Source organism: Rana temporaria, chromosome 2, assembly GCF_905171775.1.
Source record: "Rana temporaria chromosome 2, aRanTem1.1, whole genome shotgun sequence".
Taxonomy (NCBI): domain Eukaryota; kingdom Metazoa; phylum Chordata; class Amphibia; order Anura; family Ranidae; genus Rana; species Rana temporaria.
The window spans coordinates 57,127,903-57,199,991 of record NC_053490.1 but is presented as its reverse complement, the minus strand read 5'-3'; the positions used below and the strand labels follow the sequence as shown (position 1 = coordinate 57,199,991).

General features: G+C 44.2%; 1 protein-coding gene across 1 annotated transcript; it reads left to right on the top strand.

Moving 5' to 3' along the window:
- Positions 1–13,008: 13,008 nt before the first annotated feature.
- DCUN1D5 (defective in cullin neddylation 1 domain containing 5) lies at positions 13,009–58,328 on the top strand. Its single transcript, XM_040340227.1, has 9 exons — positions 13,009–13,121; positions 23,430–23,536; positions 25,987–26,075; positions 28,082–28,152; positions 32,866–32,957; positions 35,966–36,074; positions 41,365–41,469; positions 43,486–43,588; positions 56,121–58,328. Exons 2-9 carry the CDS (start codon positions 23,469–23,471, stop codon positions 56,174–56,176), a joined length of 693 nt encoding a protein of 230 aa, XP_040196161.1. The 5' UTR covers positions 13,009–13,121; positions 23,430–23,468; the 3' UTR covers positions 56,177–58,328.
- Positions 58,329–72,089: the final 13,761 nt, after the last annotated feature.

The window sequence follows — 72,089 nt, the reverse complement described above, 5'->3', positions numbered from 1 at the left end:
AGACAGCCCAGTCATGTCAGCCCCCATGTTCATCTCATGACTCTGTCAGGGTTAAAGGAATACTAAAGGCAAACTTTTTTTTTAACCACTTCCATACCGGGCACTTACGCACCTTCCTGCCCAAGCCAATTTTCAGCTTTCAGCACTGTCGCACTTTGAATGACAATTGCGCGGTCGTGCTACACTGTACCCAAACAATTTTTTTATCATTTTGTTCCCAGAAATAGAGCTTTCTTTTGGTGGTATTTGATCATCTCTGCGGTTTTTATTTTTTGCGCTATAAACAAAAGAAGAGCGGCAATTTAAAAAAAAAAACACAATATTTTTTACTTTTTTATTTAACAAATATCACAATTTTTTTTAAAAAAACGTTTTTTTTCCTCAGTTTAGGCCGATACGTATTCTTCTACATATTTTTGGTACAAAAAAAATCGCAATAATCATATATTGATTGGTTTGCGCAAAAGTTATAGCGTCTACAAATTAGGTGATAGATTTATGTCATTTTTATTTTATTAATTGTTTTACTAGTATTGGCGGCGATTTGCGTTTTTTTTACTGTCACCGTGACATTGCGGCGAACACATCGGACACTTTTGACACGTTTTTGGGACCATTCACATTTATACAGCGATTAATGCTATAAATATGCATTGATTACTGTGTAAATGTGACTGGCAGGGAAGGGGTTAACCACTAGGGGGCGTTGAAGGGGTTAATATGTTCCCTAAGGTGTGTTATAACTGTAGGGGGGAGGGGACTCTCAAGGGGAGGAGACCGATGTGTGTTCCTCTGTACTGGGAACACACATCGGTCTCCTCACCGCTGACAGGAGGTGGATCTGTGTGTTTACACACACATATCCACACTCCTGTCATGATTACCGACAATCGCGGGCACCCGGCAGCAATCGCGGCCGCCGGGAACCCGCACCGAGTCACGAGCGTCGCCGGGGGCGCGCGCGCCCTAGATCGCCGGGAACGCAGGACGTCATATGACGTCGAGGAGGGGTTCCTGCCGCCTTCATTTCACAATGACGCGGTAGGGATGTGGTTAAATAACAAACATCGTATACTTACCTCCACTGTGCAGCTCATTTTGCACAGAGTGGCCCCGAATCCGGTCTTCTGGGGTCCCTTGGCGGCTGTCTCGGCTCCTCCTCGCAAAAGCATTCCACCTTCATGCGAGCTCACATGGTGAAAAGCTTTTGCGAGTGCGCTCTCGTGATACAGTGGCGGGCATAGCCGCCGACTGTATCACTCGGCCCCGCAACATCCGCTGTGATTGACCGCCAATCAACGGCCAGGCTGGGAACCGAAGAGGATCACGTGGACGCGAGCGGGACTTTCGAGGGGTCAGGTAAGTAAAACGGGGGCTCGGGGGGGGGCGGTACCGTCGGATGTTTTTTCACCCTAATGCATAGGATGCATTAAGGTGAAAAAACATTTACCTTTACAACCCCTTTAGGCCCCTTTCACATTGAGGAGTTTTTCAGGCGGTACAGCGCTAAAAATAGCGCTGCTATCCCGACTGAAAAACTCCTTCACTGCAGACTCAATGTAAAAGCCTGAGGGCTTTCACACTGAGGCGATGCGCTGGCGGGAGACAAAAAAATCTCCTGTCAGCAGCATCTTTGGAGCGGTGAGAGGAGCGGCGTGTATACTGCTCCTTCACCGCTCCTTCCCATTGAAAACCGCAAAACAGCCCGCAATGCACATCTATAGAGGCGCATTGCGGGCAGTATTAACCCTTTATCGGCCGCTAGCGGGGGTTAATACCGCACTGCTAGCGGCTGATTCCCGCGGCAATCCCGGCAGTATAGCGCCGCTATTTTTAGCGGTGTTGTACCGCCACCGCGGCTCCCGCCCCAGTCTGAAAGGGGCCTAAATCCTTAAAGATCTTCAAACCATTTTTTAGAGGTTTTCAAATCCATGGTGGAACAGGATATTAGAATATTAAAAAGGAAAGTGGGACGTAGAGAGGGTAATATCCAAAAAGGCTTAGAAGCCTTGGAAAAGAAGAAACATATAGTCATTCATATGGCCGACAAGGGGGATGGTATTGTGGTTTTAACCACTTCAATACCGGCCCATTGTCTTTTGACGTCCACAGATGGGATCTCCCATCCTGGGTGGACGTCAAATGACGTCCTGGGCTTTGCGGGTGAATATCTGAATGATGCCTGCAGCCAGAGGCATTATCCAGATATCCTCTTATTCAGCCGGCGAAACACTGCACGACATTCCGCCACTTGAACGTTCTTGCAGGCGGCGGGAGGGGACATCCCCCCTCCCGCCGTCATCCGGTGCTTCTCCGGGCTCTCCCGTGCCTTCGGGGGCCCGGAGAACGAATCGTCCGGTGTCGGCAGGAAGCATAGAGATGACTGGTGACCAGATGGTCACCAGTCATCTCTATGACCGTCGGAGGACCCGGGCGCGATGTGATGACGTCACGCCCGGGTCCCCGTAAGTAAACAAAGCCGCGATAGCGGCTGTAAGCAACTATTCATGAGATTTTTTTTCACCGATCTCATGGTTTCCAGCCTGGAGGAGAGATGTGGGGTCTTATTGACCCCGCATCTCTCCATAAAGAGGACCTGTCACGCACATTTCCTATTACAAGGGATATTTACATTCCTTGTAATAGGAATAAAAGTGAAAAAAAGTGTAAAAAGAAATAAAAAATAAGTCAAAAAAGAAATAAAAAATAAAAACGCCCCTGTCCCCGGTAGCTCGCATGCAGATGCGAACGCACACGTAAGTCCCGCCGACATATGTAAACGCCGTTTAAACCACATATGTGAGGTATCGTCGCGTGCGTTAGAGTGCCAGCAACAAATCTAGCACTAGATCTCCTCTGTAAATCTAAACTGGTAACCTGTAAAAATAAATTAAAGCCTATGGAGATTTTTAAGTACCAAAGTTTGGCGCCATTCCATGAGTGTGCGCATAATTAAAGCGTGACATGTTAGGTATCTATTTACTCGGTGTAACATAATCTTTCACATAATACAAACAAATTGGGCTAACTTTACTGTTTTGTTATTTTTTCATTCATGAAACAATTTTTTTTCCAAAAAAAGGGTGTTTGAAAAATTATTGTGCAAATACCGTGCAAGATAAAACGTTGCAATGACCGTCGTTTTATTCCCTAGGGTGTCTGCTAAAAAAACATATATAATGTTTGGGGGTTCTGCGTAATTTTCTAGCAAAAGAATGATGATTTTTACATGTAGGAGAGAAGTGCCAGAATAGGCCTGGTATGGATGTGTGTATAAAAGCCTGGTATTGAAGTGGTTAAAGAAAGAAAATTACAATTTACAACTTAACCGTTTAGTGGGAGACACGCAGACCTATAAGAAATTAGGTGGTAACCCTACTGGGAAAATAAAGGCCATGCTTACTAGACTTGTAAAAAAAGCTAAACATAGGGAAATACTGACCAAAAAGAAAGCAAGGTATTGCGTTCCTGATGCCCCAGACTGCCGGGTATATACCAGCTCCCTAAAATACACTAGAACAATCAATGTCCTCCTGGGAGATCAATACTTATGCCGCGTACACACGATCGGCCCATCCGATGAGAACGGTCTGAGGGACCGTTTTCATCGGTTAACCGATGAAGCTGACTGATGGTCCGTCGTGCCTACACACCATTGGTTAAAAAAACGATTGTGTCAGAACGCGGTGACGTAAAACACAACGACGTGCTGAAAAAAAACAAAGTTCAATGCTTCCAAGCATGCGTCGACTTGATTCTGAGCATGTGTGGATTTTTAACCGATGGACGTGCCTACTAACGATCGTTTTTTTTTTCTATCGGTTAGGAATCCATCGGTTAAATTTAAAACAAGATTGTTTTTTTTTAACCTATGGATAAATAACCGATGGGGCCCACACACATCGGTTTGGTCCGATGAAAACGGTCCATCAGACCGTTCTCATCGGTTTGACCGATCGTGTGTGCGCGGCATTAGTGGTATAGACTCCATCTTTTCCAGAGTAGGGGAATATTTGGATTGGTTTTTATCCTATTTGAGGGACAGTAAACATTTGATGAATTTGCTGCAAGACAGTCCCATCACCGATGATACAGTTTTAGTTACAATTGATGTTGAGTCTTTGTACACAAGTTTGAAACATCAGGGCCCAGATTCAAGAAGCAATTGCGCCCGTGTAACCATAAGTTACACGGCGCAATTGCTTACTTGCTCCGGTGTAACGAGTGCTCCTGATTCAGGAACCTCGTTACACCGACTGCAGCCTAAAATCTGCGCGGCATAAGGCACTTATGCCTCGCAGATTTTAGGCTGCATTCTTGTGCTTGCCGCTAGGGGGCGCTCCCATTGTGATCAGCGTGTAGTATGCAAATTGCATACTACCACTGATTCACAAGCTTGCGCGGGCCCCGCGCAAGCCAGGTACGGAGTTTCCGTACGGCAACTTTAGCGCAAGGTTGCCCCTTCTAATAGTAGGGGCAGCCAATGCTAAAGTATAGCCGGCCTTCCCGCGCCGTGAAATTTGAATTTCATGGCGTTTGCGTAAGTGATTCGTGAATGGCGCTGGACGCCATTCACGTTCACTTTGAAGCAAATTACGTCCTTGCGACGTCATTTGCCGCAATGCACGCCGGGAAAGTTTCCCGACGGAGCATGCGCTGTACGCTCAGCGCGGGAGCGCGCCTAATTTAAATGATTCCCGCCCCCGGCGGGATCATTTAACTTGCGCGCGCTTACGCCGGGCAAATTTTAGTTTTCAGCGCTCTCGCACTTTGAATGACAATTGTGCAGTCATGCAACACTGTACCCAAATGAATGAATTTGGTGGTATTTGATCACCTCTGCGGTTTTTATTGTTTGCGCTATAAACAAAGGAAAAGTAACAAGTATGGAAAAAAAAACACAGTATTTTTAACTGTTTGCTATAATAAATATCCGATTTTTTTTTTTTTTAATGTCCTCAGTTTAGGCCGATTTGTATTCTTCTACATATTATTTGGTAAAAAAAATGCGTATATTGATTGGTTTGCGCAAAAGTTATAGCGTCTACAAAATAGGGGATATATTTATGGCATTTTTTTTTTACTAGTAATGGTGTCAATCTGCAATTTTTATTGCGACTGTGACATTGCAGCAGACACCTCGGACACTTTTGACACTATTTTGGGACCATTCACATTTATACAGCAAACAGTGCTATAAAAAATGAACTGATTACTGTATCAATGTGACTGGCATGGAAGGGGTTAACACTAAGGGGCGATCAAGGGGTTAATGTGTATCCTAGGGAGTGATTCTAACTGTAGGGGGAGGAGACCGATCGGTGTTCCTCTGTACTGGGAACACACCATTGGTCTCCTCTCCTCTGACACGACGTGGATCTGTGTGTTTACACACACAGATCCACAACCTTGCTGTGTCATCGGCAATTGCGGGTGCCCGGCGGACATCGCGACCACCAGGCACGCACACCAGCTCCCGAGCGACATGGTAGGTGCCTGCCCCCTAGACGGCAGGGAAGCCCAGAACTTCGTATGACGCCCGCCCAGGATGGGAGATCCCTCCTGCGGACGTCATATGATTATAGCTGGGATGTGAAGTGGTTAAAAATAGCACAAAATAATTTTTTGATTAATATTTTGGATCTAGCCATGTCAAATAATGTCAAATAATTATTTTTGGCATGAGGGTTCCTACTATAACCAGATCAAAGGGGTGGCTATGGGGGCCAAGTATGCGTCCAGTGTAGCCAACCTCTTTCTTAGCCAGTGGGAAGAGACGCCATCTTTACTAGTCATTTGCCAAAGATTACTCTCTATAAACGTTACATTGATGACATTGTCATTCTTTGGGATGGTACTAGAAAGAAATTGTCAATTTTTCTGGATAGTTTGAATGTTAATACCTATGTACTTAAAGCGGGGGTTCACCCTAAAACAAATGGCTGGAGGCTATCCCCAAAGGACAATTAATGCGCATTCGGTGCAATTGTGCTAACATAGAGTACATAGAGATCAACAATCAGAACTCAAAAAATAGGTTCAGAGAAAAGGGTTATCATGACATTGGGCTAGATTCACAAAGACTTACGACGGCGTATCACTAGATACGCCGTCGTAACTCTGAATCCGCGCTGTTGTATCTTTAAGCGTATTCTCAAACTGAGATACGCTTAAATGTTGCTAAGATATGACTGGCTTAAGTCTCCTACGCTGTCGTATCTTAGCTGCATATTTACGCTGGCCGCTAGGGGCGTGTACGTCGATTTACGCCGAGAATATACAAATTATCAAGATACGCCTATTCACGAACGTTTGCACGCCCGTCGCATTTAAGATACAGCGTTTACGTAAGGCGTTTTCAGGCGTAAAGATAAACCACCAAAAAGATGGCGCAGCCAATGTTAAGTATGGACGTCGGATCAGCGTTGAATATTCCATGTTTTACGTTGTTTGCGTAAGTCGTCCGTGAATGGGGCTGGGCGTAAGTTACATTCACGTCGAAAGCATTAAGTATTTGCGACGTGATACTGAGCATGCGTGCGCATGCGCCGTACGATCGGCGCTTCATTTACATGTATGGTAATGAATCGTGAATTCATTACCATACAACACGCCCCCTACCTGCCTATTTTGAATTAGGCGGGGTTACGCCGGGCCATTTGCGCTACGCCGACGTAACTTAGGAGGCAAGTGCTTTGTGAATACAGTACTTGCCTCACTATCTTACGTCGGCGTAGTGCAAAGGGGATGCTCTACGCCGACCTAAAGAAGCGCCGCCGTACCTGAATCTAGCCCAATGTTTTGTTCTCTATTTAGGCATAAGTTAGTAATATGGACTGGCAATGCCTGCTGGCTGATAAACCCAAGAGGACTAATAAACATATGGACAATGTAAGAAAATATCAGAAGTGATCGAAGGATAACTCTGATCCAAGCGCACAATGGTAAATTTAAACTTTTAAAGCAGTAAAAAGCAGCTATTATAAAAAAAACTAAGTCAAATAATATATGGACAATGTAGCTTTTTTTTTTTTTACAGACTTTAATAGGGATTACAAAACGATGGAACATATTAAAAAATACTGGACGATTCTGTTGAGAGACAAAACGCTGGCGAAACATCCAACATTCATGTACCGGAAGGCCCCAAACCTGAGAAATAAGATTTCTCCTTACATCTTTGGTGGTTGTATATATTTGAGGAGGCGATAACGAGCTCTATCACATGATCCCTGAGGACGTCAGACGTTGCTGACGAAACGCGTCTGGTCCCGGGATACGTTCTGGTCACTTCGGCCTTGTATTTTTTATTAATAAATCTTTTTAACGATACTGCGCTATGAGGAGCCCCGTTCTTTCATCTTGATATGTGTACCCTATCCACTCGGTGGTTGTGCTATTTCCTGATTCGTTGTTCTAGAGACTTGTCTGCTTATGCTGGTTTTGACTACCTGTTGTAGATGTCAATTCCCTGAGTAGGATATTTGCCTAGGGGCTGGTGGAAGTAAAGCACCCTTTGAAGACACATTTATATTCTTGCCAGCTGGTTCACGCCAACATACGTTTCCACAAATCGCCGTATATGAACGGCAGCTCCTTTAACAGCTATAGCAGGTGTGCGCTGCATGGACCTAATGCGTGTTGCCGGTGGGCGCAAATGCGGCAAGAGAGCTTGTACAGAGATTTGTGTGTGTAAACACACAAATTCCTGTTATGGCAGGAGAGGAGAGATAGATTGTTTGTTCCTACTAAATACAACGATCTGGCTCCTCCTCTAGTCAGTCCTATCCCCTCACAGTTAGAAACACACCTAGGGAACACATTTAACCCCTTGTTCGCCCCATTCCCTGCCAGTGACATTTACACAGTAATCAGTGCATTTTTATAGCTTATAGATGTCAATGGTCCCAAAAAGGTGTCAAGTTTAAGAAGATACCATTGTCACCTGAATTTTGGGGTTTATTTTGTTTGGTGGTGGTCTATGGACATATATTATATCGATCATATGCATGTTTGTTTGTTATAGCGCGGTATGAAATGACGGTTGTTTTCTTTTTCAGGCGTTTTAGCGCTAAAAATATTGCCTGAAAAGCGCCTCTCATGCCTACCCAGTGTAAAACCCTGAGTGCTTTCACACTGGGGCAGTGCGCTTGCAGGATGGGAAAAAAGTCTTGCATGCAGCATCTTTGGGGCGGTATACAGCTCTCCTACACCGCCTCTGCCCATTGGAATGAATGGGCAGCGCTTTGGAAGCGCCACAACACGGGTGGTTTTAACTAGGGCTGGGGAAATTAAAGATTAATTCCTCGATTAATCTTTCATTTTTTTGATCGATCAAAATTCTTGACGTCACCGGACAGCCTGGACAGTGAGACTTACCCTGCTGGATGCGAGCAAACTGCACCCATTGGATTGAGGTACCTTTGCATCTATGGAGCAGCAGGATGCATCAGGCTCCATCAGGGGAAGGGGGCAAAAATAACCATTGTTTTCCTGTCCTAAGCAGTTTTGTGCAGACAATTCTTTGTGTATCTGCAACATCTGTTCCATGCGGAAGACTGTTCAGTTCTTCAGGGTATATTGTCAATAAAATGCGATCATGTCTGCTTCCTACTTGCCTACTATAAAGTGACTGACAGTCAATATACTAGATACGTTTTATAATTAAAGTTAAACTAACTTGCTATGTTTTTCTTAAAGTTTAATAAGAAAAAATTACTTACGCCAGTGCTACAGTTTGAATTTAAAACCTATTTGTGTGAACTGTGAAGTTAAGTCATGGATTGTGGAAACTAACTAGTGTCGGGTGATTCTATATAGTGTATACCACATTTACCACTGACTAATGCAGAGTTGCAATGCAAGGAGATCAGCTAAAATTAGTTGGATCTAAATGTGCGTTATAATTAATCGAAATTAGTCGATTAATCGATAAAAAAAAAAAAAACGATTAATCGAACACGAAAATTGTAATCAGTAACAGCCCTAGTTTTAACCCTTCTTTCGGCCGATAGTAGGGGTTAAAACACACCATTAGTGGCCGCAAAAGTGTCACTAAAACAAGTGGCGCTTTACCGCCAACGCGTGTTCCACTGGGCAGATTTCTCTTCACTTCATGTCCCGTAGCCCCAAGCTCTGACAGATTGGATGGAGAGCGTCTGTGAACAGCAATTTTCAAGTCTTACCACAGATTCTCATGTGCATTTACTGTATATGGAATTACCTAAGATGTTTTGATGCCAAGTTTTGGACGTAGTTCTTCGTCTTCGCCTGGAACCTGGATGCCTTTACAGATCCATCAGCAGGATTCCTTATCTGACTATCTGATGAGCCTTGTTTGACCATTGGAGGTGAGCGGCCAATTCATAACTTTAAGGCCCCATACACACGATAGAATCCATCCGCAGATAAATCCCAGCAAATGGGTTTCTGCGGATAGATTCTATGGTGTGTACACGCCAGCGGATCTGTTTCTGCGGAGAAATCTCCTCTGGGATGGATTCCAGCAGATCGGATATTTGCTGAGATGCACAACAAATCCATCTGCTGAAGTCCATCCCAACGGATGGATCCGCTCGTCTGTACAGACTTACCGGATCCATTCGTCCAAAGGGATTCCCCGCACGCGTCGTAATGATTTGACGCATGCGTGGAATTCCTTATATGACAGCGTCGCGCCCGTCGCCGCGTCATAATAGCGGCGACGGCGCGACACGTCATCGGCAGAGGATTTCAGCGCGGATTTCAATGCGATGGTGTGTACACGCCATCGCATAGAAATCTTCGGAAATCCTCGAGAGGATTTATCCGCGGATACGGTCCGCTGGACCGTATCTGCGGATAAATCCTCTCGTGTGTATGGGGCCTAACAGTCGATGCTTGGATAGATGTTTTATCTGTTTATTCTTCTATCAAGTTATCTCTATGAGATTTTTGGCATTATATGAACTAACTCCTACCATTGGGCTTTAGTTGGACTTTATTCACATTTATTTATTTGTATGTTTGGATACGCATCATATTTTTTCTTTGAGTATATTACTTCATGGCACATTATTGAATAAGCACACCATTCCCATCTTTTTCTTTTACATTTATTACGCAGTGTTTTTTGAGTACACTACTAAGTGGTTGCAGCTAATTCACGGTCACTATACATGTACTATATATATATTTTTTTTCTGAGTTTATTTTCACTATATTCACTGGAGGTTGATGGTTTATATTTATTTTCAAAATTAGAACATAGTACGCTCAAGTTTTTCTCTTATATCAGATATTTACAATAGAGCCGTGCGCCGATGTCTATGGCACATGCGCCGACGTCTACGGCGCACTTTAGAAACGGCGACCGTGCCATTTCTAAAGGAGTCATGCAGCGACTGGCGGCTCCCACATGCAGGAGTGACGTCACGCGACTCTGGCCAGTCACAGAGCCAGAGTTAACAGCCCCGGAAGGAGGAGGGGTGAAGATGGACGCTCGCTGCTCGTGGGGACGGCGGTGACATTGCAGGCTTCGATTTCAGGTAAGTGAGGTATAATGGACTACTATACGATGCATAGTAGCCCATTATGCTTTACCTTTGCAGGGAAATAAAGAGGAAGTAAAACCCATCAGGGTTTACTTCCTCTTAAAAGGAAGACACAAACTCTGGGTAACTCTGGACAGCGGGTTTTTGTGTCTCCCATAGAGGGTTTGGCCAGGCCAAGGCTCCCTCAGAAAGCAAATATATCATGAAGCCTGTTTTGTTTCTGTCTGTGGGAAATGACTGGGGCAGCATCTCAAAATAAGTCTCAACCTGCATTGAACTGGATCAGATGATGGAACCACAGCACTCAGTGGTAGGGGTCAGAGGATGGAGCCACAGCACTTAGTGGTAGGGGTCAGAGGATGGACCTACAGCACTCAGTGGTAGGGGTCAGAGGATGGAGCCACAGCACTTAGTGGTAGGGGTCAGAGGATGGAGCCACAGCACTCAGTGGTAGGGGTCAGAGGATGGAACCACAGCACTCAGTGGTAGGGGTCAGAGGATGGAGCCACAGCACTTAGTGATAGGGGTCAGAGGATGGAGCCACAGCACTTAGTGGTAGGGGTCAGAGGATGGAGCTACAGCACTCAGTGGTAGGGGTAAGAGAATGGAACCACAGCACTCAGTGGTAGGGGTAAGAGGGTGGAACCACAGCACTCAGTGGCAGGGGTCAGAGGATGGAGCCACAGCACTCAGTGGTAGGGGTCAGAGGATGGAGCCACAGCACTTAGTGGAAGGGGTCAGAGGATGGACCTACAGCACTCAGTGGTAGGGGTCAGAGGATGGAACCACAGCACTCAGTGGTAGGGGTCAGAGGATGGAGCCACAGCACTTTGTGGTAGGGGTCAGAGGATGGAGCAACATCACTTTGTGGTAGGGGTCAGAGGATGGAGCTACAGCACTCAGTGGTAGGGGTCAGAGGATGGAACCACAGCACTCAGTGGTAGGGGTCAGAGGATGGAGCCACAGCACTTAGTGGTAGGGGTCAGCGGATGGAACCACAGCACTTTGTGGTAGGGGTCAGAGGATGGAGCAACATCACTTTGTGGTAGGGGTCAGAGGATGGCACCACATCACTTAGTGGTAGGGGTCAGAGGATGGAGCTACAGCACTCAGTGGTAGGAGTCAGAGGATGGAACCACAGTACTCAGTGGCAGGGGTCAGGGGATGGAGCCACAGCACTCAGTGGTAGGGGTCAGATGATGGTTTGTGGTAGGGCTCAGAAGGTGTAACCACATCACTTTGTGGTAGGGGTCAGAGGGTGTAACAACATCACTTTGTGGTAGGGGTCAGAGGATGGAACCAAATCACTTTGTGGTAGGGGTCAGAGGATGGAACCACATCACTTTGTGGTAGGGGTCAGAGGATGGAACCACATCACTTTGTGGTAGGGGTCAGAGGATGGAGCCACATCTCTTTGTGGTAGGGGTCAGAGGATGGAACCACATCACTTTGTGGTAGGGGTCAGAGGATGGAGCCACATCACTTTGTGGTAGGGGTCAGCGGATGGAACCACATCACTTTGTAGTAGGGGTCAGAGGATAGAACCACATCACTTTGTGGTAGGGGTCAGAGGATGGAACCACATCACTTTGTGGTAGGGGTCAGAGGATGGAGCCACAATGCTCAGCAGTGTGTGGTGTGAACCAGCTGCAAGGGCCCATTGACACTATGGTAATGCATGTGACAATGCAAGTTGGTGTGATGTGGTGCTGTTACTTTTGAATGACGTCACAACGCATCTTGCCGGTAGACTTCCATTGCACCATTTTTTTTGACAGGACACTGGTGAGCACGTCTGTTGACAAGGTGCACATTGGGGGAGCCGTTCAACTTTTGACGCCTTTACCTTGCGTTGCTGCAGTATGCCATAAGATGCAACTGCTGGATGAACAAGCCCTTAGACCTTTCCTTACTCTTGTTTTACTCTCTGAAGAGCGATCTGTGATCGTTTCTCTCCTCAGAAAGCATTTGACATTGTATTTCCTCCTCACTGTCTGCTTTGACCCTCTAAATGCCCACTCATTTGAATGGGTTGCGTCAGGCTGGAGGTAGGGCCCGCTGAGAGTGACAGGGGGGTATAATTCCTGCAGCAGCGTGTGACCACCCCAGCCACTGCCTTTCCAGGTAATGAGCAGTAAATACATGGCTCAATGGCAGAGTTTTACCCCCCTCTCTCCAACCACTAGTGTGACTGAGCCCCTATAGAGAGAAGAACAGGCAGACGTCCTGGAAGATACCAGATTACTGGCAGGATCATCAGTGGCCCGTGGGCTTTGCACTCATTGTTTTGGAATGAGGTATATGGGGAGCTGAGTGCTGGGTGTACATTTCTAGGCCAGGCTCTGTCCCTGGCAGGTAGGAGCAGTCCCTGTACTCAGCCCCCACAGTCCCCTCACTGAGGCCTCTGCACGGTGACCGGTACTCTCAGCACTCAGTCATTGCACATGCCGGGAGAGTCGCTTCTTGTGACGTCATCAGCGCGTGCGGAAGACGTCAGTGCAGCGACGTTATCATCTGTAGACCGGCCGTTGTAGCGGACTGAGCTCCCGTGTGAGCCGCTGCGGAGATAGCCGGAGGAGACGGAGAGAGGTAACACTGGAGGGATCCCGGGGAGGGAAGGGAGCCATGGCCGTCCACACTGCAGCCTGGGGGAAGGGGGGTGAATCGTGCCCAGGATACCTTCTTACTGCGTTCCAGCATATGTGTGCCCCATTGCTGGCTGATTCTCCCCACCCAGCCCGGCTTCACACTGACAGGCACCAGGCCATGTCACACCAACATGACTGTGGTAGAGAAAATGCTCCCCTAGTTCCATTAATCAGTCCAATTACTGACTGGATGAGAGATCCACCGCTCCCACCATGGTGAAAACATAGCCAAATGCCCCCACCCCGATCAAGGTGGCGGTGCTTTCGATGGTGGCGTAAGGGGCGGCGCGTGGATGGTGGCGTAAGGGGCGGCGCGTGGATGGTGGCGTAAGGGGCGGCGCGTGGATGGTGGTAAGGGGTGGCGCGTGGATGGTGGCGTAAGGGACAGCGCGTGGATGGTGGTGTACGGGGCGGCGCGTGGATGGTGGCGTAAGGGGCGGCGCGCGGATGGTGGTAAGGGGCGGCGCGTGGATGGTGGTAAGGGGTGGTGCGTGGATGGTGGCGTACGGGGCGGCGCGTGGATGGTGGCGTAAGGGACGGCGCGTGGATGGTGGCGTAAGGGGCGGCGCGTGGATGGTGGCGTAAGGGACGGCGCGTGGATGGTGGCGTAAGGGACGGCGCGTGGATGGTGGCGTAAGGGACGGCGCGTGGATGGTGGCGTAAGGGACGGCGCGTGGATGGTGGCGTAAGGGACGGCGCGTGGATGGTGGCGTAAGGGACGGCGCGTGGATGGTGGCGTAAGGGACGGCGCGTGGATGGTGGCGTAAGGGACGGCGCGTGGATGGTGGCGTAAGGGACGGCGCGTGGATGGTGGCGTAAGGGACGGCGCGTGGATGGTGGCGTTATGGGCGGCGCGTGGATGGTGGCGTAATGGGCGGCGCGTGGATGGTGGCGTAATGGGCGGCGCGTGGATGGTGACGTAATGGGCGGCGCGTGGATGGTGGCGTAATGGGCGGCGCGTGGAAGGTGGCGTAGGAGAGGCGTGTGGAAGGTGGCAAGGGGGCGGTGCGTGCGAGGGGCCGGTGCATGAAAGGTGGTATATGTGCGTTGAGGGGGCGGTGCATGGGACATGGCGAGAGGGCGGTGCGTGGGATGCAGTGGGTGGCATTTGTGCGCCGAGGGGGCAGTATGTGGGACATGGCAAGAGGTGGTGCCGCAGGGTGCGCTTTGTGGAAGGTGGTGTAGGGGGGTGCATGGAAGGTGGTGTGTTGGCGGGGGGCGCGTGGAAGGTGGCGTAATGGGCGCAGCTTGAAAGGTGGCGTAGGTGCGGTGCGTGCGAGGGGCCGGTGCATGAAAGGTGGCATATGTCCGTTGAGGGAGCGTTGCATGGGACATGGCGGGGGGGGTGGTGCGTTGGATGCAATGGGTGGCATTGGTGCGCCAAGGTGGCAGTATGTGGGCGGTGTGGTGGAGGGGAGGTGGTGCCGCAGGGTGCGGTGCGTGGAAGGTGGCGTATTGAAGGTGTTGGGGGGGGGGGGGGTTGCGTGGGAGGTGTCGTAAGGGGCAGTGCGTGGACTGTGGCGAGGTTGCGGTGCATGAAAGGTGGCATATGTGCGTTGAGGGGGTGGTGCGTCGGATGCAATAGGGTGGCATGGGGGCGGTGCGTGGGAGTTGGCGTAATGGGCGGTGCGTGGAAGGTGGCGTAGGGTCGGTGCGTGTGAGGGGCCGGTGCATGAAAGGTGGCGTAGGGGCGGTGCGTGCGTGGGGCCGGTGCATGAAAGGTGGTATATGTGCGTTGGGGGGGGGGGGTGCGTGGGACATGACGAAGGGGCGGTGCGTGGGTGGCATTGGTGCGCCGAGGGGGCAGTATGTGGGACATGGCGAGTGGCGGAGGGGAGGTGGTGCGTGGAAGGTGGTGTGGGGGAGGTACGTGGGAGGTGGCGCAAGGGGCGGTGCGTGCGAGGGGCTGGTGCATGAAAGGTGGCATGTGTGTTGAGGGGGCGGTGCGTGGGATGCAGTAGGGTGGCATAGGTGCGCTGAGGGGGAAGTATGTGGGACATGGCGAGGGGCGATGCATGCGAGGGGGCGGTGCGTGGAAGGTGGCGTAGGGGGCGGTGCGTGGAAGGTGGTGTAGGGTAGAGCTGCACGAGTCTGGCTAAAATGAGAATCACTTTTTTTTTGCTTAGAAGATAGATCACGATTCTCGCGGCGTAACATCTTTCATATTAAAACATTGGGCTAACTTTCCTTTTTTTTTTTTTTTTTTTATTATTATTCATTGAAGTGTATTTTTTCCCCCAAAAATTGCATTTGAAAGACCACTGGGCAAATACAGTGTGACATAAAATTGCAGCAATTGCCATTTTATTCCCCAGGGTCTGTTAAAATATATATATATGTGTGTGTGTGTGTGTGTGTGTGTGTGTTTTGGGGGTTCCAAGTAATTTTATATTTAAAAATATTGACTTTAACTTGAGAAACAAGTGTCAGAAAAAGATAAACTTCCTGCATTTACACACCTTTGATCTAGGAAGGAAGCAATAGTTACAATGGTTCATTTTTAAAAACTTTCAGACTGCCCGGATATTTTCTTTTCACAGCTGATAAGGGCCTTTCACACTAACGTATCCCGTATGGATCCGTTCCTTTATCATCTGCTTGCTCAGCGGGGATCGCTCCGTTGATCACCACTGAGCCGGCAGATGACAGGGCGGTCCGTGCACAGATCTCCGCTCTCCTCTATGGGGGGGATCGGATGAACCCTAACCCTGTCTTCTGGGGTCCCTCGGCGGCTGTCTCGGCTCCTCCTCGCAAAAGCTTTCTACCTTCATGCGAGCGAGCATGGTGGAAAGCTTTTGCGAGCGTGCTCCCGTGATACAGCGGCGGGCATAGCCGCTGACTGTATCACTCAACCCCGGCACGCCGTGTCATCCGCTGTGATTGACAGCAGCGCCAGCCAATGGCTGCGCTGCTATCAATCCGTCCAGCCTAGCCAATCAATGGCCAGGCTGGGAACCCAAGAGGATCACGTGGACACGCGCGGGACTTTAGAGGGATCAGGTAAGTAAAACGGGGGGGGCGGGACCGTCGGATGTTTTTTCACCTTAATGCATGGGATGCATTAAGGTGAAAAAACATTTACCTTTACAACCCCTTTAAGCCTATAATAACAGCCCTTTCACACTGACAGCGTGGGGGCATTGGTGGTAAAGCGGCGCTAGTTTTAGCGGCGCTTTACCATTGTTTTAGAGGTGCTTTTCGGTCCCTGATGGGGCGCTTTGAACCCCTCTAGCGGCAGAATGAAGAGTTAAAAGCGCTGCTACCCATTGATTTCAATGGGCAGCGGCCCTTTAGGAGCGTTGTATCGAGCGCTCCTAAAGCCCCTCAAAGATGCTGCTTGCAGGACTTTTTTGGACATCCTACCTGCGCAGCGCCCCAGTGTGAAAGCGCTCTGGCTTTCACGCTGGGATTGCAGATGACGCTGGAGTGACATTGCTGCTCCAGCCAATCCCAGCACGGGAGCTTGCTAACCCGGAAGTAACTCCGGGAAAGATGACAGTGTGAGGGTGCCCCTGCAGGGATTCGATCTAAGATTTCATAATGAGCCGGGATGCTATGCATGCCTATTTGTCTTGCAGGTTTTTACATTGGGATTTACAACCTCTTTAACCAGCTTAAGACCCCTTTCACACTGGGTCGCTTTGCAGGCACTATAACGCTAAAAATAGCGCCTGCAAACCAACCTGAAACATCGGCTGCTGTCTCTCGAGTGTAAAAGCCTCGAAGGCTTTCACACTGGAGCGGTAAAAAAAGTCCTGCTAGCAGCATCTTTGGAGCAGCGTGTATACGGCTCCTGCCCATTGAAATCAATGGGCACCGCCGGCAAAACGCCGATACAAGGGTGCTTTGCGGGTGGTTTTGACCCTTTTTTGGCCGCTAACGGGGGTTAAAAGCATCCTGCTAGCGGCCGAAAACTTCTGCAAAAATGTCAGGAAAGCGCTGCTTAAAATAGCAGCACTTTATCGCAGATGCCGCCCCAGTGTGAAAGGCCTAATACGGGGCACTTTCACCCCCTTCCTGCCTAGACCAATTTTCAGCCTTTAGAGCTGTCACACTTTGAATGACAACTGCACGGTCATGCAACACTGTACCTATGTAAAATGTTTATCATTTTCTTCAAACAAATAGAGCTTTCTTTTGGTGGTATTTAATCACTGTGTTTTTTATTTTATTTTTTGTGGGAGCCGCGTGTTCGGGTGCGCTGTCGTTTGACATCCACTCAGAACGAGAGCTGCACCGTCGCTTGGCGGTGGGAGGGTGGCTACTGGTTAACACTTTCACACTGGGGCGGAGGGGGCGTCGGCAGTAAAGCACCGTCATTTCTAGCGGCGCTTTACCGTCCATTTCGCAGCGTTATTCAGCCACTTTTTAGGCTTTTAGCCCCATGCTAGTGGCAGAGAAAGGGTTAAAACCACCGCAAAGCGCCTCTGCAGAGGTGCTCTGCCGGTGGTATAGCCGTGGTGCCCATTGATATTAATGGGTGGGAGCAGTGGAGGAGCGATAGACACTCTGCTCCTTCACCGCTCCAAAGATGTTGCTAGGAGGCCTTATTTTACCGTCCTGCTAGCGCACTGCTCCAGTGTGAAAGCGCTCGGGGCTTTCACACTGGAGGGACAGCAGCGGCTCATTCAAGGCGCTTTGCAGGTGCTATTTTTTGCGTTATAGCGACTGCAAAGCGCCCCAGTGTGAATGGGGTCCAACTACTGTCACTACTACTGCTTCTGCCCTCAACCAAACTGTCAAACCATCCAATGACTGGTGTCATAAATGATCACATGCGGCACCATGGCAACTGAACATGCAACTCCAAGATGGCAGCTTCTTTGGCTGAAAAAATTTGGAGAGTTTTTTTTTTTTTTTTTTGTTCCTTTTTGAGGAGTGTACAATCAACTTTAGATTTACCAAAACCATGTAATATGAGCACCGATTTATTCTATCCAATCAGCACTGCAGTACATGGTTGATGGCAAATCTAAAGGACAACCAGATTGTAACATATGTGGTAACTGAACAATATGATTGTACAAGCTCATTTAAAATGACCATTAATTATGTAGTGCAAGGGTCTGCCTGATTAGATACAAATTGGTTGGATTGTTTAGATGTGTTGTCCTATTACATAGGTTTGGTACATTGAAAGAGGATTGCATAAGCAGATTGCATTTGGCCATATGGCCAGTTATAGGATCACTTCTCTAAGCTGTAGTTTAGCTTATTTTTTATTTCTTTTTTGCTTTACAGCTTTAATCACATCGATTACGTGTGAAGAATGTCCCACATCGCTCAGGCAGCTGGATCCTGGAGAAATCTTCACTGATAGGATGCCCCGTCCTCTTCCTGTTTGTACTTCTGGTGCACAGGGGGTCAATAGCTTCATATCCAGACTGAGCTGCTGTGAGAATATTTCTGATGAGGACAGGCCGCCTTTCCTCCCTCTTCCTCTATTGAGAAATGTTCTTTCACAGCTGGTAACGTGATCTGTAAATGGGGGAGGTAATCCTATGACTCATCAGACTCTCCTCCGTTCACGCATTGTGTTACAAGCGGTGAATGGACATTTCTCGATGGAGGAGCACGGGGCGGGTACTCGTCGTGGCCTTTTTTTTTTTTTACAGTAGCTCAGCCTGGAGTCTGAAGCTACTGTATTAAGCCCCTGTGCACCAGAAGTTCAGCCACAGGAAGAGGACAGGCATCCTTGCAGTGAAGATTTCTCCAGGGTCTCTCTGCCTGCACAATGTGGGACATACCTTATTACAGGTAAGTAATGCTACAAAGCTAAAAAGAAAAACGAATCTTCAGTTTTAACACAATATTAGGGATTGTTATTCTCAGACGTGTCTGTAGTTTTCAAATTTAATTGTATTTATCCAAACTTTGGCTCTTTCTTTGTATATTGTACACACAAAGACATGGGCTCTTCCTAGGTATAGTGTAAGGGCGTGGGCTCGTACGGTGTACCCCCAGGGGCGTGGGCTCGTACGGTGTACCCCCAGGGGCGTGGGCTCGTACGGTGTACCCCCAGGGGCGTGGGCTCGTACGGTGTACCCCCAGGGGCGTGGGCTCGTACGGTGTACCCCCAGGGGCGTGGGCTCGTACGGTGTACCCCCAGGGGCGTGGGCTCGTACGGTGTACCCCCAGGGGCGTGGGCTCGTACGGTGTACCCCCAGGGGCGTGGGCTCGTACGGTGTACCCCCAGGGGCGTGGGCTCGTACGGTGTACCCCCAGGGGCGTGGGCTCGTACGGTGTACCCCCAGGGGCGTGGGCTCGTACGGTGTACCCCCAGGGGCGTGGGCTCGTACGGTGTACCCCCAGGGGCGTGGGCTCGTACGGTGTACACACGGGCATGAACTCATCCATTGTTGTACATAGAGGGACATGGACTCATCCATTGTTGTACATAGAGGGACATGGACTCATCCATTGTTGTACATAGAGGGACATGGACTCATCCATTGTTGTACATAGAGGGACATGGACTCATCCATTGTTGTACATAGAGGGACATGGACTCATCCATTGTTGTACATAGAGGGACATGGACTCATCCATTGTTGTACATAGAGGGACATGGACTCATCCATTGTTGTACATAGAGGGACATGGACTCATCCATTGTTGTACATAGAGGGACATGGACTCATCCATTGTTGTACATAGAGGGACATGGACTCATCACCTGTTTAGCATATATACAGGGACATTTGTACAGCGTAAACGTAGAACATCCTATATATACAAGTGGTCTCCAAACTATGGCCTCTTTGCTTGCCTTTATCTGGCTCTTGTGGCACTATACCATCAGCTGACACCAATGTTTGGACACCATTCTTCCCATTGACATTATCAATGGCACTATTTTTCCCATTGATTTCAACAATGGGGCATTCTTCCTCTCATAACCAATGATGGGGCATTGTTTATGCTTACTTATGCCAGGGCATTTTCTACTCCCATTGGAAACAGTCTGGTCCCCCTTAAAGCCTGAGGAACAGTAATTTGGCCCTTTTGCTTAGAAAGTTTGGAGACCCCTGCTATATACATGTACACTGCTGCTGCTAAACGCAGTTAAAAAAAATGGCTGCAGCCAGACTGTGTGGAGGGAGATTTTTGCAGCATATTTGGCAAGTACAGAATCACAATATATATATATATATATATATATATATATATATATATATATATATATATATATATATATATATATATATATATATATATATATATATATATATATATATATATATATATATATATGCAAAGTGGCTGGAGGGAAGCTTCAGAATGGCAAATATGTTTTTATTACAAATTATGATCAGGATGCAGTTCCTCTTTAACCTCTTGACCACCGCCCCATGTCCAAAAGACGTCCTGTTTTTAAAGATGGATATCTCGGTAACGGCAGCAGCTGCTGCCACAACCGATGTATCCATCTTTTCAGTGGGCGGTGGTGTACATGATAACGGCGGTCTCCGCAGCGGATTCGCCGCGAGATCGCCGTTATCGGTGGCGGGAGAGGGCCGCTCTCCCATGCCCTCTGCCGCTTACCCGAGCCGTCGGTAGCGGCGGAGGCGATCGGGTCCGTTCGGCAAGTGACTGGTGTTGCGACTGAAGGAAAAATCTCCTTCGCCCGTCCCCATAGCTCTGCTGGGCGGAGGTGACGTCAAAACGTCAGTCCCGCCCAGCGTCTTAAAGCAACATTTTTTTTTTTGTCATTTGAAAAAATGACAGTTTTTCAATTTTTTTTTTTCTTTTTTTGCATTTAAGTCTAAATATAAGATCTGAGGTCTTTTTGACCCCAGATCTTATATTTAAGAGGACCTGTCATGCTTTTTTCTATTACAAGGGATGTTTACATTCCTTGTAATAGGAATAAAAGTGATCAATTTTTTTTTTTTTATTTCAGTGTAAAAAATTATTAACTAAATAAAAATAAGAAAACAAACATTTTTTTTAAAGCGCCCCGTCCCGACGAGCTCGCGCACAGAAGCGAACACATACTCGAGTAGCGCCCGCATATGAAAACGGTGTTCAAACCACACAAATGAGGTATCGCCGCAATAATTATAGCCCTAGACCTCCTCTGTAACTCAAAAAATGAAACCTGTAGAATTTTTTAAACGTCGCCTATCGGGATTTTTAAGGGTAAAAGTTTGACGTCATGCCACGAGCGGGCGCAATTTTTAAGCGTGACATGTTGGGTATCATTTTACTCGGCGTAACATTATCTTGCACAATATGTAAAACAATTGGCCCAAATTTATTGTCTTATTTTTTAATTAAAAAAAGTGATTTTTTTTCCAAAAAAAGTGCGCTTGTAAGATCCGCTGCGCAAATACGGTGTGACAAAAAGTATTGCAATGACTGCCATTTTATTCTCTAGGGTGTTAGAAAAAATATATATATAATGTTTGGGGGTTTTAAGTAATTTTCTAGCAAAAAAAACAGTTTGTCTCGTAAACACCGAATGTAAAAAACAAGCCCGGTGGTAAAGAGGTAAATATCACTTTAACCACTTAAAGTGGAGTTCCACCCATTTTTTTATGTTTGTCTGTGCTGCATGCTCTAATCTCATAGTGTTTAGAATGGACAATTTTTATTTAATTTGTTGCTGGTAAATACCTTTATTTTGTAGTCCTTCATTACTTCCTCCTCCTTATTTGCCTAGGCTATTTGCAAGGGTTTCTGGGATAGGCATCATGTTTCCCAGTAGTCCTTGCAAACCTGACTGAAACCTATTACATTGCTTGTGCACCACTGAGCATGTGCGAGATATGCAAAGCTGAAATCCAGGAAGTCATACAGTCTGGCTTCATGATGCCCACGCTTAAGATGGCCACGGTCTATTTCTAGATTATAAACTATCTAAATGCTGTAACAACCTAACAAAACGGACCTTAGTTTACAGACTAACTTTACTAGAATACATTAAGCTTGTGTATTACAGGGGTATTTATATTTAAAAAGTGAAATTGTGGGTGGAACTCCCCTTTAAGACCCGGACCATTATGCAGGTTAAGGACCTTGCCCCTTTTTGCGATTCGGCACTGCGTCACTTTAACTGACAATTGCGCGTTTGTGTGACGTGGCTCCCAAACAAATTGGCTTACTTCTTTCCCCACAAATAGAGCTTTATTTTGGTGGTATTTGATCACCTCTGCGGTTTTTATTTTTTGCGCTATAAACAAAAATAGAGCGACAATTTTGAAAAAAATTCAATATTTTTTTTTACTTTTTGCTATAATAAATATTCCCCAAAAGGGAAAAACCTCAGTTTAGGCCGATACGTATTCTTTCTACATATTTTTGGTAAAAAAAAATCGCCATAAGCGTTTATCGATTGGTTTGCGCAAAATTTATAGCGTTTACAAAATAGGGGATAGCTTTATTGCATTTTTATGAATATTTTTTTTTACTACTAATGGCGGCGATCAGCGCTTTTTTGTTTGTTTTTTTGTTTTTTGTGTGACTGCGACAATTATGGCGGACACATCGAACAATTTTGACACATTTTTGGGACCATTGTCATTTTCACAGCAAAAAGTGCTATAAAAATGCATTGTTTACTGTGAAAATGACAATTGCAGTTTAGGAGTTAACCACTAGGGGGCACTGTAGGGTTTAAGTGTGACCTCATATGTGTTTCTAACTGTAGGGGGGCGGGGTTGGATGTGTGACGTCATTGATCGCCTTTCCCTATATCAGGGAACAGACGATCAATGACATTGCCACAGTGAACAACAGGGAAGGTGTGTTTACACACACCTCTCCCCGTTCTTCAGCTCCGGTGACTGATCGCGGCACACCGGCGGCGATCGGGTCACGCGGGCGCGGTCATTGAGCTTGGCTCGCGACCCGACGGCTGGGCTTAAAGAGACATACAGGTACGTGATTGTGCCCAGCCGTGCCATTCTGCCGACGTATATCGACGTGAATGGAGTCCTTAAGTGGTTAAGCTCCACCTCCTGGTTAAAAAGGAGAATGCAAAATGTGTGTACAGTATAACATTTTTTGAATTCTCCAGTTATATTTTCTCATTTTGCAGACCTCATCACGGGAGACTTGATTTTACTTTACAGCGGCCACAATATGTGTGCAGGTGTAAGAATTTTACCATTTTAAAATCTGGCATGTAATTTAGCATCCATGCAAAAAAGAAATATTCGTTTAATTTGGATCATCGGGCCGTGCATTTCATTTTCCTCCACCTTGTTAATGCACTCACAATAATTGCTCTTTTTTTTCCCCCCAGAGTTCAGAGTGTTTCAATATTCATCATTCATCTGCTAAAATGTCTGTGAAAAAAAAGAGAAAATCCACTGCCGATGAAGTGAATGTGAAGAAATGTAGAATTACAAGGTAAGAATGTCTTGTGGATATAAGTGCCTTTAATTGGGAATTCCAGTAATCGGAACAGATAAAAAAAGTTTGGGGGGGGGGGGGGGCATTTGCTGGGAGCTCATTCCCTATTAATGTAGGCACACTTCTAGAACTACGTCTCACAGGAGGCCTTCCATGTACGCATTGTGAGGACGAGCTCTTGGGAATCAAGGCAGCGGCATTGTTTTGCCAGAAAATAAATCGAAATATTCTTGGAACGAAGCAAAGGCGTGGAGAATAAGGGAAGTTCTGGAGTCAAATGCAAAGGCACGGTGTTGTCAGTTCAACAGGAAGTTAAAAAGAGAATATGGTTTATTTTTTCCAGATTCATACTTGCCTAGGTGGATGCAGCATCGGTTTCCCTACTGCCTCTGCACTTGGAACGAAGCGATTGAGCACCGTCAATGGCTCGGTTCTCAGTCGCCCTGAGCAGAGAGCTGTAGACTGTCAATCAGCATCTCTCTTCTCTGGGGTTCTGACTCCTGCAGGGAATCCAGCCTTGTCACGTCACCCCTCCCTGCTGTCTTCTGGGAAACACTGTTCCCAGGAGAGTGCGGGGACCAGTGACAGCGCACCGCGATCCTCGCGCAGTAGGGTTTTGGGCAGTGAAACCGCAAGGCTTCACTTCCTGATTCCCTCACCGAAGATGGCGGCAGAAGCAGCTGAGGACCAAGCGATTGCTCAGCCTCGTCTGCTGACATCGCGGGCACGCTGGACAGGTAAGTGTCCATTTTTTAAAAGTCAGCAGCTGCCGTATTTGTAGCTGCTGGCTTTTAAAAAAAAAATAAAAAATCGTCGGAACCTCCACTTTAAGAAAGGTGTACTGTATATAGTGACGTATTTTCAGCCCGCTCTGGTTATGTGATCATCCCCTGTGTCAGCCAGCGGTGGCTGCAGAGGAGAATACACTTGACACTGGTTGGTAAAGCCCAGAGTGGTGACATCACCTCTTATGTGCCCATTCATTGTCTGCCCTTCCTCTTCTCTCCTACAACTGACTTGCCACAGGGTAGTCAAGTAATGTGCCCAGAACGGAGCAAGCTAATCAAGTAAATTATTATAGGTGTTAGGAGCAGGATGGAGCATTTTAAGAAGAGTTTAAGGTTATTAAAGCGGTTGTAAACCCGCATATACATTTTTTTTTTTTATTTTTTTTTACACCGGCAAGGCAAAAGCCATAATGAGCTAGTATGCACCGCATATTAGCTCATTATGAAATACTTACCTCGGAACAAGGTAGGGAACTTACCTGGTCCACGCCGAGCGTGTCTTCGGGTATCGCCGCTCCGGCGATGCATTCGCAGGGAGATTTCATTCCGGCATGGGTCGGCGGGGCCGGCCCTTCAACCGAGGATCCCCCCTGCGCATGCGCCACTGCAATCAGCAGCGCATTGCGAGGGGACTATCTCCTAAACCGTACAGGTTCAGGAGATATTCTTTATACCTACAGGTAAGCCTTATTATAGGCTTACTTGTAGGCAAAAGTAAAAAATGTGGGTTTACAACCACTTTAATAAAAGATTACTCAAAATGCGAAAACTTTCATACGACAGGATACAACGTTGAATAGTTTTGTATGTATTCTTTCATTTCTAAGCATGCATAGTCTAGTCTACATTTTTTTTTTAGTACGATAACCAAACTGATGAAACGAAAATCGGACGTTGCGTTCACATATGACAAAAATGTTATAGCCTGCACATCCAGCTTTTGTCTGGTAAAAAAAAAGCGAAATCGGCTGTCGCAAGCGCCGTACTAACGATCTAAACAATCGGCAGACAGCTTGTCGTACAAATTTTTCCATCCGATTTTTCATATTGTGTGTCTTTAGAGTATGTACAGCTGTGTGAACAGATCCATTTATCCACAGAGAAGAAAAAAGCCAGTTACATTTGTTTTAATGCAGAGAAGAAGAGTGTGAACCTTACTTGCAGGGCACAGCAATTCGTCCCTTTGAATTTTTCCCAGAGTGCCTCTTTTATATGGTCTGAGGTCTAGTTTGAGAGCCCCCCCCCCCCCTCTTAGTTATATATACTGACATGGACATTTTATAGATGGGCAACTCCTATCCTCGTATTGATTAGTGGTTCCAAATTAAGAATAACTACTGCAATAGGGAACAGACACAAAAGATACACTCGGCATCTTTCCAAAATAACCGTTCTCCTTTAATATGACGCAATTGTAGGTTTTTATACACATGATTACGTAGGTATCACATTAATATTACTTTTATGGTAACAATGGGCGTAACATAGGCAGACATTCTAATCAGCACTCCAAAGAATGCAAAAATGTCCTAAAAAAATTATTAGTGCCGTGTGCAAAACATACAGTATAGAATACAATTATATACAGAACTTATACATTTCCTTAACAATACTTTTATATCTATCTTTTAATGTGGTGTTTTTTTTTTCTACCCACAGTTATTGCAGAACACAGACAGCCAGTAGAATAATAAATGAAGACTTATTTTCTAGCAAAAAGTGCCTGGCCTGGTTTTATGAGTATGCAGGTGAGTATTGAACAGATTGGACCCTATATACTGCTTGGATTCTACTCCTCCTCCTTTTTTTGAGTACTCTAGAACAGTGGTCATTAACCCTGTCAGCGGGGGCCCACTGACAGGCCAGATTTTAAGTATTGCCTTGAGGAGATGCAGACTAGAATACTGCAATCACTGAGCAGCAAATGATCTCACCTGTGATGTATTTCAGTTATCTTGCAAACCTGGCCTGTTAATGGGCCCTGAGGACAGGGTGGATGACCACTGCTCTAGAACAATGATTCTCAACCACCGGCCCATGGCTCGATACCAGGCCATAACCTTCTTCCTGCCGGAATGTGGCTTGAAAGCTGCCAGGGTCCTGCAGTTCTTTTCTCTCTGCACTGAATGCTTTCTGAGCCGCAGCTTGACAGCTACTGCTGTCCCAGTCCGTGCTGCTTGTTTATACGTTGGACTGACTGGTAAGCAATGCTTACCTCACAGGCTGAGCAGGAACCAAGATGCTGAGAGGAGCTGCAGTGCCAAGTGAAAAGGAGTGCTGCCCCATTCAACAGCAGCCTGCACAGAAGCGGAACAGGAGCTGGAATGAATGAGCTCTCATGTGGTGTTAAGAATCCTCAAAGTTTTTATGGTTGCCTTGATTTTTATCCTTTCCAGGATTGGCATCCTGTAAGTGATAAGTGGTGGGTAAACGGTTATGTTTAGGGAGCCTTATGTTGGAGGATTTCTGTCTTGTTCATTGGAGATGATGCCCCAGCAGGAGCCTTGCTGTTGGTCAAGATAGCAGGCTCTGGGCAGGTTCTGTGGCCAGCTGCAGCTGCTCATTGTGATGTAATACTCAGCCCACCTGCTGTAGAAGAGTGCCCTTTTTATGGGGAAGAAGACCCAAAAGGATGCAGAGCAGTCACATGACCTGAAAAATAAAACCTAAAAATAAAGGTGCATTTTTACAGTACATTTGTTTCTAGTTGGTGAATACTATTTGCTTTCTTCCTTTTGGGTTTTTAAGTCCTGTGTTCAGAAATATTTTAAAGCGACACTAAAGATATAAAAAAGAAAAAATAACAAACATGTTATACTTGCCTCCACTGTGTGGCTTGTTTTGCACACTGTGGCCCCCCGATCCACGTCTTCTGGGGTCCCTCGGCGGCTGTCGTGGCTCCTCCCCCTCCGCAACAGCTTTCCACCTTCATGCGAGCTTGCATGGTGGAAAGCTCTTGCGGTCGCGCTCTCGTGATACAGCGGCGTACATAGCCGCCGACTGTATTACATGGCCCCGGCACGCCGCGTCATCGGATGTGATTGACAGCAGCGCCACCCAATGGCTGCACTGCTATAAATTCATCCAACACCTAGCCAATCAACAGCCAGGCTGGGAACCGAAGAGGATGAGGGGGACTTCCGAGGGGTAAAGTAAGTATAACGGGGGGGGGGGACATTTACCTTTACAACCACCTCAAGCAAATATTGCACCAACTGGGTTGGAGGTGGTATACATATCACATGATAGAACTAAGGCTGGGTTCACACCATTGTGAATTGGATGGAGGATCCCCTCATCCAAATCGCAATAGCAGGAGATTTTGACCGGCTTGCTATGGAGCCAGTTCACATATCTCGCAGCATGTCCGGAGCGGTTTGCCGAAAAACTCCTGTATTTGGTCAGTTTCAGGTCCAAATTCAGCCCAAATCTGGGCTGAAATCGGACCTGAAATGGTGAACCAGCACGCACCGGACCTCTGCTGTGGCGCTCATATGTGAACTAAGCCTAAAAGATTCAATATAATGTCAATACCGGGCTGTAGCCAGTAACAGACAGCGGGTGAGCCTGCAGCAGGCATGTTTTAATGCAGTTCACAAAGAAGAGTGGGCAACATAGTTATGTCACAGTATTGAGATGAATGATGCGTTCCGCTTCTCTTTTTTTGCATGCCATATTTCCTCCAATATCTAAAGTTTCATGTTCTTAAGGAAAACACTGCGGCTTTGTATAAAACGCTTGTTTCATCTGACAGGTCCAGATGAAATTGTTGGGCCAGAAGCCATGGAAAAATTCTGTGAGGACATAGGCGTAGAACCAGAAAATGTAAGAAATTTATACTTTTAGTTTTTGTTTTATTTATCCAGGTACAGATAATTATTATGGGAAGTTGCCATATCAATTTGTGCTTTTGCTCTTATTTATAAGCTGGCCATATGTTTTGGTCTGTACAAAAATGAACGTTACACTTATAAACATCCTTTATTCTCCAAGAATTATCCATACACATCCATTCCTTAATGGCCCTGTAATCTGTTTTAGTGAAATATTTTTTTACTGTGTTTTTCTGTCTGTTTGTAACATCCTCTGTGAAATCCCAAATCTTTGTCTTTTTTTTCCTTTTTACTTTAATTTGTTTGGAATGAGCAGCACAAGTATGTTGGGGTCATGTGCACTGCTCTATGAACGCTGCACATCCTATAGTCCAGGGGTAGGCAACCTAGGGCCCCTCCAGCTGTTGTGGAACTACATTTTCCCATGAGGCATTACCAGGCTGGCAGTTACAATTACTCCCAGAGGCATGATGGTACCTGTAGTTGGAGGGCCCCATGTTGCCTACCCCTGCTATAGTCCATCTTGAGAGCAAGCAAGAAAGGGTGGCTACATTCCTACATAAAGAACAAACTGAGTCACTTATTAACTAGTTGCCGACCAGCCGCTGCAGTTCTACGGCGGCAGGTCGGCTCTCCTGCGCGAGAGCCCGTAGCTCTACGTCGCCTCGCGAAGCGGGCACTAGGGGCGCTCGCTCCAGACTCCCACGTGCGTGCCAGGCGGTCACCCGCGATCGCTCGTTACAGAGCGAGAACCGGGAGCTGTGTGTGTGTGTGTGTGTGTGTGTGTGTGTGTGTAAACACACAGCTCCCGGTCCTGTCAGGGGAGAAATGCCTGACCGTCTGTTCATACAATGTATGAACAGCGATCAGTCATTTCCCCTAGTGATTCCACCTCCCCCTACAGTTAGAACACACCCAGGGAACACACTTAAAGCGGAGGTTCACCGGTACAATATACCTTTTCCCCTTAGCTTCATGCTCGTTTTGTCTAGGGGAATCGGCTAGTTGTTTTAAAATATGAGCTGTACTTACGGTTTACGAGATGCATCCTCTCCGTCGCTTCCGGGTATGGGCTGCAGGACTGGGCGTTCCTATTTTGATTGACAGTCTTCCGAGAGGCTTCCGACGGTCGCATCCATCGCGTCACGATTTTCCGAAAGAAGCCGAATGTCGGTGCGCAGTATGAGCCGCACCGACGTTCGGCTTCTTTCGGCTACTAGTGACGCGATGGATGCGACCGTCGGAAGACTGTCAATCAAGAAGGAGCTCCCGAAGACCCATACCCGGAAGCGACGGGGAAGATGCATCTCGAAAACGGTAAGTACAGCTCATATTTTAGAACAAATAGCCGATTCCCCTAGACAAAACGAGCATGAAGCTAAGGGGATTGTTTAAAAAAATATATTAATGGGTGAACTCCCGCTTTAACCCCTTCCCCGCCCCCTAGTGTTAACCCCTTCCCTGCCAGTGGCATTTTTATAATACTGATCGCTATAAAAATGCCAATGGTCCCAAAAATGTGTCAGAAGTGTCCGCCATAATGTCGCAGTACCGAAAAAAAAACGCTGATCGCTGCCATTACCAGTAAAAAAAAATATTAATAAAAATGCCATAAAACTACCCCCTATTTTGTAAACGCTATAACTTTTGCGCAAACCAATCAAACGCTTATTGCGATTTTTATTTTTACGAAAAATATGTAGAAGAATACCTATCGGCCTAAACTGAGGAAAAATATTTTTTTTTATATATATAGATATATATTTTTGGGGGATATTTATTATGGTGTAAAGTAAAAAATATTATTTCTTTTCAAAATTGACGCTCTATTTTTGTTTATAGCGCAAAAACTAAACCGCAGAGGTGATCAAATACCACCAAAAGAAAGCTCTATTTGTGGGAAAAAATGACCCCAATTTTGTTTGGGAGCCACGTCGCACGACAGCACACTTGTCAGTTAAAGCGACACAGTACCGAATTGCAAAAAGTGCTCTGGTCTTTGACCAGCAATGTGGTCTGGGGCTTAAGTGGTAACAGGAAGTCAGATCACAGCAGCAAAAAAAATGCTAATTGAGCCGGGGAGCAATACAATATCTTTTTTTTTTTTTTTTTTTGTTTTTGTTTTTGTTTTTTTGATAAGATTACAAAGCTAGATTTTTTTTTTTTTTTTCCCCCTTTAAACCAGAGTTTGTTATTGCTTTAGTGAATGTCTGTGTAAGACTATCTGATTTGGATATTCATCAGGTTCTTCATATACTGACCTTACAATTTCATACACCATATGACCAAACATTTGTGGACTCCTTACCCGTATGGCTGAACACCCCTCTAAGTGTTTTTAGTTTTTCAGGTGGTTCCACTAGGGTTACTTAAAAAAAAAAAAAAAAAAAGATAGAATACAATTGTGCGCTTTTTAATCTTTTGTAAAAACTATTCTATTCCAGTATGACAGTGGCTCATGCACAAAGCCAGCACTATAATGATTTGATGTGAGAGGCCTGCTCACAGCTTTTCAGTCTTGATAAACACCTATGAAAAGAATAAGAATTCTGCTTTCTAGCCAGGTCTTCTCATATAATATCAGTACCAGACCTTACAAATGATCTTTTGGCTCAACTGTCACACATTCCCACTGGCAAACCCCCATTACTCCCTATGAATGCCCATGGTTTTGGAGTGAGATTTCCAGCAAGTGCATATAGGTGTGATGTCCAGATTTCTACAAATCCTGGGTGTATAGTGTATTTGACACAAGGGGTGCTGATAAGTATTGAGCCTTACCCCCAAAAAAATGAGCGAGGAAGATGTAAATTGCAGGGTGTACTGGCCAATTTGTCTATATTCAATTGTGCAAACTGCCTATGATTTTAACTTTTATTCAGGTCCAAAGTGAACATGGCAGTACCTCCACAAAAATTCACTGTGGAAGAGCATAGGACCAAAATCCAGTTTCTAATTTTCCAAGGGAAAGGTGAGAAGCAGATCCATGATGAAATGTCAAACTTTGGGTGACCGTGGCCCTTCATATGCAACATTGGGTCATGGAATTTTTAAAAATGACCATTTGTGTTTGAAAGTGAGAAACCCAATGAAAGGCCATTTTCTGTCTCTCTGCCTGTAAAAGTTTTGGGATCCACTTTGCTGAAAGCTTTCTCATTCCCAAGTAATTTTAGATAACGTGATATTCCCATATAGGCAGCAATACTTTTGGCTGATATTCGGCGGTCCTTCATGATCATGTCATGGAAGACTTTCACATTTGCAGAGACAAACAGGCCTTCCATTGGGTTTCTCATTTTCAACACTGACCATGGCCAGTTTTAAAATTGACGACCCAATGTTGCTTATGAGGGGCCACTGTCACCCAAAGTTTCTGACATTTTATCATGGATCTGCTTCTCGCCTTTCCCTGGGAGAAAGCGGAATTTGATTATGGTCCTATGCTCTTCCACATTGAATTTTTCTGGAGGTGCTGCCATGTTCACTCTGGACCTGAAAAAGAAAGATAAGTTAAAATCGTAGGTACCGTATATACTTGAGTATAAGCCGTCCCGAGAATAAGCCGAGGACCTAATTTTACCACAAAATAACTGGGAAAACTTATTGACTCAAGTATAACCCGAGGGTGAGAATGCAGAAGCTACTGTAAGCAGAAAAGAGGGTCAACAATGCCCATTTGCACGTCTCGCTGTGCCATATCTCTCTGTGCCCATTGCAGTCTCACTGTGCCATATTTCTCTGTGCCAGAGTACCTGCAATCATGACAGGCATCCATATTTTAAAAGTTGCGGCTTCCTCTTGGTGTTCCGTTCAGTGATAGGCATTTGACACTGTGTTCCGCCTATCGCGGAGGTCCGCTCATCCTCGGACTCAGTTTCCCAGCAGACACTGTGTTCAGTGTTCCGCCAGTCTATTTTTAACCACTTCAGCTCCAGGACGTTTAACCTCCTTTTCTGACCAAGCCATTTTTTGCGATATGGCACTGCATTAACTGAACGTGCAATGCTGTACCTAAATAAAATTGTCCTATTTTCCCCACAAATGGAGCATTCTTTTGGTGGTATTTGATCACCTCTGCGTTTTTTTTGAATAAAAGTTTTCTGCTATAAAACATATCCAATAAAAACATTTTTTAAATTACATTTCTTCATCAATTTAGGTCAATGTGTTCTGCTAAATATTTTGGTAAAAAAAAAAATCACAATAAGTGTATATTGATTGGTTGGCACAAAGGTTGGTGTCTACAAACTATAGGGGGTGTGTGTGTGTGTGTGTGTGGGGGTGTGTGTGTGTGTGTGTGTGTGTGTGTGTGTGTGTGTGTGATATATATATATATATATATATATATATCTATATATATCTATCTCTCTATCTCTATATATATATATATATATATATATATATATATATATATATATATATATATATATATAATTTATTCTCAATTTGCGGAAACTATGGATTTCAGAATTGCATTGTTTTTTTGTTTTTTTTTATGTAGATTTTACACGGGGTTCCAACATTTTTGCGATTGTAGGTTTACTAAAGCAATGTAGTGCAAGGGCCTGTCTAAAACAATCCATTGAATTTATTTCAAGTCAGGTAGACCCTTGTGCTAAATTATGTGTTTTTCTTGGGTACATTTGTACAACTTGGTTTTTGGGTATCGTCTTATTTGTCTTCTGTTTGCTCTTGTCTTTCCCAGATAATTATGCTGGTTCTTGCCTGGAAATTAGAGGCAGAAAATATGGGCTTTTTCACAAAAGAGGAGTGGTTGAAAGGAATGACCTCTATACAGTAAGAATGGCTTTCTAATTTATCCCTATGTTGTGCATGTGACAGGCATGGCATCACCTATATCAACCCGATCCTGGATATCATCCATTTTGTGAGAATCATGGTTGGGTTAAAGTTTTGCCTCACACGTTATTTTTGTAAATGTATTTTATATATTGTTCACTTTCCTGACACCAGAGTTGTCTTGAACTGTATTCCTCGCTACATACAGTATGCACCAATTTGAGGCATTAGATTTTGGTGCTGGGGTCTTGTGCTGTTTTTAGCATGTCTGACGCAGGAAGAGCTAAAATAGCAGCACAAGGTTTGAAAATGGTTCCCTATGATGATGCACTCTGACAATTAATACTATTCTGCATGAGCCCTTGAAACCGAACTGCTGCCAGCATTTTTTTTTTTCGCTTTCATGATGTCCTCTTTTTTACTTTTCTTGCTTCTCCAGTGAAAAAAATGGTGCCATATGTTGACATTGTTCTAAGCTCTGAATGGTTCATGCTGGAACTTGCAGTCCTTAACTTTTGGGAGGTTCATACCCCCCCCCCCCCAATAGTGGAGGACTACAGGTCCCAGCACAAACACCTGAGATAAAAGGATGTGACATCCCTCCCCCACGAAATTGAAGGACTATAAGCCCCTGCGATCTATGGATGTGACCCCTTAGATCTTGCGTGTTCATGCTGTGACCTACAGTTTTTTGCTAGTTGAGGGGGCAGGGGTCGTCGCATCCTCAGCTCAGAGGTGTTAATGCCATGACCTGTAGTCGACTTTTCGGAGGGTCATATAGATTAGATGTTTGTACAATATATAGCAGAAATATGAAAAAAATGTAACTCGGCAGCCATGATATACCGTAGTCAGTGCAGAGAGGGGGGACACAGGAAGTGGCAGGATCAACCAGGTATTTTTTACAGTTTAGAGGGTCTGATTAGACAGCACAAGCACCATAATGCTCCCCTGATAACAGGAACGTGTTTCAAAGCAATTCAGCTTCTTTATCAACCTTGATAAAGAAGCTGAATTGCTTTGAAACACGTTCTTGTTACCAGGAGAGCATTGCAGTGTACTACAGGTGGGTTTCTGGACCGTTCCTGGACCCCCCACAACTCCTGCAGCATTAGTATCTCTAACAGCAGCCACTGCCTCCTCCCCAGCCTGTGGCCAAGACTGGGAGTCAGGCGTCCCTTGCACGGAATTCACATCCGCTCCAGCATCCTGCTTCCCACTGCCCTCAGTCTCTCATTGTTTGAGTGTAATATTTTATTGGGTTTCCTTATTAAAGAGGTTGTAAACCCAGATAAAAAAAACAAAACCCTGTAAGACAAAGGCGTAATGAGCTAGTATGCATTGTATACTAGCTCATTGTGAAATGCCTTGGAACTTATTCCTGCAGTGGCGCCCGCACACAGCTGACACGGCCGACATCTTCCCCTGTGTTTGTTCTGGGTTCATGGGCTCTGGCACTGTTTGGCCGGAGCCACGACGACGTCACTCCTGCGCATGCATGCCGGAGCCGCCAGTCACGGCACAGGCCCTGAAGAAATGGCGTTGGGCGGCCGTTCCTTCACCGCATGTGTCAATAATGTAATGGGCGCAGTATACACTAATTATCTTACAGTGCCTATAGGTAAGCCTTATTATAGGTTTACACCTACAGGGACAAACACACAAGGGGAGTTTACCTCCTCTTCAAATCTTTCCCACGATACTGCACTATGAGATGGGCTATCCTTTTTTTCCCTTCTGTCTTTTATTTATGTAGTTTTATGCCCCTTTCACAACGGTCCGCCCCCGCAAGTTTTTTAGGCAGACCTGAATGGGGGTACTCTGTGCTCCTCTGTGGAGCCACGGAATGTCAGCGGTGACGTACCCGGTGACATCCGACCCGCCAAAGTGTGACGGAGCAAAACCCTACTCTTCCTTTTGTCTATCGGATCAGGTGACAACGGACTCAACGGTCCGTCGTCATCCGATCCCCCATAGGGGAGAGCAGCGGTCTGACAGGTTGGTCCCTACACCACAGTGTTCAGAGACAGACCTGTCATCTGCCTGCTCAGCAGGGGGGGGGGGTTGGCAGAGCGATTCCCACTGAGCAAAGCAGAGCCCGAAAACGGACAGCCCCGTGTGAAAGGGCCCTAAGCCTTTTTTACAAAACAAAACAAAAAAGAAAAATCTGTTGCTCTAAACTGCTTTAATTTACTTATTAATCAAAACTAAAAGTTCATCTAGGACATTTCTGTTACACTGTAACCTTGTTAAAGTGGAGTTCCACCCATAAATAGAACATTACATCAGTAGTTTTAAAAAAAAAATGTCATTAGTCCTTTAAGATTTTTTTTTTTTTTTTTTTTTTTTTAGATGCCTTCAAAGTGTTGTTGCTAGGCATAATAGTTAATCTTCCCTCTTCCTGCATCTAAGTGCTTAAGCTTCCTAACCTACACCGCACAGACTCCTGGGGAATGTAGTGGGTGTAACTTTCCAGGAGTCTGTGCACTCCCCAGTCTCGAAGAATCATGTGACTTGGACAGTACAGGTGCTGAAACCTATTACACTGCTTGTGCAGCACTGAGCATGTGCGAGATCTGCAAGGCTGAAATCCAGGAAGTCATACAGTCTGGCTTCATGATGCCCACACTTAAGATGGCCCCAGTCTATTTCTATTTTATAAAGTGTCTAAATGCTGTAACAACCTAACAAAACGGACCTTAGTTTACAGACTAACTTTACTAAAATTCATTAAGCTTGTGTATTACAGGGGTATTTATATTTAAAAAGTGAAATTGTGGCCGGAACTCCGCTTTAAAGGAAACATATTTGTGGATCTGGTGTCAGGTCAACGGGTACTAAAACTGCTGTATTAATGCTAGTGACATACTGCATCATATAATGTCATTTGTTGATTGCCCATAGTTCCACTATAACTGCTTCTCCATCCTGTGTTGGAGCCTCTGCAGCAAAAGACAACAGGGTTTCTCTGTGATGTTAATCTGTGTTTCATTCTTGTGTTTAAGATGTGACTGCACAGAGAAGTTACAGAGTAAATTTGATTATCTTCGGGCGCAACTCAACGATAACACTGCCTTTAAGAATATTTACAGATATGCTTTTGACTTTGCAAGGGTAAGTACATATCAAGTTGTGTCTGTTGGCAGACGGTGCCGGTCGCATACAAAATGCTTACCTTTTTAAAGAATTTGGGGCATGGCGAGTTTTATTTGCTGCTTTAACACACCATGAGAATGGCCTCAGCCTGCAAGGCTGACGGTATGTAATGTAAGTTTCCCAATTGAGTCAGCTTGCATTTGAGATGTAGATTGGTCACTGGCAGCTGAGAGTTACTATTAAATAATAATAGTATTTACTATTCAATAATATGAAGGTAGAAAGTGGGACAGTAGAAAGCTAGACTTATGCCACGTACACACAATTTCCGTTTACTAGTCGCAAGCAAAAATTGAATAGGTTACTAAAGTCACAAATTCTCATACGACAGAAAAAAAATTGGTGATGTCATGTGTTGTAATGTATTTTGTTGTATTTTTGGACGACAACTGTACTGACCAAACGAAAATCGTAAGATTAGGTATCGTATGAAGAAAATTTTCATGCATGTCCGATAAAATGTCGGCTTAACTGTCATGATCGGCTCACAGAAGCCCTGTACTAACGATCCGATTATCGTACGATTCTTCCTCGCATGACATTTTTCGTACGATATTCGGATTGTGTGTACGGGCCATTATAGTAAAGAAGGGTTTATTTTTTGAGGGCTTGCTCCCTTTTTATTTTTTATGTCACGCGTTATTTGCGCAGCAATTCTTCAAACTCAAAAATATATATATATAATGTGAAAGATGTTACACCGAGTAAATAGATACCTAACATGTTATGCTTTTAAATTGTGTAGTGGATAGGGGTGTTTTTTTATTTAAAAAAAAAAAAAAGTGTTTTTATTTTTACTTTCCCTTTTTAACAACTTAAGGACCCCCTCCTGCACATATACGTCGGCAGAATGGCACAGCTGGGCACAGGCACGTCGCCTTTAACCACTTAAGGACAGAAGGTGTTTTTCAGATTCGGTGTTTACAAGACTAAAACAGTGTTTTTTTTGCTAGAAAATTACTTAAAACCCCCAAACATAATATATATATATATATATATATATATATATATATATATATATATATATATATATATATATATATATATATATATATATACATACATACATACATACATACATACATACATACATACATACATACATACATACATACATACATACATACATACATACACACACACACCCTAGAGAATAAAATGACGGTCATCGCAATACATTTTGTAACACCGTATTTGCGCAGCGGTCTTACAAGCGCACTTTTTTGGGAAAAATTCACTTTTTTGAATTAAAAAATAAGACAACAATAAATTTGGCCCAATTTTTTTATATATTGTGAAAGATAATGTTACGCCGAGTAAAATGATACCCAACATGTCACGCTTTAAAATTGCGCCCGCTCGTGGCATGGTGTCAAACTTTTGCCCTTAAAAATCTCGATAGGCGACGTTTAAAAAATTCTATAGGTTGCATTTTTTGAGCTACAGAGTAGCTCTAGGGCTATAATTATTGCTCTCGCTCTAACGATCGCGGCGATACCTCACTTGTGTGGTTTGAATACCGTTTTCATATGCGGCCGCTACTCGCGTATGCGTTCGCTTCTGCGCGCGAGCTCGTCGGGACGGGGCGCTTTAAAAAATGTTTTTGTTTTCTTATTTATTTTTATTGATTTTATTATTTTTTACACTGAAATTAAAAAAAAAAAAATATATCACTTTTATTCCTATTACAAGGAATGTAAACATCCCTTGTAATAGAAAAAAGCATGACAGGTCCTCTTAAATATGTGATCTGGGGTCAAAAAGACCTCACATCTCATATTTAGACTTGAAAGCAAAAAAAAAAAAAAAAGAAATTTGTCATTTTAAAAAAATGACAACAAAAAAATTGTCTCTTTAAGAGGCTGGGCGGGACTGACGTTTTGACGTCACTTCCGCCCAGCAGAGCTATGAGGACGGGTGGGGGCCATCTTGCCCTCACTCAAGTCCTCACACACGAGCTGGCAGCATCTGATCTCCTCCGCCGCTACCGATGGCTCCGGTAAGCGGCGAGGAGGGGGGGGCCCTCTCCCGCCACCGATAACGGCGATCTTGCGGCGAATCCACCGCGGAGACCGCCGTTATCGTTTACACGGCCGCCCACTGTAAAGATGGATACCTCAGTTGTGGCAGCAGCTGCTGCCGTTACTGAGATATCCATCTTTAAAAACAGGACGTATATATACAGTGGGCGGGCGTTAAGTGGTTAAGAGCCCAGCCGTGGGTCACACGCGCCTCCGACGCACGCACACAACCCGTGCCGCAGGGCCCGCGAACCCGATCGCCGACGGTGTCCCGCAATCGGTCACAGGAGCTGAAGAACGGGGAGAGGTGTGTGTAAACACACCTTCCCCGTTCTTCACAGTGGCACTGTCATTGATCGTCTGTTCCCTGATATAGGGAAAGACGATCAATGACGTCACACGTCCAGCCCCTCCCCCCTACAGTTTGAAACGCATATGAGGTCACACTTTACCCCTACAGCGCCTCCTAGTGGTTAACTCCTAAACTGCAATTGTCATTTTCACAGTAATCAATGCATTTTTATAGCACTTTTTGCTGTAAAAATATCAATGGTCCCAAAAATGTGTCAAAATTGTCCGATGTGTACGCCATAATGTCGCAGTCAGAAAAAAATCGCTGATCGCCACCATTAGTAGTAAAATCAAAATTTATTAATAAAAATATAGATATATATATATATATATATATATATCTTTTTTTGGGGATATTTATTATAGCAAAAAGTAAAAAATATTGTTTGTTTTTTTTCCCCAAATTTACGCTCTATTTTTGTTTATAGCGCAAAAAATAAAAACCGCAGAGGTGATCAAATACCACCAAAAGAAAGCTCTATTTGTGGGGAAAACGGATGTCAATTTTGTTTGGGAGCCACGTCGCACGACCGCGCAATTGTCAGTTAAATCGACGCAGTGCCGAATCGCAAAAAGGGGCAAGGTCCTTAACCTGCATATTGGTCCGGGGTCTTAAGTCGTTAAAGAGGAAGTAAACCCTCTGTTTTTCCTTACTTTTTTAAAATACACCTGCAAGAGAAAGTCATAATGAGCTAATATGCTAAGCATGCTAGCTCATTATGTGTCACTTACCTAAGATCGAAGTCCGCCTCGGTCCCGTCCATGGCTGCCGCCATGTCCCCTCGTCTCTATTTCCTGTTATCGCCGCTCCCGCGCGAAAACACAGCATTAACCCAGTAAATGCCATTCACGAAAACGACACCGCTCAGTGCGCCTGCGCCATTTTCTATGGTGCGCATGCACCGAAGACAGCGGTGCCCGTTTCTGTGAAAATATCTCCTTAACCGTGTAGGTTAAGGAGATATTTATTGCACCTACAGGTAAGCCTTAATCTAGGCTTACCTGTAGGTTCAAGTTACAAGAGTGGGTTTTTCAACCACTTTAATTGCTTATAGTTTGATCACATTTTCCCTTTTTAAAAGGAATGTAAACATCCCTAGCAATAGAATGCAAAAATCCCTTACAGAGAGATCTGGGGTCTTTAAGTCCCCACATCTCTCTATGTTGGAAAGCATGAGATTAAAAATAAAAAAAACGACTTGGGCTCTTCAGCAAAAAAATAAGAGTGTTTACATCTGTCTGAGCCGAAAGTGGCATCATGAGCTCGCTTTTGGCCTCGGAGGGCTGTAGAGATGACCGCTCTATGGTAAACCGCCACTGGCAGATTCATTCTCTGGCTCCCCAATATATGTGAGAGACCGGAGAAGCATTGGAGGCCGGCTGGAGGGGAGGGGGGGTTGTCTCCCACCGCCTGTAAAAGCAGCTAAACGGCCAATATGATATGGCTTTTACAAATGTAGGGAATCACCGGCTGAAAACAGATATGTGGATGATGCCTGTAGCTGCAGGCATCCTCCAGATGTCTTCACTCAAAGTAAATGATGTGATATGACATCTACCCGGGTACATGGTACACCTCATTCACCAAAAAAGTTGCTAGTTTAAATAAAAACAGCAGACAGTCCGTTTAAAAAATAAATAAAAATTGAAATTAAAAAAAGCCCCCCCTGATGTAGAACCATTGTCAATCACAGGAAAAAATAAATAAAACCTTGCAAAGCGCACCTCCTCCCATGTTGAAGGCATGTGGTCTGGTATGGTTCTGGAGGAGGGGGGTGGGGGTGCACATGCTCATGCCTGCTCCTTAACAGTCAGCTAGTATTTGTTAAATAGTGCATGGTAGAGCTGCATGATTCTGGAAAAAATGAGAATCACAATTTTTTTGCTTGGAATAAAGATCACGATTTCTGGCGTAACATCTGTCACATTATACAAAAAAATTGGGCTAACGTTACTTTTTTTTTTTATTATTAATTTTGTTTCCTAAAAAAATTGCTTTTGAAAGACCGCTGTGCAAATACAGTGTGACATAAAAAATTGCAACAATCTCCATTTTATTCTCTGGGGGTTCTAAAGTAATTTTCTAGCAAAAAATACTGATTTTTTTTTTTTAACTTGTAAGCAACAAGTCCGAAAAAGGTTTAGTCTTTAAGTGGTTAAACTGCCCTCATTTACAGACCGACTTTGATTTCTTTGATCTAAAAAAACGGTTTCTCTTTATCGCTGTTGAGGATTTTTCTTAAATCGACAGCTCTGCTCGGCTCTGCACTTGTTTAACATGAATTGGGAAAATGCTGCATTAGGATCGGGAGGGGGGGGGGGGTTGCATCTCAATAACAATTTTTTAATGATTAATCGTGCAGCTCTAGTGTGTGGCTGGACCATGACTTATTTAACAAATTATTTTGTTAAATGTAGCCTAATATAGTGAATTGAGCTTTTCAATATCGCATGCAATATTTGGATACATGACCCAAATATCGCATGAGATCTCCTTTTGGCTGATTGAGCCTATAGTCCATTTATGTGCAATGCAGGGGTAGTGCAATATGCTTGTGGTCTTGTCTTCTCTGCTGAGCTTTCAATTAAGTGATTAGGTTATTATGACCTGCCACAAAAGAGAGGTTCTTGCTGATTTTGCTGAATTTTCTGTAATGTAGAGGCTACCATTTCCTGCAAATTTTAACCATTTGTTAGAATCCGCGTTAAGTATAGCCAAACTGTAACCAATAGACTCTGTACATGTAAAATGGTCAAGTCTATAATGTCCTTTAATTTCCAGTAGTAGTTTGACCCGAGGGGATTAATCTTAAAACTTTCTGTCAATGGAACATTTTTGAACTGGGGTAACTCGAATTTTGTGTTTCTTACAATAGGACAAGGTCCAGCGGAGTCTGGACCTAGATACTGCAAAAACTATGTTGGCACTTTTACTCGGAAGAACATGGCCATTATTTTCTGTGTTCTACCAGTACCTGGAGGTAAGAGAACCCAGCTTGCTGTTTCTGCTACTTAATATAAAGAAAAAATGTTCTTCTTTTAACCAAAACGAAATACATTCCACATTAGTAATTATGCTTCCAAAATTAGTGTGCTGTAAATTGCCTCCAGTTTTGCTCCTGTTTCTTCTTGTTGGGACCACCATTTTATTGAAGCCCTCTTATTGGTTTCATCTTTATGCCGCTTTCTGTGATTTAACATATGTACATTTTCAGTAGGGTTGCACTGATACTAGTATCGGTGCCGATACCAAGCATTTGCACGAATACTTGTACTCGTGCAAATGCTCTGATACTTGATCCGATACCTGCGTGCTCAGTGTAGCGGGGGTGGACAGCCTCACAGATGTGTGGTAGGTGCAGTTACAAGCACCAATCTCCCTGTATACCTTTTTAATACAGCAGCTGACAGTCACTTCTTCTCCTCTCCCTCTCATTGGCTTTCAGCTGCTTTATTAAAAGGTATACAGGGAGATCGGTGCTTGTAACTGCCTGCACCAATCATCCCGACTGTCCCCTGTGTCCTCCTGCGGCTCCCTGTGCCGCCTCTGGGCCCCCCCCCCCCCCACGTCCTCAGCCATCTCTGTTCCCCCCCCCCCGTCCCTGTCCTCAGCCGACTCTGGTCCCCCCCCCCCCCCCCACGTCAGCCGGCTCTGGGCTGGAGAGAAGTAAATCTGCCCATTTACTGGGTGCTTCCTTTTCTGAATGCACAGAGTCACTGACTATGTCTATTCATAACTGAGCATTGTAAACTGTATACAATGCTTCAGTTTATGAATAGAGAAGAGCCTCTGTCTCCTGTCCATTCATTTTCAGTGCAGCTGAGGATGCAGTCCCTTTCCCTGTCTCAAAGGAGAGATGTCAGGGGTCTCTTTAGACCCCTGATATCTCACCAAAGCCCCCAAACAGGGCTGATAAAAAATAAAGAATTGTAATAAAACCATTGTTTTTAAAAAGGTTAAATTATAAAAAAAAACAACAAAAAAAAAAACACAGCATTGTAAAAACAAAAAAAATAAATGGTAAAAAATAAATAAACTACTGACACAGTCCACGCCTCATCAGTGCTGCATTTTGGTGCCACTGAAATCAAAAAGGTGCAGCACAAAACGAACTAAAAATGTCCATAATACGTGACATAAAAAAGTCCTTAAAATAGCTGTGTGTTTGAAACACGCACTTTATTATAAAAATTGCACTTACTGAATCCACGTCTTGTATACAGCAAAAAGGCGGGGGCTGCTTTGCAGCGCCGCTTCACACAAGTAAAGTCCAATGACAGCGGATGAGCATTTGGCATTTACACAACTTGGCAAATGACACCATTATTTCTGTTATACTTACAAACTGTGCAGGAATAAAGGAGTTCCCTCTCTCCACCTCAACTTGTACAGTTAAACCTGAACTCCAGGTATGATCCTTATTGCATAGTTACATTGGTCCAGCTTAGACCAATGCAAGTATTCATATTTATTAGTCGCCATTTTTAATAAAATACAAAGCATTCTGATTGGATGAGGTGGAGAGAGAATTGTCATTAAAAGAAATGCAAGGAGTTCTGTGAATGGCAGCGGTACTAAGTGAACAACCCCTTGTGTGCAGTATGCAGTGGGGGAGCCGATCGACACAGGGCCTTTTAAATTGGCAGCGATCATTGCAGTACGACCAATTACAGCAATGATTGTCAGCTACCACAGCGGTCCCTCCAGGGATGAAATATGCGTACATACATTGGTCCAGCTTGGATAAATTTACTTGAGGAAGATAGAGATCCATGTTCCGCCGGACCAGATGATTGGCTCCTGCTGTGTCCTATGACAGCGAGCCGGCGCACGCCCCGGACCCAGTGCATGAAATCAAGTACAGGTACACGATTTCTTGCAGGAGGTCCAGAAGTTTTTAATTTATGCCGAGCAGTTTCTACGTTTTCATGTATATAAGTTATAGAATCTGTAAATAACAAGTAATAAGATGAGGTTTTGTCTTGGTTTTTAACAGCAGTCCAAATACAGAGTAATGAACAAAGACCAGTGGTATAATGTATTAGAATTCAGCCGGACCGTTAATGCTGACCTTAGTAACTATGATGAAGATGGTGCCTGTAAGTAATTATCATTTTTTTTTTTCTTTGGCAATGGATTATACAAACAAATGACAGTAAATGTGCTGAAAGCAACTTTTTTCAGTGATAATTTAGGTGACGTTGCTTGCAGTAATTGGTCTCCTGTACCTCACGCAAGGCTCCTATTTGAATGACTGACAATCCCTGATTCTGGGGCTTCAGTGGTTGTATATTCCCAATGGATTTCACGTTTAGTGTGTGCAATACAAACGTGGACGATGGCGCCATGTTTTTTGAGTAGATTCTCCTCAACTAAGCATAAGCGGATACTTGGCACTTCAGCTCTGACCTTTACACTTTTTTTTTATTAATACCTGGTTGGCAGGAGGTGGAGACACAGAAGGTTAGAAAACAAAATTGGGGTATTAAAGTGACTGTCATGTCTCCTATTCAGGGCAAAGTGACAGTCTCTTCAAAGCCCACCCCCTGATCCACATACAGTTGGATATAAAATGTATATACACCCCTGTTTAAAATGTCAGGTTTCTGTGATGTAAAAAAAAAAGAAATAGACAAAGATAAATAATTTCAGAACTTTTTCCACCTTTTTTTAATGTGACCTATTAAATGTACAACTCAAGTAAAAAACAAACTAAAATCTTTTGGGGGGAGGTAAAATTAAAATAATGTGGTTGCATAAATGTGCCTCTTATAACTGGGGATGTAGCTGTGTTCAGAATTAAGCAATCACATTCACACTCATGTTTAATACGAGTCGGTACACACCTGCCATCATTTAAAGTGCCTCTGATTAACCCCAAATAAAGTCTAGCTGTTCTAGTAGGTCTTTCCTGGCATTTTCTTAGTCGCATCCTACAGCAAAAGCCATGGTCTGCAGAGAGCTTCCAAAGCATAAGGGATCTCATTGTTAAAAGGTGTCAGAAGGGTACAAAACCATGTCCAAGGCATTAGACGGTCCTCATCCAGTGGAGAAAATATGGCACAACAGTGACATTACCAAGAACTGGACCTCCCTCCAAAATTAATGGAAAAGACAAGAAGAAAACTGGTCAGGGAGGCTGCCAAGAGGCCTACTGCAACATTAAAGAAGCTGCTGGAATATCTTGCAAGTACTGGCTGGTGTGGTACATGTGACTACATTCTCCCGTATTCTTCATATGTCTGGGCTATGGGATAGAGTGGCAAGATGGAAGCCTTTTCTTACAAAGAAAAACATCCAAGCCTGGATAATTTTTGCAAAAACACACCTGAAGTCTCCCAAAAGCATGTGGGAAAATGTGTTATGGTCTGATGAAACCAAGTTTGAACTTTTTGGCCATAATTCCAAGATATGTTTGGTGCAAAAACACCACTGTACATCACCATAAGAACACCATACCCGCAGTGAAGCATGGTGGTGGCAGCATCATGCTTTGGGGTAGTTTTTCTTCAGCTGGCACAGGGGTCTTGGTCAAGGTAGAGGGAATTATGAACAATTCCAAATACCAGTCAATTTTGGCACAAAACCTTCAGGCTTCTGCTAGAAAGCCGAACACGAAGAGGAAGTTAATCTTTCGGTATGACCCAAAGCATAGATCCAAATCAACAGAGGCATGGCTTCACCAGAAGAAGATTTAAGTTTTGGAATGGCTCAGCCAGAGCCCAAACCTGAATCCGTTTGAAAATCTGTGGGGTGATCTGCAGAGGGCTGTGCACAGGAGATGCCCTCACAATCTGACAGATTTGGAGTGTTTTTGTAAAGAGTGGGCAAATATTGCCAAGTCAAAATGTGCCATGCTGACTCGTACCCAAAAAGAGTTCTGTAATTAAATCAAAAGGTGCTTTAACGAAGTATTAGTTTAAAGGGGTTGTAAAGGTACAATTATTTTTTTCCTAAATGGCTTCCTTTACCTTAGTGCAGTCCTCCTTCACTTACCTCATCCTTCCATTTTGCTTTTAAATGTCCTTATTTCTTCTGAGAAATCCTCACTTCCTGTTCTTCTGTCTGTAACTCCACACAGTAATGCCAGGCTTTCGCCCTGGTGTGGAGTGTCGTGCTCGCCCTCTCCCTTGGACTACAGGAGAGTCGGGACGCTTTCTACTTTGCAGATAGAGAAGGGAGCTGTGTGTTAGTGGGTGTCCTGACTCTCCTGTAGTCCAAGGGAGGGGGTGAGCATGACACTCTACACCAGGGAGAAAGCCTTGCATTACTGTGTGGAGTTACAGACAGAAGAACAGGAAGTGAGGATTTCTCAGAAGAAATAAGGACATTTAAAAGCAAAATGGAAGGATGAGGTAAGTGAAGGAGGACTGCACTAAGGTAAAGGAAGCCATTTAGGAAAAAAATAATTGTACCTTTACAACCCCTTTAAACTAATACTTCGTTAAAGCACCTTTTGATTTAATTACAGAACTCTTTTTGGGTACGAGTCAGCATGGCAAAATCGAAGGATGAGGTAAGTGAAGAGGGACTGCACTAAGGTAAAGGAAGCTATTTAAGAAAAACAATTTGTTCCTTTGCAACCCCTTTTAGGCTGCATTAACACCTGAGCGTTTTGTCGCCTGAAGCGCGACGCTCAAACGCTAGAGGGGAAAAAATACCTGAAGCCTGAAGCTCAAACAAGTTCCGGACCCTTTTTTGTTGCGCGTATCGGGCGGTTTGGGCGTTTTTTGGAGCGTTTCCATTTCCCATAGAAAGTAATGGAAACGCTTGATTCAAGCGACTAGCGCGACAACGACCGTTTGCTACGGGCGTTTCGTCGCTTTAATCAATAGAACATTTCACCCAGGCAGAAGATAAAAAAAAATCTAGCAATAAGTGATGTAAAGATGATCATTTTTCCTATTGGCTAAAATAAAAAACGTCGGACGACGCTGTATGCAAACGCGCAAATAAGCATGAATACGCCCGAACAACCTACGCTCAGGTGTGAATGCAGCCTAAGGGTGTGCACACTTGTGCAACCATATTTTTTTTCTTCCACCTAAAAGATTTTAGCGTTGTACAGTATACATTAAAGGTGGGAAAAAGTTATGAAATATACAAACCAGTGGTTCTGGATAATGGAGTAGCATATGACCTCCTCCCAGGATGAAGCCTTGCAGTCTAAGCGGACAGTCTGGGGCTTGAACACTATTTTATGACATGGAAGAGGTTATCAATCCTGTGTAACATGGCATTCACAGGGTTTACTTCCTGGGTCTGATGGAGAAGCTAGTGATGCGTCTTTTATGAAAATTATAGTTAAGGAAAATCTACTGAACCATTATTTTATTTTTTTGTTCTTGATATACGTGCAGGCTATTTTTTTTTTGTTTTTTTTTGAAGATTGAGCAATAACAGAATGTTTTTAAAGGACCTCTTTGGTCACGGCATACTCTATTACTTTATAATAAAAGCATTGTAATAGCAATACAAATGGGTATTTTTGACAATCCATTATAAGCTTACTGAAAAATCTTCTTTCATGTTGTGAGTTCTGTCTGCTGGCCACCTCTTTCCACAACCTCCTACATTCATGCATTCCCCTTTTCCTGTTTACATTCAATTTCTAAGGACTACATATCCCATGGTACCTTGCAGTGATTCCTGTACTGACTCCGCTTCCTGAAACTCCTTCTCTCAGCACCTCTGTAGTTCAAAAGGCAGGCTTTGTGAATTCTGTGACACAGCAGTGCCCATCGACAGGGCATAGTGAATACGTGTCACAGAATTCAAGTAAGTAAATGTGTGGGGATCTTCACAAAGTAAGTTTACAAATGTCAGCATCGTTCAGATTACTAGGAGTAGACTAGAAATTATTGACACAAAATGTGGAAATTAATATGATTTTACATTTGGACATAAGTATTATAACCCTTCCCCACTCATATAAAAAGGCATAATGTTTTTCAAAGTTTTAACAAGTAGTAAATAAGCTTTTAACCACTTAAGGACCGGACCAATATGCTGCCTAAAGACCCAAGGTGTTTTTACAGTTCAGGACTGCGTCGCTTTAACAGACAATTGCGCGGTCGTGCGACGTGGCTCCGAAGCAAAATTGGCATCCTTTTCCCCCCACAAATAGACCTTTCTTTTGGTGGTATTTGATCACCTCTGCGGTTTTTATTTTTTGCGCTATAAACAAAAATAGAGCGACAATTTTGAAAAAAATGCAATATTTTTTACTTTTTGCTATAATAAATATCCCCCAAAAACATATATACAATTTTTTTTTTTTTCCCTCAGTTTAGGGCGATACGTATTCTTCTACCTATTTTTGGTAAAAAAAAATCGCAATAAGCGTTTATCGATTGGTTTGCGCAAAATTTATAGCGTTTACAAAATAGGGGATAGTTTTATTGCATTTTTATAATTTTTTTTTTTTTTTTTTTTACTACTAATGGCGGCGATCAGCGTTTCTTTTCGTGACTGCGACATTATGGCGGACACTTCGGACAATTTTGACACATTTTTGGGACCATTGTCATTTTCACAGCAAAAAATGCATTTAAATTGCATTCTTTATTGTGAAAATGACAGTTGCAGTTTGGGAGTTAACCACAGGTGGCGCTGTAGGATTTAGTGTACACTTAGTGTGTGTTTACAACTGTAGGGGGGTGTGGCTGTAGGAATGACGTCATCGATCGAGTCTCCCCTATAAAGGGATCACTCGATCGATGCAGTGCCATAGTGAAGCACGGGGAAGCCGTGTTTACATACGGCTCTCCCCATTCTTCAGCTCCGGGGAGCGATCGCGACGGAGCGGCTATAAACAAATAGCCGCGCCGTCGTCCCGGATCGCTCCACGAGGGAACCCGACCGCCGCGTGTAGCGGGGGGGGGGGGGGGTCCCGATCGGACCCCCGACCCACGTCTATGCAGGCACGTACAGGTACGTTGATGTGCCTGTCCGTGCCATTCTGCCGACGTATATCTACATGCAGCGGTCGGGAAGTGGTTAAAGGGGTTGTAAAGGTAAAGAATGTTTTTCCTAAATGGCTTCCTTTTACATTAGTGCAGTCCTCCTTCACTTACCTCATCCTTCGATTTTGCTTTTAAATGTCCTTTCTTCTGAGAAATCCGCACTTCCTGTTCTTCTGTCTGTAACTCCTCACAGTAATGCGAGGCTTTCTCCCTGGTGTGGAGAAAGCGTCTTGAGGGGGCGAGCAGGAGGGTCAGAACGCACTCTACTTTGCAGATAGAGACAGGAGCTGTGTGTTGGTGGGTGTCCTGACTCTCTTGTTGTCCAAGGGAGGGGGTGAGCACAACACTCCACACCAGGGACAAAGCCCTGCATTACTGTGTGGAGTTAGACTGAAGAACAGGAAGTGAGGATTTCTCAGAAGAAATAAGGACATTTTAAAAGCAAAATCGAAGGAGGACTGCACTAAGGTAAAGGAAGCTATTTAGGATTTTTTTTTTTTTTTTTTTTTTACCTTTACAACCCCTTTAAGGTTATACAATGCATCCAGAAAGTATTCGTAGCGCTTCACTTTTTCCACACTGTTATTTTACAGCCCTATTTCGAAATAGGAAAAAAAACAAGATGCGCTAAATAAATGAATACAAAATTTGATACCAAACAGCATGTAATAAATCAATGTCCATGAATGAAGGTAAGGAAATAGAAGAAATAAAGTCCTTGAGGGGACGGCAAGGCTTTTATTCACCCGTGTAGTTAAAAGAGGAGATGAACCTTATAAATCCACAAATAAGTCCAAGGTTCTAAAAAGTGACTATCCCAAAGCAGTGATCCACCACCGAGAGCAAATTTTAGCCTCTTACCGGATGTCCGGCAGTCTCTTAACCAAAAGAAGACCCCAGAAAGCATATACAAGATGAACCGTTGGAAATCAGAGTGCAGGTGGGCTGAGCTGGGAACCAATCTTTATCTCAATCCGGTGCTTGCAAACTCGATTATCAGGTACTGGCTTCCTCGGTATAGTCCGGACTCCGGAGTCATTTGCACATCTGACTGATCATAAGAGCCTGCCGGACATCCGGTAAGAGGCTAAAATTTGCTCTCGGTGGTGGATCACTGCTTTGGGATAGTCACTTTTTAGAACCTTGGACTTATTTGTGGATTTATAAGGTTCATCTCCTCTTTTAACTACACGGGTGAATAAAAGCCTTGCCGTCCCCTCAAGGACTTTATTTCTTCTATTTCCTTACCTTCATTCATGGACATTGATTTATTACATGCTGTTTGGTATCAAATTTTGTATTAATTTATTTAGCGCATCTTGTTTTTTTTCCTATGTTACCACTGTTCTACCACATACCAGTAAGGTGCAGCTTTATTTGTTTAGAATAGTATTCTTTAGGAGTACCATTACACTGTATTTGTATTTTATTAGCGCAGTTGCTCCCCAATTCTTTTTCCACTATTTCGAAATAGATACATTTATTATTTTCCTCAATATTCTACAAACAATAATACCCCATAATGGCGTGAAAGAAGTTTTTTGTTTTGAAATCTTTCCAAATTTTATTAAAAATTAAGGAAAGAAATCCCATGTGGGAAAATTGTGTATTACCGGCGCCAAGATACTATTAATGTTTCTTTTTTTTAAGTTGTGCTGAAATTAAAACATGCAAGCCCGTGGGTTGGATATGAATAGTGTATTATGAAGTGAATTGCACTAACTTATTAAATGAATATATACGTAAATATGTCACCCCTGCAAATCTTGTGCTCTAAAGGTAAGATAGTATGTCTACAATACCCTGTAAAGTATCAATCAAATGATGCATGCCTTTACCAACAAATTCTCACTACAACTTATAATGTGCAACAAAAGTGCAATGTGCAAAAAACTATATCATATAGTTCATCAAGTCCATCAACCAAGTGAAAAACTGAAAATATGCTGCAAATGCCATCCACTGTTCCAATTTTATATATAATTTGGCCACCAAAAAGGAGTAAAAAAAAAAAAGGTGGGGAGGGGGGATTGCCCAAGAAGTCCTCTGTGAACAATTCCTTTCAAAGATGACCTGCTGTGTTTCCACCTTCACCGCTTGTGTGCTTACACCGTCACCAGATAAAATGGCCACTCACCAGATGTACTAGGTAATATGCCTTTGGTTCATGTGGATAACCACTCCTTCTCTCAGGCTTATCAGCAGTCCCTCCCAATGCTTTATTCGGAAATCTTGTTCTTATAATCGCTCATGAAACATATAAAGGACTATCCTGGTATAGTATGTTTTATATAAAAAATGTATTAACGTTAAAATATATATATGTTTGTCCACTCACATGTACAAGTGCCTTGGAGCCGGTGTCTTGCCGTAAAAGGTCACCTGGCGGATTATTCGCCCCCCCCGTACTGCGCAGGCGTGGCGCTTGCCTCCAAAGATAGCCAAACATGTAGCTCTAGACTGTGCCTGCGCACACTTCTGACATCCAGGCTCATTCCTTACAATCCCCGTGGACATGGAGGACGTTTAAAAAAAAAAAAAAAAGAGGCTGAGTGAGGACGTGAGGCCGACTGGCCACTTACAGCTAGTTCCACGTAGGCGCCGCATGTTAGGCGGCGAGCGCTGTGCAGTACGGGGGGGGGGGGCATAATCCACCAGGGGGACACTCATCGGCAGAACACCGGCACTGAGCTAATCCAGCCTTAAATAGAGATATACAAATATGCCTGGTCCGAATGTGTGGCTTGCGTTCCTAGCCTTGTGTTCAAACTGGAGTTGACGAGCTGACAATGGTGCTGCAGCCTCTATGCATTTCGCAACTAGTGCGTCTTAGGGATTTCTGACTAAAGCCTTAGCAAGATTTCTGACCTAAAGCATTGGGAGGGACTTCTGATAAGCCTGAGAGAAGGAGTGGTTATCCACATGAACCAAAGGCATATTACCTAGTACATCTGGTGAGTGGCCATTTTATCTGGTGATGGTGTAGGCACACAGGCGGTAAAGGTGGAAACACAGCAGGTTATCTTTGAAAGGAATTGTTCACGGAGGACTTCTTGTGCAATCTCTCCCTTTTTTGCACATTGCACTTTTGTGGCATTTTGTTCACTTTATGCACATTATACGTTGTAAGAATTTGTTGGTAAAATTTGTTGGTATCATTTGATAATTTACAGGGTATTGTAGATATACCATCTTACCTTTTTTAGAGCACAAGATTTGCAGGTGTATTTACCTATATATTTATGTATTCATTTAATAAGTTAGTGCAATTCACTTCATAATTCAAGAAATCACATGTACTTAAGTTTTCACAGCCTTGTCGTGACACTCAAAATTGAGCTCAGGTGCATGTTTTAACTAATCATCCTTGAGATGTTTTTACAACTTGGTTGGAGTCCACCTGTGGTAAATTCAGATGTTTGGACATGATTTGGAAAGGCACTCGCCTGTCTATATAAGGTCTCACAGTTAACAGTGCATAAACCAAGCCATGAAGTCCAAGGAATTGTCTGTAGACCTCCGATACAGGATTGTATCGAGGCACAGATATGGGGAAGGGTACAGAAAAATGTCTGCAGCATTAAAGATCCCAATGAGCACAGTGGCCTCCATCATTCATAAATGGATGAAGTTTGGAGCCACCACGACTCTATCGAGCGGGCCGCCTGGCCAAACTGAGCGATCGGAAGAGAAGGGCCTTAGTCTGTTAGAGTGTCCATCCGTTCTTGGTCACCTCCCTGAGCTCAAACGTTTCTCTGTGGAGGAGAACCTTCCAGAAGAACAACCACACCTGCAGCACTTCACCATTCAGGCTTGTATGGTATAGTGGTCAGACGGAAGTAAAAAGCACATGACAGCCCATCTGGAGTTTGCTTGAAGGCACCTGACCATGAGAAACAAAATTCTATGGTCTGATGAAACAAGATTGAACTCTTTGGCCTGAATAGCAAGCATCTTGTCTGGAGGAAACCGGGCAGCGCTAATCTCCCGGCAATACCATCCCTACAGTGAATCATGCTGTGGGGATGTTTTTTTTTTTCAGTGACAGGATCTAGGAGATTGAGGGAAAGATGAATGCAGCAATGTACAGAGACATCCTTGATGAAAACCTGCTCTGGACCTCAGACTGGGGCTAAGGTTCATCTTTCAACAGGACAATGACCCTAAGCACACAGCCAAGATAACAAAGGAGTGGCTACAGGACAGCTCTGTGAATGTCCTGGAGTGGCCCAGCCAGAGCCTAGACTTGAACAGATTGAACATCTCTGGAGACATCTGAAAATGGCTGTGCTCTGACACTTCTTATCCAACCTGATGGAGCTTGAGAGTTACTGCAAAGAAGATTGGTAAAACTGTCCAAAAATAGGTGTGCCAAGCTTGTAGCATCATACTCAAAACTTGAGGCTGTAATTGGTGCCAAATGTGCTTCAACAAAGAACGGTATTGAGCAAAAGCTGTGAATACTTGTAAACGTGATATATATATTTTTTTTTATCTAAATTTGCAGAGATTTCAAACAAACTCCCTTCACATTGCCATAGGGTTATTGTTTGTCGAATTTTGAGGAAAATAATTAATCCAATTTGGAATAAGGCTGTAACATAAAATGTGCAAGAATTGAAGCGCTGGGAACACTTTCCAGATGCACTGTACTAAACACACACTGTTTAATTTACATTGTCCCTTCTATTTATGTATGTGGATGATGGCACCCTAAGGGCTCTTTCACACGGTCCGTGTCCGAGCTCCGCTTTGCTCAGCCTGGATTATTCCGTCGATCCCCGCTGAGCCGGCAGATGACAGGTCTGTCTCTGCACACTGTGCAGGGACCGACCTGTTGGAGCACCACTTTCCCCTATGGGTGATTGGATAACGACAGACCGTAGAGTCCGTTGTCATCCGATCGACGGATGGAAAATGGGGTTTTCCTCCATCACACTTTGGCGGGTCGGACGTCAGTGGGCATGTCACCGCTGACATCCGTGGCTCCATAGAGGAGCATGGAGCGCCCGTTCAGGTCTGCCTAAAAAACTGGCAGGCGGACCTAAACGGTCTGCCCGTGTGAAAGAGCCCTAATTATTTTAATAATAAAAAAAATATATATATACAGCTGTCACATGACCCAGCTCTCTGCAGGGAAACATAAGCAGGAGGAGCTTCTAGTCCTCTGCTGCTCGTCACATGTGTAAAAAATTAAAAAAAGTTCATATCAATAAACTGTTTTAAATGGTCATACAAATTTATATATTTGAAATCAAATCTTTAATATTTTTGGCCATAACATGGTGTGGGTGGATTTCTGTCAGTCGCATGCTGTCATGCCCCTCCCTCTTAGAATAAGAGGGATATGAAGCCTACATCAGTCTACATGTAATATGCCACCCTCATTGTGTTTAGCTGGTTAGTGGCCATTGAGGAGGAGACAGGGACTCTATAGTCACATGGGCTGCTAAGATGTGATATAGAGGTAATGCTCAGCATAGAAACTCTCTAAAAACTGAGCATGTGCAGAGCTGCCAACACTGCTATGCAAAATCCCTAGCTGAATTGGGGACAGAAGGGGAGATGGAGAACAGCAGAATCAACCTGTTTTTTCGGAATACAGAAAATGTATCTCCTAGTGACTGAGTATGAACAGCATGTAAGACATCATTTATTGGTAGTTTTTTTATGATGTGGGTTTAGTGACACTTTAACACAAACTCTGACTTGCCTCTGTAGCTGCAGGCACTGTGGAGAAAGCCATCCTAAAACTTCACAGCAGAAGCACTGAAATAATGGTTCCTCTCCCTTCATCTGCCAGTAGAGGCCATTAAGGGCTTGTTTTAAAGCTAATTTTTATGATGGTTAGAAAAACTATAGTGAGGGGGGAATGATTTGATTTCCTGCTAATTTTATACGTTGCCCACTGACAAAGAAATGATCAGTCTATAATTTTAATGGTAGGTTTTATTTTAACAGTGAGACAGAACAAAATAATCCAGAAAAATGCATTTCAAACAAGTTCTAAATCTATTTGCATTTTAATGAGTGAAATAAGAATTTGATCCACTATCTCACCTGTGTCTTCTATATAGGGAACAAGCTGGGATTAGGAGACCTCTTAAATGGAGTGCTCCTAATCTCAGCTTGTTACCTGTATAAAAGACACCTGTCCACAAAGGCAATCAATCAGATGCCAATCTCTTCACCATGGCCAAGACCAGGGATCTCCAAACTATGGCCCTCCAGTTGTTCAGGAACTACAATTACCATTATGCGTAGTCAAGTCTTTGAATGTCAGAGTTTTACAATGCCTCATGGGACGTGTAGTTCTGCAACAACTGAGGGCTGTAGTTTGGAGATCCCGGCCAAGACCAAAGAGCTGTCCAAGGATGTCGGGGACAAGATTGTAGACCTACACAAGGCTGGAATGGGCTACAAGACCATCGCCAAGCAGCTTGGTGAGAGGGTGGCAACAGTTGGTGCGATTATTTGCAAATGGAAGAAACACAAAATAACTGTCAATCTCCCTCAGTCTGGGGCTCCATGAAAGATCTCGCCTTTTTGGAGTTTCAACGATCATGAGAACGGTGAGGAATCAGCCCAGAACTACACAGGAGTATCTTGTCAATTATCTCAAGGCAGCTGGGATCATAGTCACTAAAAAACAATTGGTAACACAGTACACCGTGAAGGTTTTATGATTCAGAGGAGAACTGGATGAAAGTGTGGCCAAATGAGACCAAAATCAAGCTTTTTGGCATCAACTCGCCATGTTTTGGAGGAGGAGGAATGTTGCCCATGACCCAAAGAACACCATCCCCATCGTCAAACATTGAGATGAAAACATTGTGCTTTGGGGGTGTTTTTCTGCTAAGGGGACAGGATAACTTCACCATATCAAAGGGGGACGATGGACAGGGCCATGCACTGTCAAATCTTGGGTGCGAACCTCCTTCCCTCAGTCAGGGCATTGAAAATGGATCATGGATAGGTATTCCAGCATGACAATGACCCAAAACACTCGGCCAAGGCAACAAAGGAGCGGCTTAAGAAAAAGAACATTAAGTTCCTGGAGTGACCTAGCCAGTCTCCAGACCTTAATCCCATAGAAAATATGTGGAGGGAGCTGAAGTTCAAGTTACCACAAATCGGCCTTGAAACCTTAATGACTTGGAGAGGATCTGCAAAGAGGAGTGGGACAAAATCCCTCCTGAGATGTGTGCAAACCTGGTGGCCAACTACAAGAAACGCCTGACCTCTGATTGCCAACAAAGGTTTTGCCACCAAGTCATGTTTTGCAAAGGGGTCAAATACTTATTTCACTCATTAAAAAGCAAATCAATTTATAATTTTTTTGAAATGCGCTTTTCTGGATTCTTTTGTTCTGTCTCCTCACTGTTAAAATAAACCTACCATTAAAATTATAGACTGATCATTTCTTTGTCAGTGGCCAAACGTACAAAATCGGCAGGGGATCAAATACTTTTTCTTCACTTGTATGTCAAGAAATTAATTTCTATAGTCTAGCTATCAGTTTAGGGGGGGGAAAAAAAGGTTACTGTGGCCAACAATACAACATTTTTTTTCGCCATAGTTTTTAACCGTATTTTGTGATTGCAAAATATTTAACGAAAAAAGTACTATATGCATCTCTAATCTGTATCTTTCTAAATCCTTTCAGGGCCAGTGCTTCTTGATGAATTTGTTGAGTGGTATAAACATCGTCCCTCGTTATAGCAAGATCTGTTCTGGAAACAAAATATGAACTTTCAGATGTCCCACAAGCCCTAAACATGAAGTGTTTGAAGAATACTCTCATCTTCGCCGAATCGTTTGACGTCTTGCCAGTGCTTATGAAATCGGCAGTAGACTGTCCCTTGTCGTTGGCTTGATTAACTTTCATCAAGAAATGCATTTCTGGATTAAAAAAAAACTGAAAACATCGACCAAGACCCATTTTACATTTGTTTTCCCCTTAGTTCCCCCTTTTGTTTCATTGGCCAAAAGTGTACATTTAGTTGAATTAAACAGTTACATGATCCATTTTATTTATATTTATATGCACAACAGTTTGGTTTTCAAGTTTTGACCATGTGTTATCAAATCTAATATTTTTTTATTTTTTGCTCTTTCCCATTTAAAATAAGAATATGAAATCTTGTGTTTGTAACAGCAATAAGTTATAACACATGGTAGCAAAAGTTCTCTTTAATGCTACATGGCTTTCTAAAAGCCGATCCATATATTTTTAATTTTTTTATTTTATTTTTATATATGTGTACTTCTCATCATGTACCAGGGCTTGGGTCCACTGACCGCTGGAAGACAGTTGTGGTCATCAACAAATTCTGACCTATGTGGAATATTCTTCAGAGTTTGAGTGTTAGGAGCTGCTGATATTGGGCAATTGTTGGTTCTTAGGATATCTGTTACCGCTTTGAACGGGTCATGTTTTTTGCATATATCAGAATTCCATGTCGCTACCTCCATGTAACTAGCAGATGTTTGAAGGTCATGCCCAATCCTTAACTTTATCTGCGACTCGGTTTTATCAGTCTGAGCTCAGTCGTCTGATGATTTTTATAGTTTCTGATATCCAATCAAAAGCTTTTTACCACTTCAAGTGTAACACTGCCTTTCTCATGAACGTAATAATGTAAGGTAGGACAGTGAAATCCTTAAATTTGTAAATAGCATCCTTTACCTGTTTTGTTCAGTTGTGCCTGTGGACTCATTTGGAATATCCATTGTGCCAAAACCGAACGTGACAATTTTGCATATTTTATGGGGGCGGGCCTACAACCGTTTACAGTTGGCGGCAATGTTCATCACTGGATGATAAACTGCATTGCCGCCGCTGAAAGAATGGGTATTTCAAGGGCTGGTGCTGACCATTTGGAATAATGGTTAATAATAATTACTGTGGATTGTTTCTCTGTCTTACCTTTTAAAGTAGAACTGTAGGCAAAAAAAATGTTTTTTCATATTGGATAGAGTAAGGGAGGATTATAACCCCTGTAAGTTTGTTTTGCCATCTGCATCCTATTCAGGAGAATTCCCTTCACTTCCTGTCCCATAGCCAAAACAGGAAGCAAGGGGAAATCCTTGCAAATTAAGGAAATCCCAAGGTCATCAGAACTAGCGTCACCATTGGAAGATTTCCCCTCTATTAACTTTCTAGAGACAACCCATCATTTTGAATTTTCTTTTACTTAACAATTATGGTGAACAGGACAAATAGGTTGAATTGCCCTAACAGTGGCACAGACAGTGATAAAGACCTGGCAGGGGCTCTGATCCCTCTCCACTCTGTCCAAAACCTAAAAAAAGTTTTGCCTTTTAGTTATACTATAAGCTATGGCAAAAAGGAGCAGCACTTTAACGAGCAACAAACATCTGCCTCATGCGGATGCAGCACATGTTATGCCGTTTGTCTCGAATCATGAAATGTTTTTGGTTGTTTCCATATCTGCGCTATAAGCAGGTCAAGAACAGTTCTGTATATTACTCTCAAATTCATTGTTTAATTGAACATCCCGTATTACCAGGATTTTGATTTCAATCCACACTGGTGTTATCGGTCTGTGGCACAAGTGTTGAGCCTACTTGTCATTAAAGATCCCCTAGTTTGCCAATCTTCTGCTCCAGTTTTGTTGATTTATATTTATTGTACCTGGGGGAAAAAAAAAAAAAATTTCACTGATTGCTGAAGATGGTCCAGGTAATCCTGAAATTTCGGAGTGGGGTCAAAAGTGGGTAAAAAAGGGCCATTTCTAATATACTTGCTCTTAACTTTTTTTTTTTTTTTCTCCCTTGCAAATGTCCTGTTAATTGTCCGGTTGTTTTTTGAGTTTTACATGCCACATTAAAGATCTTGTTTTTGGAATCATTTATGACTTTTTTTTTTGGTCTACCACTGTTAAGATCTAAAGCTCAACTCTGGACTCTCCCCTCTGCTCTGCAGTTCTCCCTGCATGTATTTTTAATATTTATTTTTTTCCTTAGAAAGTATATGTGAATATATTAAAGGGTCACTAAAGGAATTTTTATTTTTTTTAGCTAAATAGCTTCCTTTACCTTACTGCAGTCCTGGTTTTATGTCCTCATTGTTCGTTTTTGCTCTAATCCTTCTCTGTTCTGTTTTTCCATTTGTTTTTATTCAAAGTTTTTTAAGAAACACAAATATACATTATATTCCATTATATTATATTCCATATACAAGAGGACCACATTTAAAATACAAACAACATTACATATACATAAATAACAAAAATAACATTAACATCCTGGGTCTATCCTACACCTCCTGATCTTTCATCTATTTTTTCTTTAGTTTTATCTCATGTGGTTACCCCTCCCTTACTTTATCCTCTGACCCCCACCTCCCCCCCCCCCCGGGGAGAAAGAGGAAGCGAAGAAGAGAAAAGAAAAAGGGAACTAAACCCACCCCCCTCCCCTAATTTAAAGTGCTCCGTGCACATTTACCCCATATTGTATCTTTTAATATTTCCTGTGACTCTAAGTGTTACCATTTTAGGGGGACAGAAAAATATCCCCTTTTACCTCAAAATCTCCTTGTGATGGAGAGGAAAAAAAAAAAAACCCCACCAAAGGAAGGGGGCTAAGCCCTCCCTCCCCTACTATATTATTTAAAGTGCTTGTGCGCATTTTCCCATATCTAATCCTTTGAATATTCCCTGTGACTAAGTATTTCTATTTTAGGGGGGCATAGAATATCCCCTTTTATCACAAAATCTCCTTGTGAGGGGAAAAAAAAGGGGGAGGGGGGGGACAACCGTCTCCCCCTTCTCCTCTCCCCCCCCCCCCGTGGAGGGGGGAGCCCAGTACTCCTGAGTAAAACTGGCCAAGTCATGATTCCCTAAATACTATCTTCCCTACTCATGTAATCTACATATACCAGGGATGTCTGAACTCCGCCCAACCCCTCCAAGTCCCGACCTCTTCCTGGTTAGGTTCCTTATGTTGTGATATTTCCTCCTCCATATTTCTTGTCCTTTCTACCTCCCTCAACCATTCCTGTATCGACGGGCTTCCTTTTCCTTCCACCTTTTCAGGATCACTACCTTCGCTGCATTTAGTAGGATTGGGATAATTGCTGTTTTGTATTTCTTCCTAGGGATAGCTATTGCATGGAACAAACATTGCCTGGTTGTCTTGTTTCCTGATGAAAAAAGTCATGGGAGCTTTCTCTCTGTGGTCACTAATCAAGGAGGTGTGATTCATGTGTGTCTAAAACCTCTCAACACCAATCAGTTTTGTTTTCCAAACCATCACTGCCCTGTATTGGCTCTGTGCAGCAGAGACGCAGGAAACATGCAAAAACAAAACTGAAATTACAGGTACATTATATGATTGATTTTAAATCATTTTTAAAAGGAATCAGTTAACTATTATGTCTCTATACTCTGTAAACAGTCATTTCAGCAAAAAATATGTTTTCCTTTACAACTCCTTTAAAGTGGAGTTCCACCCATAAATATAACATTACCTTAGTAGTTTTAAAAAAATGTCATTAGTCCTTTTACGAATTTTTTTTTTTTTTTTTTTTTTTTTTTTTTTAGATGCCTTCAAAGTGTTGTTGCTAGGCAGAATAGTTAATCTTCCCACTTCCTGCACCTAGGTGCCTAATGCTTCCTAGCCTACACCGCACAGACTCCTGGGAATGTAGTGGGTGTAACTTTCCAAGAGTCTGTGCAAAAAGTGAAATTGTGGCCGGAACTCCGCTTTAAGCTTAACTAGTATGTCTCCATATACAGCTAACTGATTCCCTTTAAAATTGATTAAAAATAGATAAAAATCAATCATATAATGTACCTCTAGTTTTGTTTTTGCATGTTATCCTGCCTCTGTGCTAGACAGAGCCATAGAACAGTGATGGTTTGGAAAATGAAACTAGAATCTCCCAGTACTGTGGTCATCAGGAAACAGACAACCAGGAAGTCTCCAGAACAGAGAACAATTACAGCAACATCAGAGCAAAAACGAACAATGAGGACATGACACCAGGACTGCAGTAAGGTAAAGGAAGCTATTTAGCTAAAAAAAAAAAAAAATTCCTTTAGTGACCCTTTAAATTAACAGCACTTTTTTAAAGGTAGTGTTCCATTACTCAGCTTGTTACCTGTATAAAAGACACCTGTCCACAGAAGCAATCAATCAGATTCTAATCTTTCCACCATGGCCAAGACCAAAGAGCTGTCCAAGACAAGATTGTAGACCTTCACAAGGCTGGAATGGGCTACAAGCCCATCGCCAAGCAGCTTGGTGAGAGGGTGACAACAGTTGGTGCGTTTATTTCGCAAATGGAACAAAAACAAAATAACTGTCAATCGCCCTCAGTCTGGGGCTCCATGCAAGGTCTCACCTTGTTGCATTTCAATGCTCATGAGAACATTTGAGGAATTGGTACAGAACTACACAGAAGAATCGTGTCAATGATCTCAAGGCAGCTGAAACCATAGTCCTCAAGAAAACATCTGGTAACACTATGCTGTAAAGCAGTGGTCATCAACCCTGTCCTGCAGGGCCCACTAACAGGCCAGGTTTGCAAGATAACTGAAATACATCACAGCTGATATTATTTGCTCCTCAGTGATTGCAGTATTCTAGACTGCATCTCCCCAAGGTAATACATAAAACCTGGCCTGTTAGTGGGCCCTGCAGGACAGGGTTGATGACCACTGCTGTAAAGGACTGAAATCCTGTAGCATCCGCAAGGTTACCCTGCTCAAGAAAGCAAATGTACAGGCCTGTCTGAAGTTTGCTAATGAACATCTGAATGATTCAGAGAACTGGGTGAAAGTGTTGTGGTCAGATGAGACCAAAATCTAGCTCTTTGGCATCAACTCAATTTGCGGCGTTTGGAGGGGGAATGCTGAAGATGTGCTGCCTATTTTTGTTGCAGAGCACAGAGTTTGGCTGCCTGGGGATGTACTAACGGGTTGTTATCCATCCAGACTTCAAACTTAGCCCCTGTGAGATACTCTACAAAATGTTCTGTGATGGCACACAAACACCAATTCTAAGGCTGCGTACAGACGAGCATACATGTACGATGAAACCGGTCCGCCGGACCGTTTTCACCGTACATGTCTGCCCGGGGATTTCTGTATGGTGGCTGTACTCACCATTATACAAAAATCTGCGTGTAAACAATATGCGGGGCGTGGCCGCGGCGACGTGGGCGGTCCTGCCAGTTCAATGCTTCCACGCATGCGTCAAAGTCATTCGACGCATGCGAGGGATGGCGGGCGCTCGGACATGTACGGTAGGTCTGTACAGACGACCGAACATGTCCGAGGGGACAGGATTCCAGCGGGCTGTTTTAAAACAAGTCCGGAAATATTTGCCCGCTGGGAAAAGGCCCGGCGGGCAAATGTATGCTGGAATCCTGTCCGCTCGGGCCTACACACGACCGAACATGTATGCTGAAACTGGTCCGCGAACCAGTTTCAGCAGACATGTTCGGTCGTGTGTATGGGGCCTAACAGTTCCAGCTTGAAGGAGCTGTAGTTTGCAGGGTTTCTCTCTGTTGCATGAAAGCTGCAACTGGCATAAGAAATAACCCTTTCCTCACCATCTTGCACTTGTGAGAGCATGGCCCCCAAGCTCTGGTTACTGGCTTCAGTTCATAGCCGGAAGGGAAGAGAGAAATGGGCAAAAGCCAATACAGGGGATGGCGTTAACTGCTGCTTTAAGACGTTAAATACTTCTTGCTGTTCCCGTCCCCATTCCGCCTTGATCTTCTTTGGGTTGGGGAGTACTCCTTGTTTGCAGATGACATGTCCTAGATATTGTTCGTTTGAACAGATGGAATTTCTTTGGTTTAAGCTTCAACACATACTGGTGTATCTGGGCTACCACAGCATCTACGTAGACAAGGTGTTCTTCAAAGGTGACAGAGAACACCACTATATCATCTATATAAACCAGGATGTTATCTAAGTTCATGTCTCCCAGACACTGTTCCTCTGGAAGGTAGCTGGTGCATTGTTCAAACCAAAAGCCATCCTTTTAAACTGGCATAGGCGTTATGAAAGCAGTTTTTGGGTGATCTGCTTTGGTGACAGGGATCTGCCAATACCTACTGGCATGGTCAAGCGTAGAAAAAAAAAAAACGTGGTTTGCCTAGGGCAGCTAGGGACTTCAATTTGTGACAGAGGATAGATGTTTCTAGTAGTGACCGCATTCAAACGGCTATAATCTACACATAAATGGAGGGTGCCGTCCTTTCTATACTGAAGCCTCGTACACACGGCCAGTTTTCCTGACAGGAAAGCTGCCAGGAGAGCATTTGGCTGGGAATCCCGGCTGTGTGTATGCTCCCTAGCAGTTTTCCCGTCAGGAAAACAGCCAGCAATCCCAATGGGAAAATAGAGAACCTGGCTCTCTATTTTCTTGTCGGGATTCCCGGCAGAGTGTTTCCTGCCGAGAAAACCGGTCGTCTGTATGCTTACCTGTCCATGGTAAACCCGTGCATGCTCGATACGACTTCGACACATGCGCGGTAGCATACAACGATAGTGTGGGGTGTAGCAAGATGGCGGCGATGGCATCGAATATGATGAGCGCCAGCTTGTCTTAGTCTATGATGTCACCGCGTTCTTGCCATTCAAAAGAATGAATGGCCATCTTTTTAAACGTTGATCTTTTTGTAAGTGTATTTTTTATTCATTAAACCCTACTTCCCTACGGTACATCACTATTGTTGGGTTCATTTCATTTTTTCCGGTGGGTAACTGTTGCCGTGGAAACTGGGGGAGCCTTGAACTTGAGAGGTTGGAGACAGTTTCGTTAAAGGCCCTGGCTGGGGTTCAGCCGCAAGCCTGCTATATTTACCTGTCTGGTAAGCTCATAATTTGCAAGGTGTTCCCTATCGGTGGTGGTTCTCTCCTTCCAGTATACTATCATATGGTTAATTCTTGGTTTTTCGGTACATCACTATGTGAGTTTTTTTCCTTGGAATTTCCATATTACTTCATCGATTGTGAGGATTCCCATCCCTGATGTTGACAGCAGTTCCCTGTTAAAGGCCCTGGCTGGGGTTCAGCCGCAAGCTCAATTTACTTGCCTTCTGGTAAGCACACATCCTTATTAAATTATCGGTGGTGGTTACGTCTGGCTTCACTGCATTGTTTATTCACTTTTTCATGGAATACATTCCATGCAATTTTTGAGGACATTTTATGGACTTTTTATTGTCTTGACAGGTGAGCATTAGGGGCCAGATTCACAGACAGCGGCGTATGTTTGAGCGGGCGTAGCGCATCTCATATGCGCTACGCCAACGTAACATAGAGAGGCAAGACCAGTATTCACAAAGCACTTGCTCCCTAAGTTACGGCGGCGTAGCGTAAATTGGCCGGCGTAAGCCCGCCTAATTCAAATTTGGAAGGTAGTGGGCGTGTTGTATTAAAATTAACCATGACCCCATGTAAATGAATGGCCGAACGAACGGCGCATGCTCAGAATCATGTCGCATATACTCCCTAAGATACGACGGCTCAATGCGTACGACGTGAGCGTAACCTACGCGCAGCCCCATTCACGTAGACTTACGCAAACAACGTACAATCCGGCTGTTCTGACGTCCATACCCTAACATGACTTACCCCTGCTTTATGAGGGATAACTTTACGCCGGACGTACGTCTTACGTAAATGGCGTCGCTTACTGCGACGGGCGCAAGTACGTTCGTGAATCGGCGTATCTAGGTCATTTACATATTCGACGCGTAAATCAATGGAAGCGCCCCTAGCGGCCAGCGTAAATATGCACCCAAGATACGACGGCGTAGGAGACTTACGTCGGTCGGATGGAGCCAGAATTCAGGCGTATCTGGTTTTAAGAATACGGCGCATAGATACAATGGTGCATCCTAGAACTTACGCGGCGTATAAGAAGATACTCCGGCGTAATTCGTTCGTGAATCTGGGCCTAGGTCTTTAAATAGCCACACAAGAGTGGGCGGGCCAATTATCGCACATGCTCAAAGGCAAGGCATGTCAATGATATGGAGATCACCGAATCGAATGACACCAAGCCTATGAGAATGTGGTGGGTGGGGAAAAAAAAAAAAAAGGTTTTAGCCCCTGCAGAAAACGTCACATATAATTGTGGGAAGAAAAAAAAAGAAACACACACAGCAATTATTTCCATATTGTCAAGGTGAGACAAATGATAAGAAATACAGCCAAAGAGTGAAAAAAAAAGATATATATATATATATATATATATATATATATATATATATATATATATATATATATATATATATATATATATATATATATATAAAAAAATAGCCTGTAATTTAGCCTTGTATAAATACCTGTATAGGCGGTGGATTCAACATGCGGTCTTGTCTGGTTGAAGGCAAGAGTGCAAATAACAGGTGAGCATTAGGTCTTTAAATAGCCACACAAGAGTGGACAGGCCAATTATCGCACATGCTCAAAGAGGAAAAAAAAACTCAGCATCAATGCTGCACAGGATCAAGTGGCACAATCATATCGCGCATGTGCGGCAAACATAAGAACCTCTCTGTTGACATCCGACACTCGCTGAAAGCAAGATCGCGGCACTAGCTAACCGTGCATGTGCGAGAACGGGTCGGACCTTCTATGCCGACACCAAGTCTCGCACATGTGCAGGAACACATAGAAGATCATCTGTTGACTCCTGGCAACTACTAATCATGAGATCGCTGCACTGACTAACCGCACATGTGCGGGACAGCCCTTCTCTGCTGACACCAAGTATCAACAGAGGCTGAGCCAGTTGCGAACTTTAAATGCCCTACTACATACAAGGACCTGTGTCAAAATGATGAGGCATAGTGTGATGGCATAGATTGGAACCTTGATGCAAATGTGCAATACGCATGCTAGAAAATAATTTGCAAACATTTAGTACTCACATCGGGATGCAGTTGGCAATTCAATCAAGGCTTAGAAAGAACATAAAAAATATATAAAAGCGTCACAAAATATATATATAAAAAAAAAAAGCGTGAATTGAACAGTGAACCAAAAAAACCCTCTCATTTCTCAAGGGATGATGCAGTCGTAGAAACAGCACGTGACGCAAAATGCCAGACAGAACCAAGATTAAAGTTATGTCTACATTAAATATATTCAGTGTACAGTATGAATTTGTATATAAAGCAGCAGCAAACATTATTAACAACACTAACCATCTGTCAGAACCCTATAAATAAATGGACATGGTTTGGATGTTAAACCAGGGAAAATTTAAAATGTGAATGCTAGTTACAAAACATGACAGACAATGTACAAATGCATAAGAAGTGTCAAAATATAAAAATGTTAATCAATACAATCTACATTTCCTTTTCGCAGACGCCAAAATTAAAGCCATCTAAAAATGGTCTGAAACTAAGGACCGTGTTGAGTCCCGGTGGAAAAGTGGCCCGAAGGTCCATGATCCAGCGCAACTCTTTTTGGAGGAGGGCATTGTTCCAGTCCAACCCCCTGGCATTTGGATGTATCCTGTCTAAGATGACAAAACAAAACTTTGGGGCAATGCTAGCTGGGAAGTCTCTAACATGCCTACCAAGTGGCAAATCTGGATTAACTTTAATGATGCTATTGATGTGCCTAACAGCTCTCTTGCGAAATTCCAGTTTCGTATTTCCTACATAGAAACTTGAACACTGGCATTTGAAAAGGTAAATAACGCCTGGGGTTCTACAGTTCGCAAAATGCTTGGGTTTTAACTCCTTGCCATTAGGTAAAGTAAAACCTTATGAAGGAAAGTTCCTGGAAAGTTCATGGCTTTGTGCAGCTGCGACTGGCACAGGTTTCACATTGGCGCTGTCTTTGGTTAGGAGGTTCTGGTGGCTGAAGACAGGACCACCCCACTGCATGGACAGCCCTCTCCACACGGACAAGTCCTATCCAGTGACTGGGGCTTACAAAGATGGTGTGTGCTTACTGCTGGTGGCCCGCACACCAGACTTAAAGTGTAAGTAAACCCCCTTATCGTTTTCAGCCAAGGAAGCTGCCATCTTTGGCTTTGTTTAATCTACAACTGCCATGATGCTGCACATGTGATCAGTTTAGACACCAGCCATTGGATGGTTTGACAGTTTGGTTGAGAGCACAACCAATGGGAGTGTTACATTTCCGGCATGTGCCAGAAATGAAGCTGTTTTATGGATAGGTTTACTTCCGCTTTAACATGGGAGAACCCAACACCTGCTGTCCCATCAGGCAGGGTCTCTCTGAGTACAGGAAGCAGGGAGGAGCTGGAATTTATATCCCCTGGGTGTGCACAAGAGCTCAGGGGAAGCTGGGAACAGACCAGAGGATTGTAGGAATTTGAATTAAAGGGACCTGCACCTGACTGTAGATAAAAGGGCACACCACCACACACACCTGTCTATATAAGGTCCCACAGTTAATGGTGCATGTCAGAGCACAAACCAAGCCATAAAGTCCAAGAAATTGTCAGTAGAACTCCGAGACAGGATTGTATCGAGGCACAGATCTGGGGAAGGGTACAGAAACATTTCTGCACAGGTCTCAATGAGCACAGTGGCCTCCATCATCTGTAAATGGAATAAATTTGGAACCAACAGGACTCTTCCTATAGTGGACAGCCCGACCAAACTGAGCGATTGGGAGGAGAAGGGCCTTAGTCAGGGAGGTGACCAAGAACCGATGGTATCTGACAGAGCTCCAGCGTTTCTCTGTGGAGAGAGGAGAACCTTCCAGAAGAACAACCATCTCTGCAGCACTCCAGCAATCAGGCCTGTATGGTAAAGTGGCTAAACGGAAGCCACTTCTCAGTAAAAGACACATGACAGCCCACCTGGAGTTCGTCAAAAGGCTCCTGAAGGGCTCTAAAGCCATGAGAAACAAAATTCTCTGGTCTGATAAAACTAAGATTGAAATCTTTGGCCTGATCGGCAAGCATCATGTCTGTAGGAAACTAGGCACCGCTCATCACCTGGCCAATAATGATGGTGGCGCCATCATACTGTGGGGATGTTTTTCAGCAGCAGGAACTGGGAGACTAGTCAGGATCGAGGGAAAGATAAATGCAGCAAAGTAAAGAGACATCCTTGATGAAAACCTGCTCCAGAAAGCTCTGGACCTCAGACTGGGGCAAAGGTTCATCTTCCAACAGGACAACAACCCTAAGCACACAGCCAAGATAAAGGAGTGGCTACAGGACAACTCTGTGAATGTCCTTGAGTGGCCCAGCCAGAGCCCAGACTTGAACCCGATTGAACCTCTCTGGAGAGATCTGAAAATGGCGGTGCACCGACACTCCGCATCCAACCTGATGGAGATTGAGAGGTCCTGCAAAGAAAATTGAGAGAAACTGCCCAAAAATAGTTGTGACAGTCTTGTAGCATCATACTCAAAAAAACTTGGGGCTGTAACTGGTGCCAAAGGTGCTTCAACAAAATATTGAGCAAAGGCTGTGAATACTTATTTACATGTGGATTTTTTCCTTTTTTATGTTTAATACATTTGCAAAGATTTCAAACAAACTTCTTTCACTTTGTCATTATGAGGCATTGTTTGTAGAATTTTGAGGAAAATAATGAATTTAATCTATTTTGGAATAAGGCTGTAACATCACAAAATGTAGAAAAAGTGAAGCGCTGTGAATACTTTCTAGATGCACTGTATTTTGAGCAGAATTTTTGGAAACTTTTCTGTGAGTGTGGGGCAGGCTGATGATGTCCCCTCATGGCTGGGTCTTTGATGCCCTGCACTTGCAGTCTTCTGGGTGGAATTCTCCAAGCTGACGAAAATCTAGTAGAACACCGACTGCATATTATTTGACCACAAAACCTCTATGGCTTATCAATGTCAGTAAATCGTGGGGGAAGTTGGCAACACACATGGAGATGAGGGGGGGTAATCAGTTGGCCAAGTCTAGAATTCCCAATATTCTTAACCACTTGCCGCCCGCCAATGACAGATTGACGGCGGCAAAGTGGTTGTCTAATCCTGACTGGACGTCATATGACGTCCTCAGGATATTGAGCCGCTGCGCGCCCCCCTGGGGGCGCGCATCGCGGCGATCGTTGTTGCGGGGTGTCAGTCTGACACCCCGCAACACCGATCTAGGTAAAGTGTCTCTCACGGAGACACTTTACCACGTGATCAGCCGTGTCCAATCACGGCTGATCACGATGTAAACAGGAAGAGCCGTTGATGGCTCTTCCTCACTCGCGTCTGACAGACGCGGGTAGAGGAGAGCCGATCGGCGGCTCTCCTGACAGGGGGGGTTCGCGCTGATTGTTTATCAGCGCAGCCCCCCCCCCTCGGATCGCCACACTGGACCACCAGGGAATACAAAAAAAAAAAAAAATGGGCAAAAAAAAAATAGTAAAAAAAATATAAATAAAAAAAAGACAGAAAAAAAAAGATGCCAATCAGTGCCCACAAATGGGCACTGATTGGCAACATGGATCCATCAGTGCCACCCCTCAGTGTCCATCAGTGCCACCCCACAGTGTCCATCAGTGCCACCCCACAGTGCCAATCTGTGCCCATTGCCCACCTATCAGTGCCCATCTGTGCCACCCATAAGTACCCATCAGTGCCACCCATATGTGCCACCCATGAGTGCCCATATGTGCCGCCTCTGAGTGCCCAGTGCCGCCTATGGGTGCCTTTCAGTGCCGCCCATCAGTGCCGCCCATGAGTGCCCATCAGTGCCGCCTATGAGTGCCCATCAGTGCCGCATACCAGCGCCCATCAGTGCCGCATACCAGCGCCGCCTATCAGTGCCACCTCATCGGTGCCCATCAGTGCCACCTCACCAGTGCCCATCAGTGCCGCCATATCAGTGCCCGTAATTGAAAGAGAAAACTTACTTATTTACAAAAAAATTAACAGAAAAAAATAAAAACTTTATTTTTTTTCAAAATTTTCAGTCTTTTTTTAGTTGTTGCGCAAAAAAAAAAATCGCAAATAAGGTTATCAAATACCACTAAAAGAAAGCTCTATTTGTGGGAAAAAAAGGACGCCAATTTTGTTTGGGTACAGTGTAGCACGACCACGCAATTGTCATTCAAAGTGCGACATAGCTGAAAGCTGAAAATTGGCTTGGGCGGGAAGGTGCGTAAGTGCCCTGTATGGAAGTGGTTAAACAAGGGCCATGTCGGACACAATACAGATGGTGACAGTATCACCTATACAAGGGAGCCATTTACCCTAAAAGAATTGCTCCCTCATTGGATCAGACCGCTGTGGAGCTTCACTCGTTTAGGAGAGAGCTGCTACAGAGCAACATTTTGCTGGTCTGGCTAGTGAGGAGGTGACTCCATAGGAATAGAGAACAGCGCCGGTCCCTCGTCTGACATAGCCCTAATGCCGCGTACACACGATCGGACATTCCGACAACAAAACCGTGGATTTTTTTCCGACGGATTGTACGCTCAAACTTGTCTTGCATACACACGGTCACACAAATGTTGTCGGAAATTCTGAACGTCAAGGACGGGGTCACGTACAACACTACAACAAGCCAGGAAAAATGAAGTTCAGTGATTCCGAGCATGCGTAGGATTTTTGTGCGTCGGAATTGCATAAAGATGATCGGAATTTCTGACAAGAACTTTTGTTGCCGGAAAAATTGAGAACCAGCTCTCAAACATTTGTTGTCGGAAATTCCGACAGCAAATGTCCGATGGAGTCTACACACGGTCGGAATATCTGACCAAAAGCTCACATCGAACATTTGTTGTTGGAAATTCCGACCGTGTGTACGCGGCATTAGGCTGTTATATAAACTCTGTTGCAGTATATAAACATGCCTGCTTAGTCGTTAGCAGCATGGCCATCTTATCCAGTGGGCACAGCCCAGGGGCCCTAGGTGCCCATGGGGCCCCACCAGGACAGGCAGGGCTGATCCCAGGCAGGTGCACCGTGCCCCGGCACTGTAAGCTGCTGCAGAAAAGGGGCGCCAAGCCTCCGAAGCTGTGGCATGCCACTTGACTGCACTGGTTGCTAGAATCGCTGTCCGCCCGGCGCCTAGCAGTGATGTCAAAGGCTGCGGCCGCCCCAGCATTCAGAGCGTGCCGTGGCCGCCCCAGCACTCATAGCGCGCCGTCTCAGTGGCTGGAAAACTAGATCGGCTTCACCCACCTCTGCCATCTTCAGACTCAGACAGTGTAGCGCTATGCAGGTCACCATCTTCATTGTTTGGGCCCCAATTCATTTCTTTGCCCAGGGGCCCATGATGCTATTAAGATGGCACTGGTTAGCAGCATATAAGTTTACATCTGTTCAGAGTAAATTGTAGAGATGTCTGTGCATATAGAGTCACCCAGGGGCGGACTGACAACTCATGGGGCCCCTGGGCAATAGAAGATTATGGGGCCCCTCTGGCTTACAGATGACCACCACGCCAGGAGGTAGTGCAGAGGCGGGCAGCTAAAATCTTGGGATATTCACATTAAAAGCATCTCATTTTCGGACATATCAGGGACAGATCTAAAAAAAACACAGATTTGTACATACTGTCCCTGGTTTTACTGAGCCTGGCAACCCGGATGGGGCCCCCTAGTGGCATGGGGCCCTCGGGCAGTGCCCGAGTGACTCAATGGTCAGTCTGCCCCTGGAGTCACCTTATATCTATACCCAGCTTTAGAAGAATACCTGTCTGCCATTTACGATACTGTTTATTCAGATGTAAAAGGGGGACTCTGTGGATTCAGATGTAAAAGGGGGACTTTGTCTACTCTGATGTAAAGGGGGAACTCTGTGGACTCTGATGTAAAGGGGGACTCTTGTGATTAACTTCATATGATTAGAAATTGTATATTTATTTGCAAAGTATATCTATAGTTTAGGCCCCTTTCACACTGACACATTTTTCAGGCGGTTTAGCGCTAAAAATAGCGCTGCTATACTGCCTGAAAAAATCGTGCCCTGCAGTCTTTAGTGTGAAAGCCCGAAAGCTTTCACACTGAAGCGGTGCGCTAGCAGGACCACTTCAAAAGTCCTGCTAGCCACATCTTTGGAGCGGTATAGGAGCGGGTGTTTACCGCTCCTACACCGCTTCTTTCCATTCAAATCAATAAAAAAAACGTGTTAATACTGCCTGCAATGCGCCTCTGCAGAGGCACATTGCCGGCAGTATTAACCCTTTTTCGGCCGCTAGCGGGGGTTAAAATCGCACCGCTATTGGTTGAATATCACAGTAAATACGATGGTATAGCGGTGCTAAAAATCGTGCCACTATACCGCCACCGCACCCCCCGTGCCCAGTGTGAAAGGGACCTAAAACTTAAAAAAAATTGGTGTGCTCCCATAAAGTGTTCATGTTTAACTTGAAGAAAAGGTGGCAACCCTACGTGACAGACCTTCACCAATAACATTATTAGCGATAGCCAACAAATGAACTTTTTAACCCACGATAGTCTGTCTTTCCTTTTAAGGTATTAAAAAGAGTTTTAAATAAATGACCACAGAATGATAAATTCGGAAATATATGACACAACTTACCAGAAAGGCAAGATCCTGGAAGCCACATGTCAGCGGAGAAGAAGAAATCAGCGCAGTCAGCAAGAAGGAAGAAAGGAGAGTTAGGAAGTTGGTCATACATACCAGAGCAGCGAGCGCTGGCACATTACCTCCAA

Excerpts from the sequence above, each read along its gene's own strand:
- DCUN1D5 (XM_040340227.1), top strand. The coding sequence starts at position 23,469 with ATGTCTGTGAAAAAAAAGAGAAAATCCACTGCCGATGAAGTGAATGTG. Across the intron at positions 36,075-41,364 it reads ATGCTTTTGACTTTGCAAGG|GACAAGGTCCAGCGGAGTCT; the intron begins GTAAGTACATAT and ends TTCTTACAATAG. Across the intron at positions 41,470-43,485 it reads TGTTCTACCAGTACCTGGAG|CAGTCCAAATACAGAGTAAT; the intron begins GTAAGAGAACCC and ends GGTTTTTAACAG.